At 38.2% G+C, this 52,429-nt stretch overlaps 3 protein-coding genes and 1 non-coding gene across 8 annotated transcripts; 3 read left to right on the forward strand and 1 right to left on the reverse strand.

Moving 5' to 3' along the window:
- Window positions 1-8,439: 8,439 nt before the first annotated feature.
- LOC123840923 (U6 spliceosomal RNA) lies at window positions 8,440-8,546 on the reverse strand. Its single transcript, XR_006790133.1, has one exon. It is a non-coding gene; the product is annotated as a U6 spliceosomal RNA (small nuclear RNA).
- A 7,847-nt stretch (window positions 8,547-16,393) lies between these two features.
- On the forward strand, window positions 16,394-39,480 carry DUSP19 (dual specificity phosphatase 19). 5 transcript variants are annotated; one of them, XM_064586791.1, is made up of 5 exons: window positions 16,394-16,801; window positions 22,847-22,893; window positions 32,571-32,723; window positions 34,826-34,969; window positions 38,907-39,480. In XM_064586791.1, exons 1-5 carry the CDS (start codon window positions 16,576-16,578, stop codon window positions 39,144-39,146), a joined length of 810 nt encoding a protein of 269 aa, XP_064442861.1. In that variant the 5' UTR covers window positions 16,394-16,575; the 3' UTR covers window positions 39,147-39,480. The 5 variants fall into 5 exon arrangements, with proteins under 5 accessions (XP_064442861.1, XP_064442862.1, XP_064442863.1 ...); XM_064586792.1 differs by lacking the exon at window positions 34,826-34,969; XM_064586793.1 differs by lacking the exon at window positions 34,826-34,969 and having other exon boundaries at window positions 32,689-32,723; window positions 38,907-39,042.
- On the forward strand, window positions 26,425-29,255 carry LOC123838391 (translationally-controlled tumor protein-like). Its single transcript, XM_045867397.3, has 2 exons — window positions 26,425-26,436; window positions 28,243-29,255. Exons 1-2 carry the CDS (start codon window positions 26,425-26,427, stop codon window positions 28,690-28,692), a joined length of 462 nt encoding a protein of 153 aa, XP_045723353.1. The 3' UTR covers window positions 28,693-29,255.
- A 153-nt stretch (window positions 39,481-39,633) lies between the features above and the next one.
- Window positions 39,634-42,004, forward strand: TIGD1 (tigger transposable element derived 1). Its single transcript, XM_064586789.1, has one exon. It carries the CDS (start codon window positions 40,042-40,044, stop codon window positions 41,821-41,823), a length of 1,782 nt encoding a protein of 593 aa, XP_064442859.1. The 5' UTR covers window positions 39,634-40,041; the 3' UTR covers window positions 41,824-42,004.
- The last annotated feature ends 10,425 nt before the right edge of the window (window positions 42,005-52,429 follow it).

The raw sequence follows: 52,429 nt of genomic DNA on the forward strand, positions 1-52,429 counted from the left end.
TAAATGCAACTGCCACCACTACCAGCATCATTTAACATTAAATAACAGTTTGACACAAAGCAATGGACTTGACTACAATGATCAGAGTTAGGTAAGGTGCCTCAAATTCTTTGACGTCATGTAAAAATATAACCAAATACTAGGATTAAGGGGTTTTTTCCCTTTCCTCCATGGGAAACAGATTAGTTTAATTCGTGTGAAGGATTTATTTTTCTTTTATGTCTCTTTTATTTGAAGAGGTATTTCAAGAGGTATTTATTCAAAGGGAATGTTTTTCTAAATTTTAACTTTTTATTACAAATGGTTTCAAACATAAAAAGAGTAGAGAAGAGTATACTAACTTCCCATGTACCCATTACCAGGTTTGACACTTAACATTTTCCAAAATTTAAATGTAAAGGGTTTTAATTTGTTTATAATCTAAACCAGAATTTTTAAATTTATGATAAATAATAAATTATTATAATATAAATAATAAATAACTAAGAACTCTTGAAGAGATCTCTTTGAATTATTTTTCTTTTTTTAAAATTTAAATTCAATTTAATTAACATATAGTATATTATTAGTTTCAGAGGTAGAATTTAGTGATTCATCAGTTGCATACAACACCCAGTGCTCATTCCATCAAGTGCCCTCCTTATTGCCCATCACGCAATTACCCCATCCCCCCCATTTGAATTATTTTTTAAAAGATAACTATTTAGGGGCACCTGGCTGGCTCAGTTGGTGGAGCATATGACACTGATCTTTAGGTTGTGAGTTCAAGCCCCATGTTGGGTATAGAGATTACTTAAAAATAATCTTAGAGAAAAAAAAGACAACTAATTATTATTCCCTCAGGAAGGACCTGAAAATAAACAGTATTCTTAAAATGGGGCTAATTTTATTTTCACGTTTTTTAGTGGTAATGTTTAGACAGATTTTAAAAGAGGAGACTGTGAGGATAAATATCAAAGTGGCATGCCTAACAATGGCCAAACCAAGTGGTAAAGCTTACTAAGATCAGTTAAATATATATCTCTTTATCAAACTGAAGCTAAGCTAACAGCATGTGATATCACAGCTATCTGAGTAGTGCTCCCTAAATCTTGGTTTGATCAAAGAAGCAAATAAAGAATGCACCAAGTACATTCATCGTGCTGAGTCACTGGGTTGGAAGAAAGATAAACCACCTACTGAACAATGACATATTTTTCTTCTAAGTGACTCACAAGTCTTTGAGGACTGGCAGGCATAAAGCCACCAGGCCTTGTGCTACCTGTCCTATCTATCATAATTCTCACCCAGTGCTTATTCTGTAAATTTTGATCTCAGGCAACTTTGATTATGAGAATTTGCTTATGTAAAAAGCTCTCTGGCTGGCACGTAGGTGTAAGTAAAAAAAAAATTTTTTTAAATCAGATAGCATTCAAAATCATAGCGAAGTATTTATTAATCAAAACCTTTTAAGGTTAGTATTAAACATTTGCTAGATATTTACACTAATTGACAAGAAAATTACAAAATCATTTTGACCAACTCGGTCTAAGAATAGTTTCTCCTTTTTTCATCTCCAAAAAAATCATGGAATACCATTTTTGCTGGAAATACTGCTGTAGCTTTGGGAAATTTGACTTATTATATTGACAAGCTTGATAAATATACTCCTCATTTATTTTTTGTTTAGCAAATTTTAAGTTAAGCCTAAGATTCATTGTAAGAAAAAGAGCTGTAATAAAATAGAGAAATATTAATCTTTATAATTTTGTGTTGTCCATGTCAAATGCCTTTTCCTCTCTATAACACAAAAAATCCAAACTGCATTTTCTTCATGAATTTACAGTATGGGAAAAAAAGGAGATCTCCAAAATTTAGAGCAGCAAGACTTCATACTTTGGAAAACAAGAAAAATGAAGTTTAAAAATAAGCTGGTTTTGCAGTAAAAAGACCACTTTTATACAGTGCTATAACCCTTTTGGGGATCAGTTTGGACATAAGTATGAAAATCATTTAAAATATGATATATATTTTGGTATTGGATTAAGGGATTTTTTTCCCTTATCCAATATATAAGGGAAATAGATATATATATATATGTGTGTGTGTATATATATATATATACACACACACACTCATAAATTGAATGTTTGACTCCTGGAAATATTCTAAGAAAAAAATCGAAAATAAAAAAGTTTTGCGTGTATGGATACTATTTATAACTACATAGTAAGATACAACCTAAATTCTTACACTTACAGGAGTTATAGTATATCCATATCAAGAAATTTTTTTTTAAGATTTTATTTATTTATTTGACAGAGAGACAGCGAGAGAGGTAACACAATCAGGGAGAGTGGGAGGCAGAGGGAGACGCAGGCTCCTCACTGAGCAAAAAGCCCGATGAGGCACTCAGTCCCAGGACCCTGGGATCACGACCTGTGCTCAAGGCAGACGCTTAACCAACCGAGTCACCCAGGTGTCCCCATACCAAGAGATTTCTAAGCAATTCTATGTCAGTGAAAGAAAACAAGGATATCCAGGTCTAAAACCTGTTATATATCTGCTGCTAGCTGAGGCTTTTGCTAGAAGTTCTTGGTCCTCTATTAGTTTTTGAGAACTAAAAGGTGTGTATTTACTGGTAAAGTAGGCCCTATAATAAAAGCATGTAGATCACCAACTTGATGTGATATGCGTAACACTGTAAGCTCTTGATATTTAGAGTATTACAGTGTTACTTACCTTCAGTTCAGATTCTTAGCAGAAAGGAGAAAGTGGGTGAAATACTAAACTATCTCTTAGGCCCCTTTAAAAGTACTTGGGTCATAACCCAAGATTCAGTAATTCAGATAAATGGGCCTTCAGAGAGGGAGGGGTACCTGGAAGCTTGGTGGTCTAAAAAAAGGGTCAAGACAAGACAAGCACCACCATTTCAAGTCCTACTTGGCCTCTGGACAATGAGTGACAGAGTTGGACTTCTGGGATACAAGATGCATTAACCTGTGGGAACTAAAATGAAGTTTCTGCTTGGGGTTCTTTGTATTCTCTGTGGCACTCACAAAGCCCAATACCAAAATCACCCCTTTCATCGATTGAAGAGCCCTTTGCACAAACTATGCCTTTTGTAGCATTCTGTGGTGCTGCCCTACCCTTTTAAAGTCCCCACCATTCTTGAGGTGAGCCAAAAAATGTAATGGCACTGACTGAAAGGCTGCTTTTAAAATATACTTGTATCCAAAAGGTAGACACAAATTCTCCAGTCCCTCTTTTCTTTTGTTAGCCTAGATTAGGTCACTAGGCAGCCTTGTACTGAGGGGGAAGACCTGAACAGAGTTAGTCTGTTTGGGAGGGAGTCTGGGTTTGGCAAGAATAGCAGTGATAGTCTTGGTGGTCTGGCCAACGTGTGCTGTTAGAAGCACCTATTCCCTGATAAGAGGAAGAGGAAGTTTCCTCCCACTGAAGAAAGCAGAGGAGGAGGACATACCAGCTTTCAGATGAGCTCTTAGGGAAGACGTGATACTCCACAGGAAGGAAACTATTTAAAAGGAATTCTAAAGGCGTTGGGCCCAGAGTAAGGATTGCTCTCAAAGGACAAGTATGGTGCTACAATTCTGCCACAGGGAAACTGCCTTTTCCCTATCCGTACAAATCTTGGAGGATAGAGAATGTCCGGGCCCTGGAGGTTGTTGGGGTGGGGGAGGAGGAGTGATAGAGAAACTGAAACCCTGAGGAATCAGCCTTCAATTTCCCAAGAACTGAAAATGGGTTGGGTAGAATCAGCTCTGCTTTTTACCATTCTCTCCATTGACGTATATTCTGACCCAGCCCATCTGAGGGTCACAGAGACTTTCCCAATCCCTTCGAGGAGTCAGATATTGAAATAGAGAAAGTGGGAAGGAGTATGTGTGAAATAAGCATCTTTAAAACTATAGAAAGGATTTTCCCCAATGTAAGAACTCCATTCAACTTGTCGTCATTTTAGAAAATTAAGATATTCTAATAAAGATTAAGAAAATGAAGACAACTTATTTAGGAAAAAAAGACTAAAAATTTGGAATTTATTAATTCATTATGGTAAATAGTTTAAAAACTCTCCTTTATAGGGGTGCCTGGGTGGCTCAGTCATTAAGCGTCTGCCTTCGGCTCAGGTCATGATCTCAAAGTCCTGGGATCAAGCCCCGCATCTGGCTCCCTGCTCCCTGCTCCGCAGGGAATTTGCTTCTACCTCTCCCGCTCCTCCTGCTTGTATTCCCTCTCTTGCTGTGTCTCTCTCTGTCAAATAAATAAATAAAATCTTTAAAAAACAAAACAAAACAAAAATTAAGAAAATGTAGGCAACTTATTTAGGAAAAAAAGACTAAAAATTTGGAATTTATTAATTTATTGTGGTAAATAGTTTTAAAACTCTCCTTTATAGGAGTGCCTGGCTGGCTCAGTTAGTAGAGCATACAGCTCTTGATCTCAGGGTCATGAATTCAAGCCCCATGTAGGGCACGGAACCTACTTAAAAAAAAAAAAAGTATAAAAAAGTGCATTGCTGATAAAGAAGACTCTTTAAAAAAAAAATACCCTCTCCTTTATCTAACTAGTAAGGAGAAAAAATTGCCTGACTTAGGTTTCAATTTTTTTGTTTTTATTTTCCAAGCTGATGTTCTCATAATGTTTCAAGTCGAATAGAGAAATTGTAAAATCATAAACTCTTAGAACTAAGAGAGACCTGCAAGATTAATCATTTCTTCCTCTTCATTTTATAGCCAAGAACTCTTAAAAAGGGCAAATGGCTAAAATGCAGGAAGCTAAAAAGTTGCAGGAGAAGCAATAAGTATAGATAGTCCATAAAATGAAAATGAGACCAAACAAAATCTTGAGTTTATTATAGAAATTGTTATTGCACTTAACCATAGTTTCTCCACAGATTTGGATATATGTTTGTTGTCTCTATTTTTGTTGGTTAAGGAATGGATCAAAGTTTTTCAAACTTGTTTTTTGCTGCTAAAATGGAAATCTACAAAAATGGGTAATAGACTATTTTGGGATCATTGTTCAGAAGTGCATTTATCTTAGAAATGGTTACCATGGAGATGAGCACACATTGTGTGACTCTACAGCTTGTGAGTTACAAGTCATCTATGCTACAAAGACATAAATAGCCATACATACACATACATGCACACACCCCCATGCACACATGCACAGTGAAGTTATAGTGTTCCTCTCTTTTTGTTAAATAATAATAAAACTCTATGCAGTGCTGATCTCTTCATGGGTACAAGGACCTGCAAACTCTAGACATTTCAAAATGTTATATTGTATAAAGACATAAAATCACCTTTTAAAAACATTGTGACATGCTAAGCGAAATAAGTCAATCAGAGAAAGACATGTATCATATGATCTCACTGATATAAGGAATTCTTAATCTCAGGAAACAAACTGAGGGTTGCTGGAGTGGTGGGGGGTGGGAGGGATGGGGTGGCTGGGGGATGGACATTGGGGAGGGTGTGGGCTATGGTAAGCGCTGTGAATTGTGTAGGACTGTTGAATCACAGAACTGTACCTCTGAAACAAATAATACATTATATGTTAAAAAAAAAAAGAAGAAGAAGATAGTAGGAAGGGAAAAATGAAGGGGGGGTAATCTGAGGGGGAGACGAACCATGAGAGACTATGGACTCTGAGAAACAAACTGAGGGGTCTAGAGGGGAAGGGGGTGGGGGGGATGGGTTAGCCTGGTGATGGGTATTAAAGAGGGCACGTATTGAATGGAGCACTGGGTGTTATACGCAAACAATGAATCATGGAACACTACATCAAAAACTAATGATGTAATGTATGGTGATTAACATAACATAATAAAATAAAATTATATTTTATTTTATTTTATTTATTTATTTTTTAGATTTTTTATTTTATTTATTTGACAGAGAGAGACACAGTGAGAGAGGGAACACAAGCAGGGGGGAGTGAGAGAGGGAGAAGCAGGCTTCCCATGGAGCAGGGAGCCCGATGCAGGGCTCAATCCCAGGACCCCGGGGCCATGACCTGAGCCGAAGGCAGATGCTTTACGACTGAGCCACCCAGGTGCCCCATAAAATAAAGTTTTAAAAAATTAAAAAAAAACATTGTGACAGTAGTCTGAATCAAGCTTAAAGACTAATAACATGCTTAACATGTAAAACAAATAAAGAAGACATACTTCTTAGATATCATGCCTCTTTAAAGTAGAAATGCAAAAATAAGGAAGTATGATGGGATGCCTGGCTGGCTCAGTCAGTAGAGCACGTGATTCTTGATCTTGGGGTCAGGAGTTCAAGCCCCACCTTGGACATAGAGCTTATTTAAAAAAATAAATAAAATATATTTTAAAAAATAAGAAAGAAAAAAAAACCCAGAGTATATTATTAAAAAGTTATTGAGTTGTTTTTTCCAAAGCATTATATAATATTAATACTAATATATTACTAATATTAATAATAATTAGTTATTAATAATAGTAGTAATAATATTAGGGCATAGTTTTCTGGCTAGTCTTTCCCTCCCTGCTTCTCTTTCTTTTTTTCATTTGTTTTTTCTTCTTTTGCTTTTGCTTTTTCTTCAATAAATAAAAATTTTTTAAAAGATTTTATTTATTTATTTGACAGAGACAGCGAGAGAGGGAACACAAGCAGGGGGAGTGGGAGAGGGAGAAGCAGGCTTCCCGCAGAGCGGGGAGCCTGATGCGGGGCTCGATTCCAGGACCCTGGGATCATGACCTGAGTCAAAGGCACACGCTTAACGACTGAGCCACCCAGGCACCCCTTAATAAATACAATTTTTAAGATGTTTAAATTCCCAAGACACGGGCCAATTTCAGGGGATCACAAAGGTATATATTCTTTTTTTTTTTTGAGAGAGAGAGAGAGAAAACGGGGGAGGGGCAAAGGGAGAGGGAGAGACAGAATCTTAAGCAGGCTCCACACCCACTGTGGAGCCTGACAGGGGGCTCAGTCTCATGACCCTGAGATCATGACCTGAGCCAAAATCAAGACTTAGACACTTAACCGACTAAGCCACCCAGGCTGCCCACAAAGGTATGTGTTCTGATAAAAGTTAACCTGTTTTTATTTATTTTACTTATTTGTTCACTTTTTGGTAATGGATATTTTCAATTTTTCAAACAGGAGAAAGGATAGTAAAATTTACCCCTCTCCCAAGTACCCAGCACGCAGCTTTAGTACTTATTGACATATAGCTAATTCTGTTTGATTTATAAACCTCCTTCCTCCATCATTTTAAATAAATTCCATTAGCCAATAAGAAAACTTTTTCCTCCATAATTTGATTTCTTTTTAAGATTTTATTTATTCATTTATTTGAGAAAGAGAGAGAGAGAGCACATGAGAGGGGGGAGGGTCAGAGGGAGAAGCAGACTCCCTGCCGAGCAGGGAGCCCGATGCGGGACTCGATCCCGGGACTCCAGGATCATGACCTGAGCCGAAGGCAGTCGCCCAACCAACTGAGCCACCCAGGCGTCCATAATTTGATTTTTTTATACTTTTCTTGGAAACTTCAAAGGTTTCCTTGTGAATAGGGTACAATATGAGGTCCTAAATTCAGCAGTGTAAGAATGACTAGAACTAGAATAATAAGGCTTCCTTGAACATTCAAACATTGAGTACACTGATGATTTAGCCACATTTAGTTTTGAAGCACTGTTGGACTCTTTCTTATGGAAAACGAAATATTTTCTTATGCAGCATAGTTAAATTTCTTAGACTAATTAGTGCATATGTATTTAAAAGCATATTTTAAGGAAGCCATGAACCTTTATTTGTCTTATAGAAACACAAGAAATATACATTAAATAAACAAAACCAAAATATGTTTTTGCTTTTTCACAAGACAGCAATTTAACATATTTGATTAGTAGACAAATACTCTATTCTTGCTAAAAGAGTACACAAAAGTTGTATAGTACAACTATAGAACAGCACATCATCTTCTGCAGTCTTTCCATAAAAAATAGTCATGTAAAGTTTCTCATTATTTGCTGCTTTTTTCAAACTGAGGCATCATGTAGTTTTAGAGCTGGGGTATATTCTTCCTTTGAAAAATTAACAAAATCCAAAACTGAGATCAGCAAAAAATCTAATATAACCTTTATTCCTTGACTTTTACTTCACTATTCTTGCAGTCTGCTTCCTAGAATTTTAGCATGGGAAGAGTTGTGAAGTTTGCATTTTTTTCCTAAATTCATTGATCCATATGCCTTACTCTCTTCATGCTGAATACTTATTTATCAATGTATGTAAATCTAAATCTTTAAAATCTGAAGTTTCTCAATCTTGGTCTTTTAAATCTAAATATCAGAAAGTAAAAGACTTAGCTATCATCAAATGAGTGACCTCTCAGCAGAAAAAATCCTTTCACCCTACATAGTCTCATCCCAAATTAATTAATAGTTTTAAATAACCATTTTTTATAAATACGAAATGCTTCACAAATATGCATGTCATCCTTGCACAGGGACCATGCTAATCTTCTCTGTATCATTCCAATTTTAGTGTATGTGCTGCCAACATGAGCACTTAAATAACCAATTTTTGAAAAGAATGAGTGCTTTCTTCTATATGCTTAGCTCTAGTGATTCTAGCTTTTACTGTTCATCCTCATAGGATATTTTTAGAGATATTTCCAAATAAGTATATAGTTCTTTAGGAGTATTTCCAGAGAAACAAAAGTTACTATGAACTCCTGACTCAGTTGAGAAGATTGAAGATAAAAATAGAAAAAATGTCATATTGCACTTGACCAAGTGGTCATCCAGCTGAATTTTGACACCAAGACACATTTTTTAGATTTTTAATTTTAATTCTGGTATAGTTAACATAGAGTGTCATATTAGCTTCAGGCATACAACATAGTGATTCAACAATTCTATGCATTACTCAGTGTTCATCATGATAAATGTACTCTTTAATCGCCATTACCTATTCCACCCATGACACAGAGACACATTTTGAAGGAAAGCACTATGGCTTTCTAATGCATCCATCTAAAATCCAGAAATATATATAGTTTCCTTAGTGGATTAGACCAGTTGATATATGATCCAAACATTTTCTAAACTTCTTGACCATTATTCTGTTGTTTGCTTATTCCAGTGCTTTAGACAACATATTCAGTTAACATTACTACCCACCATGTTTTGTTTTGTTTGTCTTTTAAGATTTTATTTATTTGACACACACAGAGAGAGAGCACAAGCAGGGGGAGCAGCAGGCAGAGGGAGAGGGAGAAGCAGGCTCCCCGCTGAGCAGAGAACCTGATGTGGGGCTCAATCCCAGGACCCTGGAATCACGACCTGAACCTAAGGCAGATGCTTAACTGACTGAGCCACCCAGGTGCCCCCACCATGTGTGGGTTGAGTTGACATAAAATTACTTTTTTTAAACTTCAGGATATACTCCCTAGTATTTTTTAATATCCTAGGCTTTTATTAACTTAGTTAACATTATCCATATTATTCCTAATTTTTAAAATAATTTATTCACAGTTCTCTTCTCCATTTCTATCATTTTAAATAAAAATATAAGTTATATTAATATATATATTATATATATTATATATATATATATACATAATAGGTATAATTATAGGGACACCTGAGTGGCTCAGTCAGTTAGGCATCCGACTCCTGATTTCGGCTCAGGTCATGATCTCAGGGTCCTGGGATCAAGCTCTGCATCAGGCTCCCTGCTCAGTGCAGAGTCTGCTTGAGATTCTCCCTCTCCCTCTCCCCTCCCCCTGCTTGCACTCTCTCTAAAATAAATAAATAAAATTTTTAAAAAATGTATAATTATATACAATGTAATTATAGATCTCCAATGTATACATATTTTATATATAATGTAATTAAAGAAGTTTAAAGGAAGATAAATTCATGACAGAAAGTGGAGAGGTTAACATTACTTGAGGATGACGCCATGGAAGGGGAATTTTCTGTCATTGACAATCTAGTACTTTCAAGCATGACCTGCATCTGCCTTTGCTTCCAGTCCATCAAATCCCTTCAACCCCTCTAATTTGACATCTGTCCCTACCACTCTGATGAAGCCATTCCATGAAAAATCACCAGCTGATCTCATTTCATCATGCCAAGTTATCTTTTGTTGGTTCTCTGTACCTTGGCCTTTCTGTAACTTTTTATACCGTTGGACAACATTTTTGTTTTCAACTCTATTTAACCTTTGATTACACAGCCCATATTTTCTACTGGCTTTCATAACTTCTCCTTATCTGGTTTCTTTTCATATTTCAGTTGCTTTTCAGGCCTCCAAAATTTGTCCCCTGGGCATTGTCCTTGACTGAGCTTTCTCTAAACTGGATCTTTTGAGAAATTCATATTTTCTCATTGAACCATCATATCTATGTGAATGGCCTCAGTGAAACTCAGATGTCCTGGCTTTACTCACTCATTTGTCCATCTGTGAAAATTTGTTGAAGGCTTACAAAATGGCAGGTATTAAATAAATAAATTGGGTTCCTCAACACTTGATAAAACTGTAACTCATAACCCTTATAAGACTAGTATCCAAGTTTCCCTAGCTTTAAACTTTCATAGCATGTTTGATGAACCTCTTTGTTTAATCTCTATATTCATTCTTTCAATATCTTTCATTTATTTTTTAAAAAGTGCCTTTTAAGTCATCAGTTCTTATGGGCTTCAACATAATCCCAGTTATCATGTCCCTATACGTGGATTATTGCTTTAGTTTTCTAATTGGTCCTCTGATAACTTTCTTCAGCCTGTATAATAAAATATTTCTTATCATGTCACTTCTATTGTTCATAAACACTATAAGCCCAAACATTTCCACCTGGCTTTTGAAACATATAAACTAAACTTACCATACTGTGTAAATTTTATTCCCAACATGCACCCTTCTTTAAAGCTAGGAAGTTTCCCCACAACATGAATTATTATTTTTTACTTCTATATTTTTGCAAATACTGTTTTTCCTATTCTGTGATTTATTTTTTCTCAGTTGATTACTCCCCTCAAAAATGGAATTCTAACCTCTTGGAAACCAGGATCTATTTGTAGTTGTTGAATTTTATCAACTCTAAACTGCACATTTTTTTCATACTATTAACTTCCTCAAAGTCAAGAAGCATCTTATAATAAAGTTGACATCTTAAACATTATAAAAGTTTAACTGGCAGAATTTATTCTCACCTGGTGGTACACAAAATAACAGTGTGTATTCATTAGTATCTTAAATGCAATCAAATACCAATTTTTTTTTTTTTTTTTACTTTTACAGCCTTTGAAGAAGTATTAGGCTCATTGCAGATGTGCCATAAATGCTTGTTGGTTGATTTTTTCCCTAGTAATATGGTTTTGAACCACAAAAGTAGCTGCAGTAAAGATAACCCACATTCCTAGCATGTTACTGATTTCAAAAATTAAAACAAAAACCATTTGTTTTTTGAGGGGAGATAAAAAAGATGCAAAAGAATTAGACAAGTATTTGAAGCCTACTTTTAAAAAAAATGTGTATTACAAAGAAATTGATGAATCACAGACCTGTACCTGTGAAACAAATAATACATTATGTTAATTAATTGAATTTAAATTAAAAAAGAAGTTATTAAAATAGTAACCGATTATTTCTGTATAATGTAGGCAGAGTTCAAGTACTGAAAAGACTTTTACAAAAGTGTACAGAAATGTGATAGTCTATATTTCTATGTCATCAACAAATACAAATGTACAAAAATAAATTTAAGACTATAGAAAAAAAATGTATATTACAAAGAACTGAACTCTAAATTTCTAAATTATATCCTAAACTCTCTTCCTCCAGGCTTTGAAAAGATCTCACTTGTTTTGGGCCATGTGAGATCCTTAACTATTGTATTATCATTATAGCCATGTATATATAAACAAAAGATGTTATGTAATCAAAATGCTCCAGTAACAAATTCATATAATAGGCATTGTATCCATAAAGAAAATTTGCATTCAAACTTGTTTTAATTGAACTGATTTTTTAAAAATATCTTTAAAAAGCTTGCACAGGGAAAAGTGCCATAATCACGAGAGAAGTTTGGTTTTTCTCTGTATTATTTCAGCTTATGTCTGCACATCTCAGTGAAGTGCAGAATTGAGACAATTAAGTCAAGCCCTACACTGTAATGCAAAGTAGCTTTTTTATTATTTATCAATGTTTTTAGCCATGTAAGTCATATCTGAATTAATTAAGATTACATATTCCCACAATGATTTTATTATGTAATATGCCCAAATGTGTTATGTAGTGGGATGAAAGTGGGCACTGGGATCCAACAGACCTGAGATTGAATACTAGATGCTTAGTAGTTCTTTGCATTTCAATTACTTTATCTAAAAGCGGGATTTTTGTGAGGACTGAAGATAATACTTGGAAAATGCCTAGTACAGTGCTTGGCATAAATACTCTAAATCTGTTAGAAGGGGGAAATTATACAGGGGGCATGGGAACATATTCCAGGGTGTATTCACTTCACACTTTCCCCTTTTGCCCAGCCCAGGGCCCCTTAGCCCCTGGAAGGATGTGCCCCCTCTTTCAGGAAAATTCCTTACCAATCTTGTCCCAACAAATGCAATGCTTCCTCCATGGATGAAATGCTGCCTTCTCCCTCTGGCCTGGGTCTCATAACATTTTGCCTCTTCTATGTCGTCTGCCAGCACTCCGGTCCTGAAAGAGTGAAGCTTCTCCCAATCCCTCTGCATCCAGGCTAGCTATGTGAGCCCTTAAGTGTGAGTTTTGCCCTTAAAGGACTTTTTGGAAAACCATATAGTGAAGTAGAACAAGCATTAGCTATTGAGTCAAGAGACTTGGGATCATGAGCGATGTGCCATTAGAAAGATCAGCTTATTTCTCTGGATGTTGGTTGTTGTTCTGTAAAATGACCTGTTGAGTTGGGTAGAGTTCATGAATAGAATCAGTGTTGGGGTGTCCAGTGCTACTGCAGGCCTGTTAGTATTACAGTATAATCAGCAGGGACCAGAGCTATCGATGTGTAACCAACCATTCTACCCATCCTCTACAGAGTGATGTGGTGCAAAGATCATGGGCTTTGAAGTAAGATGGACCTGTATTCATCCTTGTTATTAGAATCTTACAAACAAACCCAAACTCTGTGACCAAAGCCTAGGTCCTTAAGTTCCAAAGTAAATGTAATTTTCTTTAAAAATGTAGTAGATATTATCTACCTCACTGGGTTGTCATGAGGATTGAATCAGATATTATTCATATAGTGCTGGGACATAGCATCTGTTCCTGCTGAGGAAGCCTTTAAATCCAGTAATAGTGCTCAGTCTTCATCTTAATCAACACTATCAGCAACATGTGACAGTTGATCACACTGTCCTCCTTGAAACACTTTCTTCATTTGTACTCTCTGACTTCTCCCTCCCTTTTCCCTCCTATCTTTTGGACCTCTCCTTCTTAGTCTCCTTTGCTGGATCCTCCTCATCTTCCTCGCCCCCGAAAGAAGGCATACATCAGGCTTCTCTATCAGTTTTCACTACTAGATCATCATATTTACTCTCACGGCTTTAAAAGGCATCTTTAAGCTGATTACTCCAAAATTTACACTTCTGCAGGGATCCTTTCTATGAAGTCCAGATTCATATGTGCAGCTGTGCACTGGATATATCTATTTGGTTGATTAATAGGCATATTAAATTTAACATGTCCCAAACTGAACTTTTCATCTCCACATCACCTCTTTCTTGGTAAATGGCAAATCTTCTCATTAGTTTCTTAGGCCAAAAATCCTTGTAATTATCCTAATCTCCTCCATATATTAATCTGCTAATAAATCCTCTTGCCTTGGTTCTCATATATATCTAGGATCTTCTTACTTGTTACCTCTCCTTCTGCTGCCATTCTAGCCCAAGCAACTATCGTCTCCCATGTGAACCATTGTAGTAGCCCTCTAACAAATCTCCCTGCCTCCATTTTACCCCCTCTCCTCACAGCAGCCAGAAAGATCCTTCTGCAGCATAAGCATAATTTCATGTCACTTGTCACCGACTGGGTTTCCCCGGAAGCAGACTGAGGTAGGGTTCTGGCATGCAGGACTTTTTTAAGGATTGTCCTTGGTATCGACATTTGTGGAAGTGAAGAGAAAGATCAGGATCGGGCAGAGAAGTCAAGAGGTTATACATGTCCAATGACAGCCTTGGCCAACTACATGTTGGACTTTAGAGCTACAGTGCCCTTCAGAGTTGTTTCAAATTGAGCCAAGATGGCCAGGCCTTTATGCTTCCTCACCAATCAGTCATCGATGTGGTGTATCCTGTGAAAGGTGCAACCGAAGGCAAAGCAGCCCTCTGCAGTCGAGGCAGTTCCTAAAGGGACTGTCAAAAGCACTCCCAGACAACAGGCATTCACTGAAGGAGCATCCTGGCAGCACAATACAGGATTCACCACTTCTCTACCTGTTTCCCTCCAGTGGCTTCCCATCTCACTCGGAATAAAACCCAAAGTCTTTATCATTTTTCTCTTGACCTCATCTCTTACCTCTCTTCCCTTCACTTACCCCCAAAAGCCACATTAGCCACCCGTTAAGTTTCTTGGATATCTCCATTTCTTTCCTCCCACCAGTACACTTCTGTCTCAGCACTTACTATTTCCTCCATCTGCAAAGTTCTTCTCCCAGATGGCTGGGAGGGTCTGGCTCTTGAACTTTATTCAAATCTCTGCTCAAATTTCACTTTATCAGAGGGGCCCTCTCTCACTGATGCGTAGCAAATAGCGCATTGCTCTTTCACTCTGTTCCCTTATTTCACTTAATCTTTCATTTTAGCACTTAAATCAGGACCTAACATGGTTATATATTTATTTATTGTCTGTCCATCTGCTCCCTCCACTTGGATACAAGCTCCATGAAAGAGGGGACTTTTATTTTTTACTCAGTGCTCTATCACCAGTGACTGTGACAGTTCCTGGAACATAGCAAATACTCAATAAATATTTTTAGCTATAATTTTGGGGGAGTGGGGCACTATTTCAAAGAAAATAAGAGCTAAGGCATTGGCCTAAAACAAATCTAGGTTTTATTTGTAGTTATAAATTTAGGAGCTGTGAAGTGTAAGATCTGTTATTTGCTCTCTCTGCATCTGAGTTTGCTCAGTTGTAAAATGTAGATGATTATAATACTATATTCATAATAGACTTGTCGTGAGATCAAATGAGATAATGCGTGTAAAGCATCATTAAGCACCTGATGGATAGCACTGAGAATCTAAAAACTGCTTGCAAGCACAGTTCCTAGCAAGTAGGAAGTGCTCAATAGTTGATCGTTTTTATCGTTGAATTATAAACATATGGAATAATGTGTGGTTAGAATTGATTTTGATGAACCTGTGATTATTTAAATGGTGTGAATCATTTCTTCAGTTTTTCATTTTAGAGTACTTTGTAGATAGCCTGGGCTTATATCTCACTGTTCAACAGAGAAAAATTTGGTTTATCTTAATTCTACATCAGAAAACTTCAAAAGAACAAAAACTTTGATATGTAGTGTTGGAGAAGTTTTCATTAAGTGCAACTTCCTCACTTTATACATGTGTAAATAAACATTGTGTGTGAGACCATTTAAAAGTGGGGTAAGGAAAATTCCTATTTAATCTTGTCATTTCTTTTGCAAAACAAACCATTCTTTTGTAAGGAGAACCATCATTCCGTAACCGATCTGTCTTACAAATTTGTCTGTCTGCGTATCCGTTTTTCTGAAACTATGTATGGAAGACTTGAAGAAATGCCTTAGAAAGAGCGTATATTCACTGCATAAAGGACTCCAGTGTGGCGAAAACAGGAAAAAAATTAGAAAACATGTTCCAAGCTCGTCTCAACCACATATAGGAACTTAAAGTATTTTTGTGGGTTTATCTCACAATTCACACAACAGTATCTATGCAGCAAACGCCCTCTTGGCAGGGATAGCATAAAATGTACAAAACATAAGCTTAAAGTTATTTTTGACATCGATAGCACCGCTGTGTTAGTCTTAAAACAGGCGGACAAGAACACCTCCGCGGAGTAGGAAGGTTTGCACTACGACCTCGCCTGCTCGCTAAAAGCAGCAGCCGGACGTCCTTCAACCCGTTGTTCATGGTCTCTACAAGCGACACCAATCCAGCATAGCCAGAAAACCACTGCATTTAAAAGAGCGAGGGAGTATCAGTCGTCTCTCCAATCAAGTCTTCTATTTTCCCACTTCGCATGAATAATAAAGCTAGGTTTAAGCAGCAAAAATAAACTCTGAGCGGATTCCTCGAGCCGGTGGAAATTAACGCAGCTTTTCGGCGGACCGGAAGAAGATACAGCATCCAATCGGGGTTCGTTTCTCAGTGGCCAATCAAAGTTCGCCTTACTTGGTGGTGCTCGGGAAAACGGACCTGGAAGCCTTTGTCTCCGGTGTGTGGCTGCTCTCACCTGCAGGGGGTCGCACACCTGAGGCTCTATTTTTTCAGTCTGAGGGCTAAGGGACGGGCAGTGCCGGCCTTTTCCAGTCTTGGCTAGAGTTGCTTGTATTTTGTTCTTAGCCGCTGCTCATGTAATGCACTCCCTTAACCAGGAAATTAAAGCGTTCTCCCGGAATAATCTCAGGAAGCAATGCACCAGGGTGACAACGCTAACTGGAAAGAAAATTATAGAAACATGGAAAGATGCCAGAATTCATGTTGTGGAAGAAGTAGAGCCGAGCAGTGGGGGTAGTTGTGGTTATGTGCAGGACCTTAGCTTGGACCTGCATGTTGGTGTTATTAAGCCATGGTTGCTCCTGGGTGAGTATATCGATTTGGCACTAACTCATTGATTCCTTTTAGCCATATTTCTCGTTTTTTCCCGAATATGTATTATTCTGTTCTATCAGCCACCCTGCTGAGAAGTTGAAATGTTTCCTTTTTTAGATTTGGAACTTCCGTTAGCTGGCCCACAATATATCCATAAGAAGCATAGATTCCAGTAGCACATGGCACCTGGTATTTGGATTTTAGAACAACTTTCATCCGTTTTTTTGTTTTTTTTTGTTTTTTTTTTACTTCTCCGGAGGATAGCATGTTAATGTTGTATTTTCTTGGATTATAAATGGATATAGCCTTAAAAATCATCAAATTAGAAAGAATGCTTTTAATTAGGTAAAACTGTAAGTAGCAAGGGTTAAGGTTATAGAAAAGTTAGTACTTGAAATAGCCAAGTGCTTGTTTGCCTTCTCTGCTGTTACAGATCATGGAATGCTTGACTCTTATAGCCACATCTAAGTGCCTGTTTTTTGAGTGTTAAGGAGAAATTGTGTTTTCATTTTATAGCTATGAATTTGATAGTTTTATGATTTCTTGTATTAGGGAGAATATTGTTTCCCTATATAAAGCATGCTCCGCAAATAGTAAATGAAGAACAGTATGAAAAGTACAAACTTGTTAGCTTGGCAAGAATATGGTATGGCATTCTCTAAAAAAAATTAGTATGTTCAAGTAGATTTGAATTATTTTTCATTTGTGAGTAGAGAAATTAAGACTTGGAAAGATTAATGATTTGCCAATATTTATGCGGCCAAGCCATTCTTGAGTAGAAAGAACACGGAACTGGGAATCAGAAATAGCCAGGTCCTGTTGTGAAGTGCACATAGCATCTCCTTTTTAAAAAACTCTCTGAAGTAGGGATTATCAACTCCATTTCACAGATGGGAACTGGATTTAACAATAGTTAAGTAATTTGCACAAGGTAACACACCTAGTAAATAACAGAGCTGGGCATCAAGGTCAAGTCTGATCCACTCCCGCTCTACATTATCATTTAGACTGCTTTGGAGAGTCCAGGTTTTCAGTCCTGCTCTACCTTAGTAGATGAACTAGCATAAGTCATTTGTTCTCTCTGGTCCTGCAAGAAACCATCTGTAAAACTAAAGTAGAGGTATCTATTTCTCTCATAGGGTTATCCTGAGGTTGTGAAAATTTTTGAAACAAATTAATTGCAGTTACATAGGAGTTGTTACTGTATTATGTATTACATGTATTGCTACATGAGCTATCTTTCACTTCAAATAAATATCTCCAACTAGTTCCTGAAGCCCAGTGCAAAATCAAGGGACCATTTAGCTAGTCTGAAAGGTTGACCCAGGACTTGCACACCATTTCTAGGAAAGAAAATACGCTCAGGCACATTTTTCAGTTATTTGGCTTCCTTGTAGTAATAATGGTTTAAAATTCTATGGTAGAATTTTTTTTTTTATAAGATTTATTTATTTATTTATTTGTGAGAGAGAGAATGAGAGAGAGCACATGAGAGGGGGGAGGGTCAGAGGGAGAAGCAGACTCCCCGCTGAGCAGGGAGCCCGATGCGGGACTCGATCCCGGGACTCCGGGATCATGACCTGAGCCGAAGGCAGCTGCTTAACCAACTGAGCCACCCAGGCGCCCCTCTATGGTAGAATTTTAAAATATCATTTCACTCTCATGAACTTCGCTTGTGATTTTTTTATCTAGACTTATCCAAAGTGAGCTGATCAAGGTAGTATTCTCAGATTGGCATTGGAACCCTTCCCAGAATCCTGGGAGAGTTCTGGGAGAGACTTCTGAAACTAGACCTTATATGGTCTCCTCTCTGGACCAGGAAATGGGATGTTTTTATCAGGTACAACCTGCTTTCCTGTGAGAGGTAGATGGACCTTTTTCTGCCTAGTTACAAGTGCCTTATTTCCGAGGGACCCGTGGATGATTACATCTTAAGTTCTTCCACATGAATGATGCAGGAGTTCTTTCTGACCAGACTGAGTTTCTCTCTGGAGATGGGGGGATTGTTTCTAGGTTGCTTCAAAGAGCTTTCTTCATCTCTTCAAAGCAACACAACTCCCACCTAGCACTATTGAAATTAGTATTTGTTTTTGGTAGGGAATAAAGAAAATGAAGCTGTAAAACTGTAATCTTTTTCGGTTAGCTCATAAATTCAAACCAGCTTCTGCATTTCGAAAATCTTACGTAGGCCCTTGAACTATCTAACAGGTTGACAAAAAGATCTTAGCATTTTTGTCCTAGGCTTTGAAAATTATATTTTTACAGCAAAATCCCTAGGACTTTTCTTAAAACCAACTTACTTCGTAAAAGTAGAAAATTCCATTTCTCTTGGGTAGTTGAAAGGTACATGTATTATTTGTTTATATATATATATATATATATTTATATTCTGTTAAGAAGTTCCAAATGGTGACATTTGAGATCTTCTCTTCAATTCTAAGTGAAAATCTTGGGATCTTTTATACGGTTATGGAGATGGGAGGTGATAATACATTAAATTTGTATAGCTCTTTATTTTGTGCAGTTCTTCCACAAATATTGTTAACTCATCCTCATAGTAATTTATGCTCCTGTTTTTATTCATTTATGAATGTTCACTCCTACCAATTTTCTCAAATAAAACATTTCTCTTTCAAATATCATTTAATTCCCATTTCAGTAATGCTTTTGGTTTGTTTTTGTGATGATGAAAATGGTGACTTATAAATTAAGACATACTACATCAGAATTTATACAATACTTAGTATTTTCATAAAAAGAATCTCTTAAACAGGATTCTGGAGATCTTATGTAGCTATTTTTTATGATACATATATTATGATGGCAAAATACTGAAAATACCTCATCTTTATATTTCCATAATAATCCTTGGCCAAATAATGAGTATTAGTGGCTTGTAAGTATTGATGTAAAAATAACTGTAAATTGTTATTCTTAGCCCTCTTTGTTTAATTGTTTCCCTATTCATCAACTTTTTAATCATTTTCAAAACTATTCATACAGTAAAGTTGACTTGGTATTTAGTTCTATGAGTTTTAACACAACTATGATTCATGTAGCCACTGTTAAAATTGTAAAATTCTTAAAATTGATATTTGTTTTTAAATCTCAATTAAGATAGTTTATAAAAGGATAACATTCTACTTTTTCAAAATAAAGGTTTAAATAATACATTGTTGGGGTACCTGGGTGGCTCAGTCGGTTAAGTGTCGGCCTTCAGTTCAGGACCAGTCACAGAACCAAGTCCCACATGGGCTCCCTGCTCTGTGGGGAGCCTGCTTCTTCCTTTCCCTCTGCTGTTACCCCTGCTTGTGCTTGCGCGTGCGTGCTGTCTCTCTCTGTCAAATAAATAAATAAAATCTTTAAAAAAAAAACAAAAAAATCATTTTTAAAAATAACACATTGTCGGGGCACCTGGGTGGCTCAGTCGTTAAGCGTCTGCCTTCAGCTGGGGTCATGATCCCAGGGTCTTGGGATGGAGTCCTGCATCGGGCTCCCTGCTCAGCGGGAAGCCTGCTTCTCCCTCTCCCACTCCCCCTGCTTGTGTTCCCTCTCTCGCTGGCCTCTCTCTGTCAAATAAATAAATAAAATCTTAAAAAAATAAAAATAACACATTGTCATGATATACAGTATACAGTGTTTCTTTTATTTTTATTTTTTATTTTATTTAATTTTTTTTAAGATTATTTATTTATTTATTTGAAAGAGAGAGACACAGCGAGAGAGGGAACACAAGCAGGGGGAGTGGGAGAGGGAGAAGCAGGCTTCCCGCTGAGCAGGGAGCCCGATGTGGGGCTCGACCCCAGGACCCCGAGATCATGACCTGAGCCGAAGGCAGATGCTTAACCGACTGAGCCACCCAGGCGCCCTACAGTGTTTCTTTTAATAATGTGTCTTTCCAATAAATGTTTAACACAGGACTGTAACACAAAGCAGCCACTTAAAATTGGAGAAAAGCTGATGTTTATATCTAGAATTTAGAGAGAATTAACATGAACTGTAATACTACCAAGTATTAAATGAAACATACAAGCCAATTACCTGAAATCCATTTATGCTGACTAAAATTGTTTCCCCACCTATTAACACTCATAATTTTCTTATTTGAAAAGGCAGAGCATACAAGTTAACAGTTTTTGGTCTCAAGGATACTAAATTTATTTCAATAGAGTTCATATTCTGGAAGTGACTTTCAAAATGTACCAGCCAATTCGAAATACAATCAACCTGTTGTGTTTGGTGTGTGTGTGTTTAATGGAAATGATTGAAGTATCCAGCCTTGATAAATATAATAATGGCAATCTAGGGTTAAAAGAAAGAATTTCATTCATGCATGTTTCTTTCTTTTTTTTTTGCTATTTTAAGACCTAGGCAGAGTAGAATTAATTATCATTTATTTTAAAAATGATTTGCATTTAATTTATTTGAAGCCATTTCCACCCTGGAGATGGTTAGAACTTCCTGCAGAAAACTGAGAAATTACCTTTTAATTATGAAGTATTTCAAAGGTATAGATGATTACAGACAATAATATGACAGACAACTACATATCCACCATCCAGTTTTTAACAGATATTAATATTTTGATAGGCTAACTTTTAGGAATAAATTTAAATGTAGACTCAGTAAGGAATCTGTGAGTTTCAGATTACTAGGCGAATATTGACCAACCAGTGTACTTGCTGGCTTTTCAGCTACCTAAAATCACATAATAGAAGCTGGCAGATTCCCTAGATAGGTGAGGTAAGAAAAACATCATGCATGGAAATGGATCCTAATTTAGGAAAGTAAAATACTTGAAATCTTTAAATAATAAATGCCCTATTTTTTCAATTGTTTAACTCACTTTATTTTAACTGGTTATCTCCTGTTTGGACTTGCATATTAGCTAGAGTCATTTTCCAAGTTTGGTAGACCTGGAGAGCCAACTTTGACAGGAAGAAACGGTAAAAGGGGATAGATAGCCCTATTGGTACACGGAATGTGGGTAGAATTCATAGACCAACAGTGTTTGCTCTAAGCTATTGGGTATTCCCAAACCAAATGGCACTGTGTTATTTTGTGGGTGGTTTTTTTAATACTCTTTTTTAAGTTACAAAAAAAGTAGATATTTATTGTAAAAAATACAGATGAACATAAAAAAAAGTTACCTGTAATCCCACTGTAAACATTTTGTTCTATATACTTCCTGTCCATTTTTAGGCATATACATGTTTTTATAAAAAAGGATGATGGTATTTTGTAACCTAATGGTATCATCACCTAATATATTGAGAATATATTTCCATGCCATAAATATTCTTCTGCATTCTCATTGTTTTGTTTTGTTTAAGTAAACTCTACCCCCAATGTGGGGCTCAAAGCCATAACTCTGAGATCGAGTCACATGCTTTACCCACTGAGCCAGCCAGGTACCTCTGCATTCTCATTTTAATGGGTGTATATATTTCACTACATAAATGTATCATTTTATTTAACCCAACCCCTATGATTAGGCTTTTGGTTGTTTTTATTTGTTTAGGGTTTTTTTGTATTATAAACAGTACTATAGTGAACATCCTCATAGCTAATCTTTGCAACACCCAGGAGTTTTAAGACAAATTGCTGGAAGTGGGATTGCAGAGGACAAGATACATACACAAGATGAATTTTTTTTTAAAGATTTTATTTATTTATTTGAGAGCAAGAACACAAGAGAGAAAGAGCATTAGCTGGGGGTGGGGGACAAAGGAAGAGGGAGAGGGAGAAGCAGATTCCCCACTGAGCAGGGAGCCTGATGATGTGGGGCTCTATCCTAGGATCCCAGGATCATGACCTGAGCTGAAGGCAGACACTTAACCGACTGAGCCATATAGGCACCCCACAAGATGAACATTTTTTAATGAATATTTCTAAATTGTCTTTTAGAAGGTTGGATTGAGGTCCTTCCAAGTTGTATTTTTTAAATAAATAACTAATAGAATTGCTACCAAAATTAGATTAAAAAGTTAGGATGATTATTTTTATTTTCAAGGTGATATGATTTATTTCTTATAGGGTCACAAGATGCTGCTCATGATCTGGATACTCTGAAAAAGTACAAGGTAAAAAAATGCTTCAGGTCTGGCACCATGTATAGGAAGTATTTTAATTGTTACATTTATTTAGAAACTATTAGTCCATTTCAGAGTTTGTTGGGTTTTTTTAGATTTATTTATTTATTTTTAGAGAGAGAGAGCACAGGGAGGGGCAGAGGAGGGGGGTAGAGAAACTTTAGCAGACTCCTCACTGAGCTGGGATCCCGATGTGGGGCTTGATCTCAAGACTCAGATCATGACCTGAGCTGAAACCGAAGAGTTGGACGCTTAATCAACTGCACCACCCAGGGGCCCCCATTTCAGAGTTTAACTGGTAACATTTTTGGCTCCTGTTTTAATAAAGTTGCAAAAATTATTGTACCTAATTAAAATATGTGGATTTGTAATCCATCTTTCCAATTTTATATTCTCTCTGTCTCCCTTCATGTATCCTTATGAACCTGACTTTGAAGCATGTTTTCTTGCCTCTGCTTATGTAGTTCCTTTGTGTGGGAAAGACTTTCCTCTTCTTTTCTCATCCAAGACCTACCCATGCCCGAGTCCCAACTCACATACTACTTCCCCAGTGCCATCTTCTTCCACCCTCAACTGGTGTGATTTATTACTTATTTCAGTGTTTACTAAAAATATTTCAGCCATCTATTTTGTCAAGCAGTACTTCAGCAGCATGGAATTGCTATGGTTTGTGAAATGCAAGAGGTTTTTATTCACATGAAGCTTATGATCTGAGGGGCAGAGAGGGGAGAAAGACAAATAAGCAGCTTCAGTACAGGTGTATTATGTGCTTTGATGGGGAAATGCAGGTGCTGTTGGAGAGCATATGAATGAGATGATGCCCTTGACCCATGTTTGGGTTGGGTTGGGGATTATAAGGTCAGGGAAATCTTCCTGGAGGAAATGATACTGAAGTTTGCTTGGAATGGGATGGGGAGGGAGCAGACAGAAAAGCATTCAGATAGGAGAAATTGTTTGTGTGGAGGCCCAGAAGAGAAAGGCCAGTGCTTTCAGAAACAGAAAAAAAAAAAAAAAAGGTCAGTAACCAGGACTTAGAGAGTGAGAAAGAAGAATACCAAGAAACAAGGTCAGAGATGTAAGCAAGAGTAAGATCACAAAAGTCCATGTAAGCCAGAGTAAACGCTTTGGACTTTATCCAGAAGTCTTTGGAAGTCTTTACCCAGGGGAGTAACAGGATCAAATTTGCAGTTTGCAAGGTTGCTTGTCAGAGGCAGTGTGGAAAATAAATTGGAGTGTTGCATAAACTAGCGTGGGGAGACTAGGAGGCAGTTGCAGTCACCATTATAACTGCCTGACAATAAGAGATAATGGCCTGGAAATGCATAAGGTTAAGAGAATTACTGTATTTCCTAATAGGATCCATCTTAGATTAATATTTTAACATAAGTAGCACAAGTTTCAAAGTCTTGCTTACACTAATAAGTTAATAGTTCTCAAGGAAAAAATGAAAAATAGAAAAACTGATAAATTCATTCATTGGCAAGTGTTTCATTATCTGTCCCCTCTTAGGATACACCAATTCAAATTCGCTTTCATCCTGGTGATGTGAATCAAGCAGCTGTTTAAAAGATCCCTCTGTCTCTGTACATGTGACACTGTTAGATGCCTAATAGAACAAAGGTAAACTGAGCAGCTGAATAGAGGGTTTATTGAAAAATTTGGTGATTTGGCAAAACTAGATTATTGATTTAAATGCATGGCACATTTCAAAGGGATATAATTTTTTTAAAACTTTTTAAAATTTTTATTAAAAAGTGGAAACAGTACTAAAAAAAAGTTGACGTGAAGTGATACACACATACAGAGAGATGCTGTCACTGTTCCAGGTGTTCTCACAAAAGTCACCTCCAGTCTTCTTTGTTACCAGTACTGTTGTGTTCATCCTTTCTCTTCATCTGGTGGGAGATCGTGTGTCCCATTCTTTCCACTGAGCCTTGCAGCTTTCAGGACCCTCGTGTGTGTGTCTCACCTGGCCAGCCCGGAAATTCAACCTGAAAGCAGTTCGCTTGGTGCGCCCGGCCTCGGAGCGGGTTGTAGGATTCCGATTGCAGGACTTTCAGTCCATTCTTCTTCACCACAGAACACACGTGCCTCTGGGAGTCAGTGCGTCAAGTTGGGGAAAATGGGCGCCTTCTGCCTTCCTAGTGTGCCCACCTTGGCCTCTCTGTCCCTTGGTCTCCTGCCTCCCACACATACTTGTCCTCCCCCCCACCCCCCACCTGGATGGCACAGTCTTTCTCATTCTTCATCATATTGATCAGGTCAAACAAGTGTCTCAAGCTTCCTGTTGAGAGCATGTGAAATGCTTTCTTTCTTAGGTGACTCTTGCCACTATTTGATCTCAAGGACCCCATGATACTTTCATTCAAGTTGTCAACTCTCCTTATAAGAGGTCCTGTTACTTTTCCCCAGGGTAGAATATATTAGGCCTGCTTTTTGAGGCAGATGGTACTCATTTGATTGTGTCATCTGCAAATGCTTAGGTTTCAACTTCCATCAGAGGGACAGGTATTCTTATTATTAGATAAATTGACCTCAGAAGTACAAATTTCTTGTCAAAGGAAGTCTGAAAGAGCAGATATTGAAACTAAAAGAACAACTGGTACCTGAAGCACAAGAACGTTGTTGAAATAACAATAGACTAGAATTTGGAGCGCCTGGGGTCTCAAGCCGATTCAACCTTAAAAGCTCTGTCCCTGGCTCTCCCTCTCCCTCACCCACCCCCTCTGAGGGCCAGAAGGCAACCAGCCTCCGCAAGCCAGGCATCAAGCCCTCACCAGGAACCGGATCAGCCAGCATCACGATCTTGGATTCCCAGCCTCCGGAACTATGAGAGATAAACGTTTGTTGTTTCAGCCACGTAGTCTATGATATTTTGTTTTAGCTCCCTAAGACACCCAAAGCCCTACAGTTACTACCAGGTTAGAACCAGGTTAGAAATGACAAAAACATCTGAAGAAATTGCCCCCAGGGCAGCCTAATAATCCCAACAGTCCCAGATCTTGGGTGCTGCTACTCTGAGGGCAGAATTAGAAATTAATTTGTGTCAGTGCCAGCCCTACTCCCCAAAACGTAGCAAATGACCTAGATGGTCTAATTCAGAGGATAGGCACTCCAAAGTCCACCTTGTGCAATAGTATCTTCCTGGCCCGGGAGCCAGAAAGCTGGGCACTTGCCAAGCCACCATTCACAAGTCCGTTCTTCTGGAATCAGCACTACTCTCTTCTGGAGGCTCTCTTTCAAACTGCGAGTTTCACTGAGCTGGGAGGCAGAAGCTCATTGCTCCAAGCTGGTCCACCAGATGCAGCTGCCAAGCAAGAGAGAGCCCCAGAGGCCTGAAAAAAGAAAGAGTGGGGACCGGCGGGAGGGAACTGGGGGGAGGGAGGAAGGCAGATGAGGGGCCACTATTGCCTTTTCTGTGTGCTGACACGATTCCACCATAGAGAATTCTGCTCCTGGCTTGAGCTGGGGTACTAAAGCTATTATTTATAGCTTACAGCCTCCCAAGTCAGGCGGCACTACATGCATGGGAAGGTAACCAGAAGAAGCAGGGAGCACATCACGGTGGGGACATTGCTACAGCAGATGGTGGCCATGGGAGCTGTGGTGGCAGCTTGTTCAGAGAAGATTCTGTTCTGCTTTAATAGCATCTGATTCCAAGTGAGGCTGAGCCTCCAGATCTGCTGACACTGCTGCTCCTGGATCCAAGTCGGTCAATGGCTCGGCATCTGGACCCCTCAGCCTTCGGGCAGGCTGCACTGAGCTCAGGCAGAAAATGGAATTTCCCCTTCCTGCCTCATTAAAGGAACCATCCGAGTTCACTTCTCCAACAGGAGCAATTTGGGCTGAATTGAGTCTTGAGCAGTGATGAGCCGAGGCATCAAATTCCATGAGCCTTCCTGTGTCTCAGTAAGAAATGCACTGGAGTCAGAAAGAAATCACTGCACCAGTCCTCTCTCCCATGGGACATATGCAACTCCATCTGCTGCTTCACGTGCTAAGAGCTACAGATGACAGTCATTTCTAAGAAACCACAAAAATAAATTTCTTTCCAGGCCGTACTTTGCATTTTTACCTCCATTGAGCATATCACTGGGCACCAGGCAGAGAATACTATGGGTAACAAAATCTCACTGGCTTTAGATGTATCTACATTTGGGAAGCAGGCCATTCTGGAGGTTTCCTCTAGAATATCCAGATGATGGAGGTGCCACATTGATGAGATGTTTCCTATAACATCTCTTAATCCCCTCTGTTTCTCCCATGTGGACCCCGCTTTCCTTTCAGCTTCTTCAGCTCCATTCTCGGTCATGAGATTTGTTGTTCCAGCGTGGGCTCACTCTCCAGCCTTAGAACTGTCACGGATAGTTGCTTTTCTGGGTGAATAGGCAAACTCATTGGTTGAGAGACCTCAAGGTAGGAGGAAATGAGCTGCAGTGTCCACGGGAGAACTTGGGTGCGCTCAAGGAGTGACTTGGTGGCGCGTTCCCCTGAGGGTGGAGGCCAGCCTGCCGACGAGTAGGGAGACCAAAGTAACCGCTCTGCCTCCCGGACCCTTTCAGCCTTAGCTGAATCTCGCCGCAAAACAAAGAGGTTTTGCGGATCTAACGTAATTTGGAAAAACCACCTTTCAGCCCCTGCGTGTTTGTCCTCCCAAAGGTCCAGGTGTGCCTGCTCTCTCATGCACCCCGGTCATTCCAGGCCGTCCTCTGTCTCAGGGCCGTAAAGTGCTATAATTAATAGAAATTCTCTTGGGGAGGACCATTTCAGAAGTTTCAGCAGGAATTTCATTTTAATGTTTAGGTACAGTAATAGTAGTTGCTTTATTAATAAGGTATTCAAGTGCCTGGTGTGTGCCCTATAAAGCCCTATGGAAGATAGAAAACTGACTCTAACATAAAATGTTCCAAGGTACTTACTGCTGCATTGTTCATAGTAGCAAATCATTGAAAACAGCCCACGTGATCATCGATAGGGAACTGTTTAAACAATAGTGCACTCACACCATAGAATACTGAATAGGTATACAAAAGACCACCAAGAAAAGGGTCTGTAAATATATGAAAAAATCTCCAGGACATATTTAAGTGAGAGGGGAACCCAAGGTGTTGTCTTTGTGTAAGAAAGGGAATAAATTATTTGCCTAAAGATGTTCTAAAAGCGCGCAATGACGTAGGGGGACGTGCGTGCCCTCTGTACGGGGAGCGACTGAGTCGGCCTTTTCTGCCTGTTCCTCCCCCTAGCCCCCTCCTTCAGCTTCTTTGAGCACTTAATAGAAAGTGCCGCTCCGGCTGCACCGCTCGGTCAGAGCTCCCGGCTCCTGCTAAGGTAGTGCCTTAGCATGATCATCTACCGGGACCTCATCAGCCATGGTCAGTAGGACAGACAGAGGGTAACATTGATGACTCGCTCATTGGTGGAAATGCGTCCTCTGAAGGCCCGGAGGGCGAAGGTCCCGAAAGTACAGTAATCGCTGGCGTTGATACTGTCATGAACCATCAGTTGCAGGAAACCAGCTTCACAAAAGAAGCCTACAAGAAGTACATCAAAGATTACATGAAATCAATCAAAGGCAAACTTGAAGAACAGAGGCCAGAAAGAGTAAAACCTTTTATGACAGGGGCTGCAGAGCAAATCAATCACATCCTTGCTAATTTCAAAAACTACCAGTTCTTTGTTGGTGAAAACATGAATCCACGTGGAGTGGTTGCTCTGCTGGACTCCCATGAGGATGGTGTGAACCCATATATGATTTTCTTTATAGACGGTTTAGAAATGGAGAAATGTTAACGAATTCTGCCATGACTTTGGATGCATCAGCTGTTGCCATAACGGGCTGCTCCTCTTCACCCACATGACACCAGGACTTAGACAGATGGGACTGATGGCCTCTTGAGCTCTTCATTTGTTTTGACCCTGATTTATTTGGAGCAGAGGCATTGTTTTTAAGAATAAAAAACATGTCATGTAGGTTGTCTAAAAATAAAATGCGTTTAAACTCATTTGAGAGAATGCCTCTTAGTTTAACACACATTTAAATCCATCCTGTGTAGTGTCCTGGAGAAGCTAGAGCCTGGTCGTAGACTACTGCTAGAAAGCATAAGACTGCCTACACATAACTTCTACAGTGAAAAATTACTTCTGGGACTGGAATATAAAAAACAAGAATCAAAAGTCTTCATTCTGAGTTCCAGTAAAGGGAAAGAGCATGCTCATAGCTGGGCCAACGTTTGAAGTGGATTCCTTACACATTTCATCACCCACAAACAGAAGTAGTTAACTCTGGAGGAGATTACCAAAAGAATAAAAGGAGACTAATAACAGTAAAAAAAAAAAAAAAAAAAAAAAAAAAAGATGTTCTAAAAGAATATACAGGAAACTTCAACAAAGGTGGTTACCATTATTGTGGGAGATAACGGAGTAGATAGGGACACGGTGAGAGCAAGTTTTCTTAATGTTTCTATTTTGTAATGTTCTGATTTTTGAACCAGTTTCTTTTTTTTTTTAAGATTTTTATTTATTTGACAGAGACACAGTGAGAGAGGGAACACAAGCAGGGGGAGTGGGAGAGGGAGAAACAGACTTCCCACTGAGCAGGGAGCCCAATGCGGGGCCGAACCCAGGACCCTGGGACCTGGGACCATGATCTGAGCCGAAGGCAGATGCTTAATGACTGAGCCTCCCAGGCATCCCTGAACCAGTTTCAAAATATAAAAGTTTATTAAAATTGGAAATAATAATGCCTAAATGTGAGGATAAAGTGACATATACCTAGCACATACCAAGTTCTCAATAAGGGGCTATTATTATCCATATTACAAAGGGCTTCCCAAGGGCAATCATTGTTAGGACCTCCGTAATTACATTTTGGAAGTATGTCTAATTACTAGAAAGGGTTTTAGACTGGATGCCCATCATCACCACCACCTGTGACTCAGTACAATTCTTTTTAATCAGGACCAATCAATACCCATATTAACTGCATTTCCCAACAGCTAAACTCCCCAGGCATTGGTAATTCACAATATTTGTAAAGCACTTTTACCTTTCAACAGGTTTTCCCAAGATTCTGGTTTTCTCCATAATCCTGTGAAGATCTATAGATCTATACATCCATATATGAAAGACCTCATTTCTTTTCTTTTGGGAATGTAGAATACATTTGGGGTTTTTTTTGTTGTTTTTTTTTAAGATTTTATTTATTTATTTGAGATAGAGAGAATGAGAGAGAGAGAGCACATGAGAGGGGGGAGGGTCAGAGGGAGAAGCAGGCTCCCCGCCGAGCAGGGAGCCCGATGTGGGACTCTATCCAGGGACTCTAGGATCATGACCTGAGCCGAAGGCAGTCGCTTAACCAACTGAGCCACCCAGGCACCCTGTAGAATACATTTGTAAAGACAAGACGAACACATCAATAATGTAAAACATTGGAAGATGTTCTATAATTAAGGGCAGAATCATAATATAATCCTGGTCAGAAGTACACTGACAGTGAGTGACTTGACATAGATAAGACTTCACTGGGGAAAACAGGACATTTCAGACTTTATCTTCTAAAAATGTTCTTACCTTTCTAGTTTCTCCCATCTCCTCTCTATTTAAGTCTTTCTTGAGTAGATAGTTGAGGTGTTTTCTGTTGTCTTTCTTCCACAAGGCAGTTAGGTTAGTAAATGGCTTATGACTCTGTCTTCATAAGGCCTAATTCCTGGAGTGTCTTAATCAATGTTCTTTGGGTTGGGAAGCACAGAAACCTGAGCAAGGAATGAGAATGTGTATGATTTAGGGGGAGCTCTGGAATCAGAGCAGAGAGTAGCTGTGCTGGAGAAGAGAACGCCATCCAAGATGGTGCTTCTCTCACACTGGCATCATGGCCCCTCTCTGCACATCTACTCTATTCTTATTTGGGAGCAGAAATTTTCAGCTTCTTTGAGCACTTAATAGAAAGTGGCTGTCTTAAAGCTCTCCAGTTTGTGGATCATTCTAGCTGTCTTGTATACCTAGTTTTTAAAATTTCTTTATTTCTTTATTTATTTTCAAAGATTTTATTTATTTGAGAGAGAGAATGAGATAGAGAGAGAATGAGATAGAGAGAGCATGAGCGGGGGAGGGTCAGAGGGAGAAGCAGACTCCCTGCTGAGCAGGGAGCCCGATGCGGGACTCGATCCCGGGACTCCAGGATCATGACCTGAGCCGAAGGCAGTCGCTTAACCAACTGAGCCACCCAGGTGCCCATAAAATTTTTTTTTAAATCTTTTTTTTTTTTTTAAGATTTTATTTATTCATCTGACAGAGACACAGTGAGAGAGGGAACACAAGCAGGGGGAGTGGGAGAGGGAGAAGCAGGCTTCCCACTGAGCAGGGAGCCCGATGTGGGGCTCGATCCCAGGACCCTGGGATCATGACCTGAGCCAAAGGCAGACACTTAACGACTGAGCCACCCAGGCACCCCCTATTTTTAAAATTTCTAAAGATTATTTGATCAGTTTTGTTTAAGTCAGGTGTCTGCCTGAATCCAGTCAGCTGTGCTAGGGGAGGAGTAGGGCACTGCCAGAGCCATATCTAGGAGGGTAGTAGGGGCAAGAGAGGTAGAGCTGGACAGGTAGTCTAAAATATATGTGAAATACATGAAAATACGGAGATCAGGCAAAACCTAACACCCATGTTAAGAGAGAATAAGTACAGTGAGGCATGTCATAACAAGAAACAGTGCCTTGGGCGCGTGGGTGACTCAGATGGTTAAGCCTCTGCCTTTGGCTCAGGTCCTCATCCCAGGGTCCTGGGATCGAGTCCCACATCAGGCTCCCTGCTTGGAAGGGGGCCTGCTTCTTCCTCTCCCTCTGCTGCTCCCCCTGCTTGTGCTCTTTCGTTCTCTCTGTCAAATAAATAAATAAAATCTTTAAAAAAAAAGAAACAGTGCCTTATTTTTCTGACCCATTTTGCTTTTGAATTCTTTTAATTGACTTTCCACATGACTCCTTCCATATGCTTGGTAGACTGTAGGAAAGGAACTCAAATGCACAGATGGAGTAGAAGGTTGCTTTTGTGTACCATTTGAAAGAAAATCTTTCATGACCATCCTTTCAACCAGACTAATTCATTGGAATCTCTGGGTTTGAGGCTCTGTGGCATTGACATTTTTAAAAAACTCACTGAGTGATTCTGATGGGCAGGCACACTTGAGAACCATCATATTTATGACGAATATGAAGGAAAATTGGGAAATAATTATTGAAAGGGAAGTTTCTGTTATTGATCTACTTCCCTTATTCGAGTTTATTATATGGATATTCATTGATTTTTCTAACAAATATTTTAAGTAATTTCTGTGCTCAGGTCACTGCTCACTCACAGTGCTTACTTGGAATAGTGAATAAACCAAACATGGTCCCTACCCTCATGGAGTTTCTAGTACCATGAGGGAGACAAATAATCTCAAAGTGATAAGAGCTATAATTAGGGCAAGTAGAGGGTGCTATGGGAATGTATAGAATTAGCACTTCTGGTGAGGAATGGGCAGTCAAAGAAGGCTTCCTGCAAGTATTATTCAAGTGAGTTATGCTTAAATTGTTTATTCTCGTTACAAATCTCAACATCCCATTCTCTTTTTAATTCGCCTAATATTAATTCTTTAGAGAATTTTTAAAAATCATCTTTTTTTTCTCTTTAAGGTGACTCATATTCTCAATGTTGCATATGGAGTTGAAAATGCTTTCCTCAGTGACTTTATATATAAGAGCATTTCTATATTGGATCTGCCTGAAACCAATATCCTGTCTTATTTTCCAGAATGTTTTGAATTTATTGAACAAGCAAAAATGAAGGTAAGTTTCATTTTGATCCACAGTTCCTCAAAGGCAGAAATTTTGAAGTACAAGTCCATTATCCAATCTTTATTCTTTTTGTGATGAATACAGAGAACCACTATGAAATTTCCCCTCCACCAATCGTTCATGAACTTCTACAACTTTTTAGTTCTCCAATTTTTCTTCTCAATGAGATATATACTTTTTTCTTTTTTTAAGTAATCTCTGTGCCCAATGTGGGGCTCAAACTCATGATCCTGAGATCAAAAGTTGCATGCTCTATTGACTGAGCCAGCCAGGCGCCCCTCAATGAGATACTTACTTTTAACATTGATTTCTCATCTTCCTATGGCTTCCTGAGAAATATTAAGAGATAGGGCGCCTGGGTGGCTCAGTCGTTAAGCGTCTGCCTTCGGCTCAGGTCATGATCCCAGGGTCCCGGGATCGAGTCCCACATCGGGCTCCCTGCTCGGCGGGAAGCCTGCTTCTGCCTCTCCCACTCCCCCTGCTTGTGTTCCCTCTCTCGCTGTCTCTCTCTCTGTCAAATAAATAAATAAAATCTTTAAAAAAAAAAGAGAGATATTAGAAGATAAAATCTCCACTGAACTGAATTTTTCTGTGTTTATATGTACTTAGATTTCCTTTGATGGTTTATAACCACCTGCCCTCTAACCAGTTTGCAAGATAATCAGGTGGAGTATGGGATAGATACTGCTATAGTCCTTTTAATGTATTTATGAAGATTAATTTGCATTTTTGTGGATGTGGTAGGGATAGTGAATTTATGCATTTTTAACAATAGAAAGTTATAGGGTGCTCTAAGGACTAAATGTGTATTGCTTTACTGAGATTGTATGAAAATGCTGATCAGAAGCTGTCCACTGGTTCTCTTACTTTAAAAGACCAACAGATAATATCCTACTTCAACTTTGGTAATAGATCCAAGTCAACACTGCGCTTCTCGGTTGGCTATTACCAGTAATTATACCTTGAAATGACATCATTTTTAGTTAGCATATAATTCTTACAAAATTTATGTGAGATAAATAGATGGGAGTGTAGAAGCACTTACAGAGAAAAGTTAACTCTCCTGGGGCACCTAACAATTAATGACACTCAACATTAGAATCCAGCTTAGTTGAATTCTGGCTAATTATTTCCCTTCTACCTTTTCTCCTAACCTTTTTTCTTCCCTCTCCCTTCCTTTTATTTAGTAAAATTTATTGAATGCCTTACGTGCCCAGCACTGTTCTAGGTGCTTTCCTTTAGATTATCTGGAAAATATAAAACTCTTCAACTCTACCATTCAGCTTTATTTAATAGCAGATATTTAGATAAAAGAAGAGGAAGAGGGTTTCTAATTCAAGGCCTACTATTGGCCAGTATTTTCTCTTATGAAAAATTTTATAAGATCTGGATTATAACATTCCAGTGTGCCAGTTGATAGTGTTAAAAATAAACATGATCATGTTTCTGTATTAGCTGCTTCTCTAAGGAGATGTGAGATATGCCTTAAATGGCAAAAGAAAAATATAGGCATCATCCATATGCATATTCATATTCAAAGATATGTACATGTTGCAAGCAAAAAGTAGAAAGGATAATAATTGATTAAAAGTTTCCTTGGCTTGGGTTTCCTAAAAAACAGAACCTGAGACGAGGATTAAGAGCTGGTGCCTCATTTGAGAGATGGAATCCATGGGCAGTGAGAGTGGGAGAAAGGGAAGTGATTCAGGAAAGGATGGGAAGCCACGTGAGATGATGCATTTCCCTTGCTAAGCACAACTGCACAATGAGCTGACAGTGGAATAGTTGGGTGCTTAGCAGGTGTACCTGCTCTGCCACTTAAGGCATCTCCTGGCAGGGAGCACAAAGAACTGCACCTCTGTACAGACTTGGGGAGGGAGGGAAGAGAGAACTCATCTACCTGGCTTGCTGTCAGCTCCTGTTTTAGTGGTCAAAATTTACCCCGCAGGGAGGTAGCTAATCCCACAGTTCCAGGTTACACACTCTGTCCTTCAGCAGCTGCCTTGAAGCCAAACTCAGTGGCCTGTGCACTTTGCATCCACGTTCAGAAGCAGCAGGGCAATCCAGAACTCAGGGTGTACTTGTTTCTGCAGAGACCATCACAGGGGAAGAGCCAGGCCTTCTCATTAGGCCAGCAAAACTCATCAGGCCTAAGGCGGGCAGCGGGCCAAGAAGAGGAGGCTGAGGTGGAGAAGCTTAGGGCCCATGAGGTGATGGCACCAAGGGAATCTGAGGAGGTACCTACAAGGTTTCTGTTACTAGATGTATTAGAATTCCATAATCTGTTCTCATTTCTCAAGCATTATGTTTGTTTGTTTTTAAAGATTTTATTTATTTATTTGAGGGAGAGAGAATGAGAGAGAGAGAGCACATGAGAGGGGGCAAGGTCAGAGGGAGAAGCAGACTCCCTGCCGGGCAGGGAGCCCGATGTGGGACTCGATCCTGGGACTCCAGGATCATGACCTGAGCTGAAGGCAGTCGCTTAACCAACTGAGCCACTTAGGCGCCCCTCAAGCATTATGTTTTATACTGCAGTCCTAAACTCAGCCAATATTTCCTTGCCCTGAAAACTCTTTACAGTTCAAATTAATACATACTTAGTTTTAGCAATAGAATTCTTGAATTTTCTTCATTTTTTCTAGAAGAGATCTTTTCGTAACTTTCTCTGTTATATATGCAGGTTTTATTAAATGTGATTACTCAGTTAATTGAGTGTCTCAAAACTACCTTTCTAGGCCCTACACTTTGTTGTTTTATCTTTTCACGTATAGCTGCCAAAAGGAATCTCTTCTATTTTCCCATGTCTTTTCTCATTTTCCTCTGTACTTGTAAAACCCTGTTGTTTGGTTTCTCTCTCTCTGCCTCATGCATTATTTGTTAGATTTATGCCTTAAGGGACAGAAATACACACAAGAGGAAAGTAGTAGAGTAACCTCTGTAGCCTTAAGAGTTCTTTTATGAAAATTTACTTGACTCCCTTTTTTTATGGGCAAAAGGTTTTGTTAATATGAAAAGGTGTATTTGATAGTCCATGTTTACTTTATTACTCATTTTATGAGATGTGATTTTAAAAACATGATGTAAGTAAACTATGTCATTGTACAAAAATTGGAAAATACAAATAAGTAAAAATTTACCCTCCTCACACCATTTAGACATAATTACTGGTAACATTTTCATATATATATTTTTAAATATCAAAAGACTCACTTAAAAAAGACCTAAACTTGGCTCAGTTAATCTGTCAACAAATATTAATTACTTATTCTGAGAGGATATGAGGGATACATACATACTGCTGCCCTCAAGGAGCTTGCAGTCTAGTTGAAAAGTTATTCACAACAGCGTGAGAACAAAGAATGCTTGATAAACTGGAAATACGATAACACGATTTCTATCTGCCCATAGCAAAACGGTGATTCAAATTTTTAAGAGAACACTTTCTTCTTGGGAATGGAGAACAAAATTAATTTATTTGCTTGGCAAACATTCATGGAATATCTACTGTGTGCCTAAAATTGCACTAAGGATGCAGCGTACAAAGATGGCTAAGATATCCCCCCTGACCCCATCTCACTCAGAGAGAGACAGGCTTCTTAGAGCAGAAGCTGGTGTTAGCTGGACCAAGAAGCGGAGCAATGGCCTTCCAGGTGGAGGACAACAGTTAGTGCGGAAAATGTTTCTTTATGAATTTAAATCATTACTATTTTGAGTCCTGGAAAGGGGATATAAAGTGAATACCTTTTTTTTTTTTTTTTTTTACAATTTCATTCATTTATTTGACAGAGAGAGCGCAAGCAGGGGGAGCTGCAGCCGAGGGAGAGGCAGAGGGAGAAGCGGGCTCCTTGCTGAGCAGAGAGCCTGACGTGGGACTCGATCCCAGGACCCTGGGATCATGACCTGAGCCGAAGGCAGACGCTTAACCTACTGAGCCACCCAGGCGCCCAAGCCAATAACTTTTCTGAGAATACTTTCTCTCCTTTTTATTTTATTTTATTTTTAAATATTTTATTTATTTATTTGAGAGAGACAGTGATAGTGAGAGAGAGCTCGAGCAGGAAGGAGGGAGAGAAGCAGACACCCCGCGGAGCAGGGAGCCTGACACGGGGCTCGATTCCAGGACCCTGGGATCATGACCTGAGCCGAAGGCAGAGGCTTAACCATCTGAGCCACCCAGGCGCCCCTCTCCTTTTTATTTTAAGATTTATTTACTTATTTTAGAGAGAGCGAGGTGGGGAGGGGTAGAGGGAGAGCAAGAGAGAATCTCAAGCAGACTCCCTGCTGAGCACAGAGTCCAGAGTGGGGCTCGATCTCACGACCCTGAGATCATGACCTGAGCAGAAACTGAGAGTCAGACACTTAACCCACTGAGCCACCCAGGAGCCCCTCTGGGAATACTTTCAAGGACAATATGATACCCAAAGAATAATAAAAGATAAATAAGTCAATTCAAAGGCTATAGAAAGCAACAGAAAGGTAGCTGTTACATAAGGGTATAAGAAAGAAGAAAATAATAACATTATTAAACATGAGTAGTATGTAGTCAGGAAATATTAAAAATGACATTGAATGATATCTCTCTCTTTTTTTTTAAAGATTTTATTTATTTATTTGAGACAGAGAGAATGAGAGAGAGAGAGCACATGAGAGGGGGGAGGGTCAGAGGGAGAAGCAGGCTCCCTGCCGAGCAGGAAGCCCGATGCGGGACTCCATCCAGGGACTCCAGGATCATGACCTGAGCCGAAAGCAGTCGCTTAAACAACTGAGCCACCCAGGCGCCCAATGATATCTCTTATTTAGCTTACAATTCTGGGTTTCTTTCAAACATCTGATTTGTTTTGAGATGAAAGAAGTTCCTTTTCATCATTTACTGTAATATGATTTTTAAATGCCTCTAATCTCATAAAAATGACCTATTACACAACGTGAGAAAAGTTGCATGTATGTATAGTATTGGTATTAGCCCATCCTGTACAGAAACAGTTAAAATTTGGTAATAGTCATAAATATAAGAAAACAATTGAAATTGTCTTTTTTGATAATGAGGATTTTCAAAATACTAATTTTTATTTTGAATCATTTGGTTTTCTTGAAATGAGAAGCATTTGCAAATTTATTGCAATAGATTAGGAAAGGAATTTTGCAACAGATTTATAATTGTGAGAGAACTGCCTTGCAAAAGTGAAATAATCCAATGAGTCCTAAAGATGGTATTGTTAATCTATGCTTTGGGTAGAGAGTTTTCAGTTTAGGTTTTATTTTGTCCCCCTTCCCCTGTTCCCATCTTTCTTTTGTGTTGTACCAAAAGAAGAATCGGGAAATGAAGTAATTAACCAGAATGTCTAATTCTGTAGGGTTCACTTCATTTCATCTAGATCATTAACTTTTTAAAAGCCTGAGATAAGTCAACCTATATCAGTGCTGTTCCGTCAGCTCCATCATTTCATTATTAATGTGGTATTAACCCGTCAAAATTGGTCTTGCACTGTGTCCCTCTTCACTTGTAAAGTATCATTTGCAAGTTACCCGAAACATTTTTCATTTATTGACCTGATGCTAAGGTATCTAATTGCCTTTTCTACTTCACATTGTCATGAGCTGTTTGTGTCATCATTTTACTACCTCATAAATTTAACTATTTTTTAAGTTACTTCCTTCCAGAATAAAGTATATCCAAGGGTAGAAAATTTTTTCCTTGCTGGTCATTTTACACATAGATTACCAAGCCAGTGACACTAGTTTCTTCTTGGTCTTTCTGTTCAGTGTTATGATTGTCATTTTATTTGTTTCCACATATATTACCTGTGATTTTTCTCTTATTTATCGATGTGTATTTCCTAAGTTTACTAGGCTTTTATATGTACTTTACTATATTAGTTCAGTTTAATAAAAGATACTTTTCCAAAAAAAAAAAAAAGATACTTTTCCAAAATTCTAAATACATTATCAAGGCATTTCAATCCCTGGGGGGTAGGAAGAGAAGTTAGTTGATTGATTAATTGATTTTTTTTTTTCCATTCATTGCTTACAAGGAATTGTATTTTGGTAATTGAATACATTGAATCAAATTGATAAAAGGAATGTTTTTATAATTTCAGGTAGTATAAGAATGTACAAGTGATTTAATAACCTTTCTAAGTGAATAATGGAGATTTTTGATTGATTTTATTGCAGGATGGAGTGGTTCTTGTTCATTGTAATGCAGGAGTTTCCAGGGCTGCTGCAGTTGTAGTAGGTTTCCTGATGAATTCTGAAGAAATCTCATTTACCAGTGCTTTCTCTTTGGTGAAAAATGCAAGGCCTTCCATATGTCCAAATGCTGGCTTCATGGAGCAGCTTCGTACATACCAAGAGGGCAAAGAAAGCAATAAGTGTGACAACATACAGGAATTAGAAAGGGGTGACAGCTCATGAGTTACATTCCAGCAGATAAAGGACAACTGTAATTTCTGAATTGGCCCCTATAGCCACCCGTCCCCTTTTTTGAAGAGTAGACTAGTAAAAACTTCCTTTTGTCTTGTGTTTTTCAAGTGGAAATGGAGGTTAATTGATTGTCTTGAACTAGTGTATAAACACATTTTTAAATTATATCATTTTTTCTTTGGTATTATAATGTGTGATTGAATGCTTCTTTAATTTGCTAAGAGGAGATAATGTATTACCAATAATTGATTTCTGTAGAAGAAAAAGATTTAATTCAAAATCTTTATTAGAGCATGAAAGGATTTTTTCTATTCCAGCAACCATTTCCATGAAGGAAAAAACTTGAAGTGCTACTTGACTTACTATTTCAGAGGGAGGTAAATTTCTTTGTAAAGAATTTGAGATTAAAAACTAATACCTTAAACCTCCCAAAGAGATAACCCAAATCTGAAGGTTGACACAATATAGGCATACCTCATTTTATTGCACTTCACTTTTTGTGCTTTGCAGATATTATGTGTTTTACAAATCGAACTTGGCAGTCCTGTATTGAGGAAGTCTATTGGCACCATTTTTTTCCAATAGCATTTGCTCACTTCGTGTCTCTGTGTCACATTTTGGTAATTCTCATAGTCTTTCAAACTTGTTCATTATAATTGTATTTGTTATGGTGGTCTGTGATCAGTGATCTTTGATGTTACTATTGTAATTGTTTTGGGGTGCCACGAACCAGACCCATGTAATACAGTGAACTTAAAATGGATAAATACTGCATGTGTTGTGACTGTTCTGTTAGTTGGCCTTTCCCCCATCTCTCCCTTCCCTTGGACCTCCTTTTTCCCTGAAACACAACAATATTGAAATTAGGCCAATTAATAATCCTACAATGGCCTCTAAGTGTTCAAGTGAAAGGAAGAGTCGCATGTCTCTCACTTTAAATCAAAAGCTAGAAATGATTAAGCTTAGTGAGGAAGGCATGTCAAAAGCAGAGATAGGTCGGAAGCTAGGCCTCTTGCGCCAAACAGTTAGCCAAGTTGTAAATGCAAAGGATAAGTTCTTGAAGGAAATTAAAAGTGGTACTCCAGTGAACACACGAATGATAAGAAAGCGAAACAGCCTTATTGCTGATATGGAGAAAGTTTTAGTGGTCTGGATAGAAGATCAAACCAGCCACAACATTCCCTTGAGCCAAAGCCTAATCCAGAGCAAGGCCCTAACTCTCTTCAATTCTATGAAGGCTGAGAGAGGTGAGGAGGCTGCAGAAGAAAGGTTTGAAGCTAGCAGAGGTTGGTTCATGAGGTTTAAGGAAAGAAGCCGTCTCTATAACATAAAAGTGCAAGGTGAAGTAGCAAGTGCTGATGTAGAAACTGCAGCAAGTTATCCAGAAGATCTAACCAGGATAATTAATGAAGGTGGCTACACTAAACAACAGATTTTCAATGTAGATGAAACAGCCTTATATTGGAAGAAGATGCCATCTAGGACTTTCATAGCTAGAGAGGAAAGGTCAATGCCTGGCTTCAAAGCTTCAAAGGACAGGCTGACTCTCTTGTTAGGGGCTAATGCAGCTGGTGACTTTAAGTTGAAGCCAATGCTCATTTACCATTCTGAAAATCCTAGAGCTCTTAAGAATTATGCTAAATCCACTCTGCCCGTACTCTATAAATGGAATAACAGAGCCTGCATGACAGCACATCTGTTTACAACATGGTTTACTGAATATTTTAAGCCCACAGTTGAGACCTACTGCTCAGAAAAAAAGATTCCTTTCAAAATATTACTGCTCATTGACAATGCACCTGGTCACCCAAGAGCTCTGATGGAGATGTACAATGAGATTAATGTTGTTTTCATGCCTGCTAACTCGACATCTGTTCTGCAACCCATGGACCAAGGAGTCATTTCAACTTTCAAATCTTATTATTTAAGAAATACATTTCGTAAGGCTATAGCTGCCATAGATAGTGATTCCTCTGATGGATCTGGGCAAAGTAAATGGAAAACCTTCTGGAAAGGATTCACCATTCTAGATGCCATTAAGAACATTCGTGATTCATGGGAAGAGGTCAAAATGTCAACCTTAACAGGAGTTTGGAAGAAGTTGATTCCAGCCCTCATGGGTGACTTCGAGGGGTTCAAGACTTCAGTGGAGGAAGTAACTGCAGATGTGGTGAAAATAGCAAAAGAATTAGAATTGGAAGTGGAGCCTGAAGATGTGACTGAATTGCTGCAATCTCATGATAAAACTGTAATGGATGAGGAGTTGCTTCCTATGGATGAGCAAAGAAAGTGGTTTCTTGAAATGGAATCTACTCCTGGTGAAGATGATGTAAAGATTGTCGAAATGACAACAAAGGATTTAGAATATTACATAAACTTAGTTGGTAAAGCAGCAGCAGGGTTTGAAAGGATTGACTCTAATTTTGAAAGAAGTTCTACTGTGGGTAAAATGCTATCAAACAGTATCTCATGCTACAGAGAAATTGTTCGTGAAAGGAAGAGTCCATCAATGCGGCAAATTTCATTATTGTCTTATTTTAAGAAATTGCCGCAGCCAGCCCAACCTTCAGCAGCCACCACCCCGATCAGTCAGCAACCATCAACATCAAGGCAAGACCCTCCACCAGCAAAAAAATTACGGCTTACTGAAAGCTCAGATGATGGGTAGCATTTTTTAGCGATAAAGTATTTTTAAAATAAGATATGTACATTGTTCCTTTAGATATAATGCTATTACACACTTAATAGACTACTGTATAGTGTAAATGTAATTTTTATACGTACTGGGAAGCCCCAAAATTCATTTGACTCACTGTTGCAATATTTGCTTTATTGTGGTTGTCTGGAACTGAACCTACAATATATTTGGGGTAGGCCTGTATTTATATAGTGGTTACAGTATTCACAAAGTTTTTATGTCCTTTTATGAAAATGTACCTACTTTTCATTTTTATTTTTAACTTAATTCTATTGCCTGTATTTATTTTTTATTTTTAAAGCTTTTGTATAGATGTTCTTCATGTGATTGTGAGCTTATGGTTCTTTTGGTGATCTGGTCTCTTATAGTAGGTGTTTCATATCCTGGGTCCCTAGCTTTCTGTTTTTGGGTTGCATGTCATAATTTTTGGTCTCCTTGGATCTGTGGGAAAATATTTTACACTGAAAGATCATGCTTTAGGTGTGATTTGTTCAAATATCTTTTCTGGTTTGGTATTTCTACTGGAGAATGTATTTTTAAGGAAAGAAGAGTTATGGTTTTGTAAGAAAATTTAAGCACTTTGTTAGAAAGCCAAAAATCATTTACAATTTTATCTCTGGCCAGAGGCTTTGAATAGTTTTCTTTTCTTTCTTTTTTTTTAAATTAAGTTTCCATATTGGCAAGGCTAAACTCTGTACATTATAAGTTTGCTTAAAGATATTGTTTGAATTATTCAGAATAAAGTGTACTTAAAATTATAGTAATTAGGATAGAATTTATTTAATAGCTTTCAAATAGTCTTTCATGACTTAGAAAATTTCATTGCCATCTAGATTTTATTAAGAAAGTCTTGAGCTCTTATTAAATACACATTCTAAAGAGCAAGCATATTCCTATGTGTAAGTTGGAAAGTGCACATTGAGTACCTCTGTGTATTTGAGAAGGCAGGCTTTCTTACGCTGTCATGATCAAAAAGTAGAAATGATAAATGCAAGTTATATTTTGAGAGTGCTTATAGCCTGATAAGATGCCATCACATGCAAAGCTATGAACTTTGCTTCTCTTGAGAAGCAGCATAAATATATGTAATCGACCTACAGTGAGCTCTTTGAAGCAGACCAAGGAGACAGAATCTTCTCGAGTATGAGACTGATACATCATGTCTTTATGGTCAGTATTGCTTAGGGTTTGCTAAGTGAACCTTTTCGACTCACATGAAAGCATTTATTTAAATACGTTTTCTTTTGCTAGGTGCTCTTTAGTTTTTAGCCATTAAATGTTGTGACATGAAGTCTTGACTAGAACTTGTTCATAGTGGATAGTATATGATTTATGTCTCTGGTTTGTGTGCTTTGTTGTTGCCTGTTATCTGGTTATGGGGCAAACACATATCTTCTGTATCATCTACAGAAGTACTTTGAACATCAGTATTGTTTTATCTTAAATGATAGTAATTTGCCTATCTAAAATAGATAAATAGATGAGTGAATGTAATTCAGTCTCTTAAATTAGGGGTACTATATAAGGCAATGGTGTGTTATATATAAATATGTATGTCACACACACACACACACACACACGCACAGTATTTTTCTTGTGTGTCCCATGGATATGTCACTCTGTCAGACCTCGTTACTTATAAAAAGAAAACATTTCATTATGATCCTCTGTCTCCCATTTAAAAAATTTTTTAAAAAATGTATACCAAACATAGGTCTGTTTTGAGGCGAGGAAAAATGTTTCAAGGAGTTTTTGCCTCTGTTTTAAAGTAGATTTTTTTCTACCATTTTTAAAGGGAAGAGGAATGAAAATATCGTTTGCTTTTAAACATTGAAAAGAAATCTAGAGCCTTCCTAGCAAGCTGAAAAAAAATGAGTAGAACAAAGGTACTGGAACATAAGGTAAAATTATATTTATTTGAGGTTGATATTTTTTAAATGTTCTGCTAACTTTCTACTTTAATATAAGTTTGTGATTACATATAATTTGAATTGAAAATCCAGGAAATATTTAAATTTTTGGAAAACAAGAAATATTTTTCTTAGTTTCTTTTGGGCAAAATTTAGACCATTATACTAAATCAAAGCCAAATATTTAAGGGAAAATGGAATGTGGTATTTAAAATTGTTATTGCAGTTTTTTGCATCTCTTCTTCCCTTTTGAACCTGATTGAAATGTATGGATATAGAACTTGGAAATTTTTTTGCATGTGACATAGGGAACCTACTTTGATTCTGATGGATAACTTCAGTGGTGGTGGGGAAATTTTCTGAATTTGTCAGTGTGATTATTAGTAACTCAAATGGTTCAAATGTATAAAGTCCCTCTCAAAAGTAATTTCTCCAAATATTCAAAATGTAGCAAATATAAGTCAGTATTTTGTCTTATGGTATTACTCTGTGAGTTAATGAATTAATACCTCTATAAGCAAAACTATGGTACATTTTAAAACAACAGAAATACAGCATAATGAATTATAGTTGATCCTTGAACAACACAGGTTAGGGGCATCAACTCCCCACATAGTTAAAAATCCATGTATAACTTTTGACTCCCCCAAAACTTAAGTACTAATAGCCTACAGTGGACCAGAAGCCTTACGACAGATAAGGTAAACAGGTGATGCATTATGTACTGTATTCTAACAATAAAGTAATCTAGAGAAAAAATGTTATTAAAATCATAATGAAGAGAAAATACATTTATGGTACTGTACTGCAACAAAATCTGCATGTAAGAGGGCCCGTGTAGTTTAAGCCCATTTTATTCAAAGGTCAATTGTATTTGGTTTGCTAGGTGACTGTAAATAATTTTTATGCCCAAAGGATCCTGAACATATTTAGTCATTCTGTAGTTATTTAAGAATTTAAACAAGAAGATTTTAAAGTTTTATATTCTTACAATACATATAGTGGCATTTAAAGTTAACAAATTTATGGTTTGTTTCCATTGATATACTTTTAAAAATAACTTATAGTTAAAGTTTTCTATTTCAAGTGACTCTTTGACCTACTTATTTTGTATCCATATTTATAATGTACCCTTAATTGTTTCTAGGTATTGATAATACTTTAATAAAAATAGTACATTTACTATTTTCCCCTATTAATATCTGTATTTCTTTGAGGCTTTTTGTTTTAAAAGATTTACTACTCACTTGTTGTCACATTCTGGGTTAAACCTTCTATTGGCAAGGCACAAAATTATACATTTTGGAATATAAGTTAAAGGTCTATGGAGATTTGTTGTGCCGGCTACTTCAAGAAATGAAAAACTAAAGATCTTATAAGTGGCATTACTGTGGATAAATTGGCAGTGAGAATTCAATAGAAAATTCTAGTATTTTAAATCAAGAGAATATGCTGAATTACTCTTAAACTACTGAATATTCTAGCCATGACAGCACTGATACTATTTGGACACAGTCTGGCCCCTACCTCCCATGTTCACACATTATTACTTCTCTGACCTCATTGCTGCTGCTTTCTCCCTCACTCTGCTTCAGCCACAGTGGCCTCTGCCGTTGCTTGCATACGCGTAATCAAGACTCTATGGCATTACCAGCGATTCCCTCTACCTGTAATACTTCTCCAGCAGAAACATCCGATCTGTGCTCAAGTGTTAAGTCTTAGTAAAGCCTTCTCTGACACCTTATTCAAAATCGCCCCCACCCCTAACACTTTTATCTCCCTTTCCTACTGCATGCCTTAATTATCACCAACATTCTATATATTTTACTTCCTTACTTTGTTGTTTTTCCCATCAAAACTTGGGCTCCCGAACAGGGCAGAGATTTTTACTGTGTTGTTTATGTATACCAGTGTGTATCCCATTGTAGTCTTTCAAAAATTGCATGTTAGAAGAAAGGGAGGGAGGAAGGAAGGGGGGAAAATTGATGCATGCTGGTCGTTGTGGCAGTTTAATACTGGCCACTGCAGGTTTCAGTTCAAGCTCTGGCAAACGGTCCACACTGTACCTCGGTAGCCACATCTGATAGTGCATGAAGGTGACAGTTTGGAATGATAGGTCTGAAACAGGATCCACGTAGGACTCAGCAGCAGCAAATATGAATGCCTTTTACCTAAGGTAAAGTCTTCTACCAAAATTATTTAGAAATCAAAACATCAGCAAGAGTATTCAGTATATGGTATTTTGCAGTCACTCATGATACAAAAACAATGGTTTATGTGCCGATTATCAATTTATTGTCTCTCAGCTCTAAACCCACCCTTCATTGCTTCTGCAAAAAGGAGGATGGGCCATTGAAGGATTTTTTTCCTTTGACAACTGGTATGATGCTGAGTTTTGTCAGTGGAAGGCACTGTGTTGGAGAGACCTTTCAGGAGGAAGGTCTGATCTGCTCCCGCGGTAGGCTCCTGCAGTATGGACCGTTCTCTGGCGGCACAGCCGGGGTCCTATGGTGCTCGCGGCTTCTCCGCCACCCGCTCTTGTGGTGCGGGTGGCTTTTCCAGTGCTTGGCTCCTGTAACGCCCAGGGGCCAGCAGCTTCCCAGATAATTCCCTGGGGTGGTTTCGTAGTAGTGCCTATGGTGAGACATCTCCCTGTCGACGGCTCTGCCCGGCATCCTAGGGTGACCTCCCAGCAAGTTCTGCCAGTCAACATCACAGCACTATCTCTGCCATCGGGGAGCCATGGCTTCCCTCTGCAACAAGATTCAGATTGTAACCCCGGGAGTGCTCTTCCTTGAACTCTCAGCCTCAGGCGTGGTGGCTGCTCTTTTATCTGCTCTTCCTATATTATTTAGACTTCTTTCTAAACAATCACTCATTACTCCAATCCTGTTATAGTTAATAAACCTTTATTAAACTTTCCCTGTTCAAATTAGTGTGTGGTTTATCTCTACTGATTGGATCCAGGCTGATCCAGCCTATAGTGTACAATTATTTTAGTAATGGTTTGTGTGGAGTATTTCTAACAGCAGTTCAAGTTATGCTACAATCATGCAGATTAGCATAATAACAGCTCAAATTGCAATTAGTATTGGAATATTTTTGAGGGTTTAATTCTATCAATATAAATGGTGTCCAATGTAAGAATATATACCCAATGACCTGATTTTGTTAATGCTTATTATCTACAGAGCGATGAATTCTTCAGTTAAAAAAACACACAAATAGTACAATTTGCTTTTATTCTTGTTTTTTACCCACTCTTTCACTTGCATATCAGCAGGAGAGGAAATGTGTTCCATTGCTTGCACTCTCTAAGCGCCCATTCCCCTCTTTCTATAGTTCAGGTCTTCTCCTAAATTTGTGAATTACTTAATAATCATTGTAATTACTGCTGTGCAACTTCATGAACTCTGAGGGGTAAATGAAAACAGATAATGTCTTGCCACTAGAGATTTGTCTATATATACTTTTTATAAAAGCAAATGTGTTTTTTCTGAAATAAGAGCCTGAGCTCTGAAGTCAGATTGTCTTAATTTAAATTTCTACTCCATTTCTTACATGGGTAAGTTAACATCTCTAGGTCTCTTCATTAAGTTGTTTTAGAGATGGAGATAATAGAAGCTAATCTTTTAGCACAGTACCTGGCAGATTGTTCTCAGTAAGTATTAGTTACTATTATTAAAGTACTAAAAGTGTAATAGTTACTGGGGTTGGATCCAGCTGGCAGCCTCATCTGATAAACCTACTCCCTTAGAAATGACTAGAAAGATAGATAAATATGTAAATCTTCAAGAGCACAGGAAAGAGAGAAACAATGTCACCAGTAGAGTAGAAATTTGGAGCAATTTCTGAAAGATAGAATGTGGGATTAAGGATAAAAGAAACCACAAATCATGTATACTTAGGACTCCTTTGGAGATGGTGTCATTCCAGAATTGCTCTAAGCTGAGGCTATGGATGGATATTGTCTGGGGAGAGTGTGTTGGTGTGGGCTGGGTATAAGGGTTGGGAGGTGAGTTGGGCATTTGGCCAGCTCCTCCCCACTTATGCTAAATAATCAGCAGTGGGGGGCTTTAGCCACTAGTTAAAACAGGGATGTAAGTGCTTTGCCTAGTGAGGCAGATAGCTACTGAGAATACAGGAGCATTTCCTCTACCCCCACCATTAAAAACACAAAGTCCCCAAATGCCCCCAGTAGTAACTAGCATCATTCAATAGAGTGATTTTCACACAAAGAGAAACAAATAGATCAGTGGCACAGAGTAGAGTACAAAACAACAGACCCAGGTATATGTGAGTATGACTTCTCTTGTTTTGGTCACTGATAGATGCACTAGGGCAACTCAAAGTTAAATGCTTTCTCAGGAGCCTCATCACATTACTTAGAGTCTCATATTGCACATGTAATTATAATTTTTTTTGATCCTGCTTTTTTTTCACATCTCCATCTTGCACTTTTTCTTTGCCCCCCCCCCCCACCTAAGTAGAATTTAAAACTAGGGGGGAAGATGCCTTACTCAAAAAGGAATTAAAGATAATTTAATAAAGGGTCAATTTACAAAGGTGTGGACAGAGGGAACATTCAGGAGATGGAGAAGCACCTTGAATCTAGCAATAGTAGACAGCCATTGCAACCTCTTGGACAGAAAGTCGAGTGGGTCAGAGAAGTTACCAGAATATTGGGAAACTTGTAGCCATGGAGAGGTACTGCCGGATAGGAGGGAGCAGTGGCCTTAGGTAGAGGCACACAGCCACTGCCAAACTGTGGCCTGACAGGGAGGGAGCCCTGGAAATGCGTACCTGGAATTCTCTTTCCTCCCCTCCTCCGATCTCTTCCCTGTGGCTTTAATTGGCTGACTCAGCTGGAAGCAGGAAGTCAGTGGAACCCAAGATGACACAGTCTTTATATATAGATCTCCTGAGGTGCGCGGCAGAATAGAAAAAGATAGTAAATCTATAGGATCCAAGAGAGAATATCTAGCATGCTAAACACTGCAAATCATTTGGTATCTTGATTCTGCCACCCACCATATTATTATTTTTGGTTTCATAAAATCTGTGAACTTCGTAAGAATGCTATGTCTATCTTTATTCAGGTTATTGACAAAAGGGTTGGATTGTCTAGGATAGAGCAATTTTGCATATTACTACATATCATTAGACACAGCTCTCTTAGTTGAATTTTCCTTTTCAAGTTAATCAACCATTTAAACAATTGTAATCCTTCCCCTAAGTAAACTCTTTTGTACAGTTTACAAGACTAGTGTGGTTTTTTTTTTTTTTTTCTTTCCTATGCCTTACTTTTCTCCATCCAGCAACCTAGTAATTCCATCACTGAAAGAAGTGAATCTTTATCGGCCATGACTTCATAAAACAAAGTTTTCTCTGGTGTATCCTTTCTGTAAGTGCTCAGAAGCAAAAAGATTTATAAACTTTCCCCAGGATTCAGAAATGTGTAATTTCCCATAACAATAGCTTTTTATGTATAATTTACAGTGTTCTCCTTTAACTTTTTTTTTTAACTGATATGATGGGGTGCCTGGGTGGTGCAGTCAGTTAAGCCTCCGAATCTTGGTTTCAGCTCATGTCATGATCTCAGGGTCGAGAGATAAAGCCCAGAGTCAGGCTCCCATACTCAGCAGGGAGTCTGCTTGGGATTCTCTCTCCCTCCCCCTTTGCCCCCCACCCCCGGTCTAAACTAGCGAATTAACTAAATAAATAAATAAATAAATAATCTGAGATAATAGTGGCCTATCTTCAGCTGTATGGCACTCTCACAGCATGCCTCAAATATGACTGATCTGACTTTGGGGACATCATTAGTAGTTTTTCTCAGTACATTTTCATCACATAAAAAGAACTCATTTCATATTAGGGGCTCCCCTATAGACTATTTTTTCATGGAACAAATATTTATTGGTCATCTACCACATGTCAGACACTGTTCTAGGCACTGGGGATACAATGGTGAGCAAAACAAAAATTCCTGCCCCTGTGGAGCTTGCGTTCAAAGTAATACCATTAAGTAATAATCAGATATTATCTACATTGATCTCTTAGCCTTCTGCTGGTGAGATTTTTTTCCTATTTTATTTTATTTTTTAAAGATTTTATTTATTCATTTGACAGAGAGACACAGCAAGAGAGGGAACACAAGCAGGGGGAGTGGGAGAGGGAGAAGCAGACCTCCCACTGAGCAGGGAGCCCGATGCGGAGCTCGATCCCAGGACCCTGGGACCATGACCTGAGCTGAAGGCAGATGCTTAATGACTGAGCCACCCAGGCACCCCAGAACTCCATTAGTTCTATTTCTTCTGCGAAATGTAACAAAACAAAGCCAACCACCCATATAGGCACCCCTATTTTTAACTTTTTGAGGAACCTCCATTCTGTTTCCCAGTGGCTGCACCAGTTTGCATTCCCACCAATAATGCAAGAGCGTTGCCCTTTCTCCATATCCTTGCCAACACCTGTTGTTTCCTGTATTGTTAATTTTAGCCATTCCGACAGGGGTGAGGTGATATCTCATTGTAGTTTTGATTTGTATTTTCATGATGACGAGTGATGTTGAGCATCTTTTCATGTATCTGTTAGTGATCTGTATGTCTTCTTTGGAAAAATGCCTATTCATGTCTTCTTCCCATTTCTTAACTGGGTTACTTGTTTTTTGGGTGTTCAGTTTGATAAGTTCTTTACAGATTTTGGATACTAACCCTTTATCACATATGTCATTTGCAAATATCTCTTCCCATTCTGAAGGTTGCCTTTTAATTTTGTTGATTGTTTCCTTCGCTGTGCAAAAGCTTTTTATCTGCAAAAGTCTCAATAGTTCATTTTTGCTTTTGTTTCCCTTGCCTTCGGAGATGTGTCTAGTAAGAAGTTGCTATGTCTGATGTCAAAGAGGTTGCTGCAAAAATCATAGTTTTAAAACTTCCTTCCCCTGGGGTGCCTGGGTGGCTCAGTCATTAATTGTCTGCCTTCGGCTCAGGTCTTGATCCCAGGGTCCTGGGATTGAGCCCCGCATCGGGCTCCCTGCTCTGCAGGAAGTCTGCTTCTCCCTCTCCCACTACCCTTGCTTGTGTTCCCTCTCTTGCTGTGTCTCTCTCTGTCAAATAAATAAATAAAATCTTAAAAAAAAAATTAATAAAACTTCCTTCCCCAATGTGCAGCTTATGTTTTGATCAAGCTGAGGATATATATCATATAAGTTTTGATCAAGCTGAGGATATATATCATATAATATATAATATATATTCAAATATAGGTAGTGAATGTTTTATTAGTGATTTTCAAAAAGAACCTTATTCTTTTAAAATAGTAATTAAAAAATATTAGTCAAGCCTGATATTTAAAGAAAAAAAGTGTTGATATTTTCTATTCCATGAAGGTATGGAGCCTTTGGATGACTGTATCTGTAACATGGGTAAGCTGTTTATTAACTGTCCTCACAAGAAAGTTGAGAGAATTAACGATTGAATGTTAACTTTTCATTTCTTGATTGAAAGGTGTTGCAATTATTATTACAATAAGATTAAGTAAGATTATTGAAGAAATTACAATGATAGCACCTAGCTTAATAGTAGGCACTCAATTGAAAAAAATTAAAGTAGATTTCTATATGATTAGTAGCCTAGGAATGAAAATTCTCACTATATAGTCCATCTCCTTAGAATTGGTTAAGCACTTATTTAGATCTCAAGAAGACTCTTTTTCCTTTTTTAAAGTAAGTACTAACATAACCTACAATTGTTATAATTTACAGATAAAAGAAGCATTCATAAAACTTTTACTTAAGTAAATTACTATTTCAGTAGAGTTAAGAAATGGGGACATCACTAAAATTCAATGTTTTAGTCTTTTCCCATTCAGCAAGGATGAACATTGTGGACCTTGTTCATAAATAATACCCCAAACTGACCAATGCCACAAATGTATGGCTCCTTGATATTGCAGACTCTTGGTCCAGTTGAGGCTCAACTCCACTCACACCAACCAATGACTGGTCTACCTTTTGCAATACTTTGGTCAGAGGAACTTGGAGCAAATTAGGCATCAAGTCATTCTCTTTTGTTATACCAGGCAAAGAAGAAAAATCACATGATCATGTCAATCAATGCAGAAAAAGTATTTGACAAACTTCAACACCGACTCAGCATCCTCCCAGAAAAATAAGAAAAATAGAGAACTTTCTCAACTTGATAAAGAGGAGCTACAAAAAATCTATAGCTAACATACTTAATGGTGAAAGTCTGCATGCTTCTTCTTCTTTATTTTTCTTTTAAATTGGGAACAAGGCAAGGATATGCATTCTCACCACTCTTCGTCAATATATTGCTTCAGTTTCTAGCCAGTGCAATAAATCAAAAAAAGGAAATAAAAGGTTTACAGATCAGAGAAGAAGAAATAAGTCTTCATTTTGCAGAGAGTACTGTAGTCTACATAAAAATTTCCAAAGAATCTACAAAAGGACTAGAATAAGTTAAAGTTCAGCAAGGTTGTAGCATACCAGATAAATATCTAAAATTAACTGTATTTCTGCATACTAGCAATGAACTCTTGGTCACCAAAATTTAAAAGGCAATACCATTTATAATCACTCAAAAAAAAAAAGAGAGAGAGAGAGAAAAGAGGGAGAGAGAGACAGAGAGAAATACTTAGATATA

This window comes from Mirounga angustirostris, unplaced genomic scaffold (assembly GCF_029215605.1).
Source record: "Mirounga angustirostris isolate CCGP_5_RB_7025 unplaced genomic scaffold, mMirAng1.0.hap1 SCAF_3, whole genome shotgun sequence".
Lineage (NCBI taxonomy): Eukaryota > Metazoa > Chordata > Mammalia > Carnivora > Phocidae > Mirounga > Mirounga angustirostris.

Coding starts and splice junctions, on each gene's coding strand:
- DUSP19 (XM_064586791.1), top strand. CDS start 16,576: ATGCACTCCCTTAACCAGGAAATTAAAGCGTTCTCCCGGAATAATCTC. Junction 16,802..22,846: donor TAAGCCATGGTTGCTCCTGG/GTGAGTATATCG, acceptor TATTTCTTATAG/GGTCACAAGATGCTGCTCAT. Junction 22,894..32,570: donor ATACTCTGAAAAAGTACAAG/GTAAAAAAATGC, acceptor TTTCTCTTTAAG/GTGACTCATATTCTCAATGT.
- TIGD1 (XM_064586789.1), top strand. CDS start 40,042: ATGGCCTCTAAGTGTTCAAGTGAAAGGAAGAGTCGCATGTCTCTCACT.